This window comes from Pseudophryne corroboree, chromosome 8 (genome assembly GCF_028390025.1).
Source record: "Pseudophryne corroboree isolate aPseCor3 chromosome 8, aPseCor3.hap2, whole genome shotgun sequence".
In the NCBI taxonomy this organism is placed as follows: Eukaryota; Metazoa; Chordata; class Amphibia; order Anura; family Myobatrachidae; genus Pseudophryne; species Pseudophryne corroboree.
Genome location: NC_086451.1, coordinates 25670046 through 25741722, shown reverse-complemented (window position 1 = coordinate 25741722; position 71677 = coordinate 25670046). Strand labels below are relative to the sequence as shown.

The window sequence follows — 71677 nt, the reverse complement described above, 5'->3', positions numbered from 1 at the left end:
GAGGAAGGGATTTACTGGTCAGTGGACTGCTTCCGCTGTCACCCAAAGTTTTTGAACTTGTCACTGACTTATTATGAATGCGCTGCAGGTGACGTATAAGGGAGGATGTTCCGAGGTGGTTAACGTCCTTACCCCTACTTATTACAGCTTGACAAAGGGAACACACGGCTTGACACCTGTTGTCCGCATTTCTGGTGAAATACCTCCACACCGAAGAGCTGATTTTTTTGGTATTTTCACCTGGCATGTCAACGGCCATATTCCTCCCACGGACAACAGGTGTCTCCCCGGGTGCCTGACTTAAACAAACCACCTCACCATCAGAATCCTCCTGGTCAATTTCCTCCCCAGCGCCAGCAACACCCATATCCTCCTCATCCTGGTGTACTTCAACACTGACATCTTCAATCTGACTATCAGGAACTGGACTGCGGGTGCTCCTTCCAGCACTTGCAGGGGGCGTGCAAATGGTGGAAGGCGCATGCTCTTCACGTCCAGTGTTGGGAAGGTCAGGCATCGCAACCGACACAATTGGACTCTCCTTGTGGATTTGGGATTTCAAAGAACGCACAGTTCTTTGCGGTGCTTTTGCCAGCTTGAGTCTTTTCAGTTTTCTAGCGAGAGGCTGAGTGCTTCCATCCTCATGTGAAGCTGAACCACTAGCCATGAACATAGGCCAGGGCCTCAGCCGTTCCTTGCCACTCCGTGTGGTAAATGGCATATTGGCAAGTTTACGCTTCTCCTCCGACAATTTTATTTTAGGTTTTGGAGTCCTTTTTTTTCTGATATTTGGTGTTTTGGATTTGACATGCTCTGTACTATGACATTGGGCATCGGCCTTGGCAGACGACGTTGCTGGCATTTCATCGTCTCGGCCATGACTAGTGGCAGCAGCTTCAGCACGAGGTGGAAGTGGATCTTGATCTTTCCCTAATTTTGGAACCTCAACTTTTTTGTTCTCCATATTTTATAGGCAGAACTAAAAGGCACCTCAGGTAAACAATGGAGATGGATGGATTGGATACTAGTATACAATTATGGACGGACTGCCACGGTTAGGTGGTATAAAAAAAACACGGTTAGGTGGTATATAATACAATTATGGATGGACGGACTGCCTGCCGAGTGCCGACACAGAGGTAGCCACAGCCGTGAACTACCGCACTGTACACTGGTTGATAAAGAGATAGTAGTATACTCGTAACAACTAGTATGACGACGGTATAAAGAATGAAAAAAAAACCACGGTTAGGTGGTATATATTATAATACAATTATGGTTGGACGGACTGCCTGCCGAGTGCCGACACAGAGGTAGCCACAGCCGTGAACTACCGCACTGTACACTGGTTGATAAAGAGATAGTAGTATACTCGTAACAACTAGTATGACGACGGTATAAAGAATGAAAAAAAAACCACGGTTAGGTGGTATATATTATAATACAATTATGGTTGGACGGACTGCCTGCCGAGTGCCGACACAGAGGTAGCCACAGCCGTGAACTACCGCACTGTACACTGGTTGATAAAGAGATAGTAGTATACTCGTAACAACTAGTATGACGACGGTATAAAGAATGAAAAAAAAACCACGGTTAGGTGGTATATAATACAATTATGGTTGGACGGACTGCCTGCCGAGTGCCGACACAGAGGTAGCCACAGCCGTGAACTACCGCACTGTACACTGGTTGATAAAGAGATAGTAGTATACTCGTAACAACTAGTATGACGACGGTATAAAGAATGAAAAAAAAACCACGGTTAGGTGGTATATATTATAATACAATTATGGTTGGACGGACTGCCTGCCGAGTGCCGACACAGAGGTAGCCACAGCCGTGAACTACCGCACTGTACACTGGTTGATAAAGAGATAGTAGTATACTCGTAACAACTAGTATGACGACGGTATAAAGAATGAAAAAAAAACCACGGTTAGGTGGTATATATTATAATACAATTATGGATGGACGGACTGCCTGCCGAGTGCCGACACAGAGGTAGCCACAGCCGTGAACTACCGCACTGTACACTGGTTGATAAAGAGATAGTAGTATACTCGTAACAACTAGTATGACGACGGTATAAAGAATGAAAAAAAAACCACGGTTAGGTGGTATATAATACAATTATGGTTGGACGGACTGCCTGCCGAGTGCCGACACAGAGGTAGCCACAGCCGTGAACTACCGCACTGTACACTGGTTGATAAAGAGATAGTAGTATACTCGTAACAACTAGTATGACGACGGTATAAAGAATGAAAAAAAAACCACGGTTAGGTGGTATATATTATAATACAATTATGGATGGACGGACTGCCTGCCGAGTGCCGACACAGAGGTAGCCACAGCCGTGAACTACCGCACTGTACTGTGTCTGCTGCTAATATAGACTGGTTGATAAAGAGATAGTATACAATACTACTAATATACTGGTGGTCAGGCACTGGTCACCACTAGTCACACTGGCAGTGGCACTCCTGCAGCAAAAGTGTGCACTGTTTAATTTTAATATAATATTATTTATCATGTACTCCTGGCTCCTGCTATAACAACCTGCAGTGCTCCCCAGTCTCCCCCACAATTATAAGCTTTATATACAATACATTGATGTGCAGCACACTGGGCTGAGCAGTGCACACAGACTGAGTCACTGTGTGACTGTGTATCGTTTTTTTCAGGCAGAGAACGGATATATTAAATAAAACAAACAACTGCACTGTCTCTGGTGGTCACTGGTCACTGTGGTCGTCAGTCACTAAACTCTGTCTGCACTCTCTTCTAATCTACAGTATCACAGCAATCTCTCTCTCTCTCTCTCTTCTAAATCTAATCTAAATGGAGAGGACGCCAGCCACGTCCTCTCCCTATCAATCTCAATGCACGTGTGAAAATGGCGGCGACGCGCGGCTCCTTATATAGAATCCGAGTCTCGCGAGAATCCGACAGCGTCATGATGACGTTCGGGCGCGCTCGGGTTAACCGAGCAAGGCGGGAAGATCCGAGTCGCTCGGACCCGTGAAAAAAAAAGTGAAGTTCGTGCGGGTTCGGATTCAAAGAAACCGAACCCGCTCATCTCTAGTCCACGGCACCGAGGATATTTACCAAGGTAATGGCCGAAATGATGATACTCCTTCGGAAGAAGGGAGTTATAGTTATCCCGTACTTGGACGATCTCCTCATAAAGGCGAGGTCCAGAGAGCAGTTGTTGATTAGCGTAGCACTCTCTCAGGAAGTGTTGCAACAGCACGGCTGGATTCTGAATGTTCCAAAGTCGCAGCTGATTCCTACAACGCGTCTGCTTTTCCTGGGCATGATTCTGGACACAGAACAGAAGAAGGTGTTTCTCCCGGTGGAGAAGGCCCAGGAATTAGCATCTCTGGTCAGGGACCTCCTGAAACCAAAACAGGTATCGGTGCATCACTGCACGCGAGTCCTGGGAAAGATGGTGGCTTCATACGAAGCCATTCACTTCGGCAGGTTCCATGCAAGGATCTTTCAGTGGGATCTGTTGGACAAGTGGTCCGGATCGCATCTTCAGATGCATCGGCTGATCACCCTGTCCCCAAGGGCCAGGGTGTCTCTTCTGTGGTGGCTGCAGAGTGCTCACCTTCTCGAGGGCCGCAGGTTCGGCATACAGGACTGGGTCCTGGTGACCACGGATGCAAGCCTCCGAGGATGGGGGGCAGTCACTCAGGGAAGAAACTTCCAAGGGCTGTGGTCAAGTCTGGAGACTTCTCTACACATAAATATACTGGAACTAAGGGCCATTTACAACGCCCTGAGTCAAGCAGAGCCCCTGCTTCGAAACCGGCCAGTGCTGATTCAGTCAGACAACATCACGGCGGTCGCCCATGTAAACCGCCAGGGCGGCACAAGAAGCAGGATGGCAATGGCGGAAGCCACAAAGATTCTTCGGTGGGCGGAGAATCACGTGCAAGCACTGTCAGCAGTGTTCATTCCGGGAGTGGACAACTGGGAAGCAGACTTCCTCAGCAGACACGACCTCCACCCGGGAGAGTGGGAACTTCATCAAGAAGTCTTCACACAGATTGCAAAGCGATGGGAACTGCCACAGGTGGACATGATGGTGTCCCGCCTCAACAAAAAGCTAAAAAGATATTGCGCCAGGTCAAGGGACCCTCAGGCGATAGCTGTGGATGCACTAGTGACACCGTGGGTGTACCAGTCGGTATATGTGTTTCCTCCTCTTCCTCTCATTCCCAAGGTACTGAGAATAGTAAGAAAGAGAGGAATAAGAACAATACTCATTGTTCCGGATTGGCCAAGAAGGACTTGGTACCCGGAACTGCAAGAAATGCGCACAGAGGACCCATGGCCTCTGCCTCTCAGACAGGACCTGCTGCAACAAGGGCCCTGTCTGTTCCAAGACTTACCGCGGCTGCGTTTGACGGCATGGCGGTTGAACGCCGGATCCTAGCGGAAAAAGGCATTCCGGATGAAGTTATTCCTACGCTGATAAAGGCTAGGAAGGACGTGACAGCAAAGCATTATCACCGTATATGGTGAAAATATGTTGCTTGGTGTGAGGCCAGGACGGCCCCTACAGAGGAATTCCAGCTGGGTCGATTCCTGCACTTCCTACAGTCAGGGGTGACTATGGGCCTAAAATTGGGGTCCATAAAGGTCCAGATTTCGGCCCTATCCATTTTCTTTCAAAAAGAACTGGCTTCACTGCCTGAGGTTCAGACGTTTGTTAAGGGTGTGCTGCATATTCAGCCCCCTTTTGTGCCACCAGTGGCACCCTGGGATCTTAACGTTGTGTTGGATTTCCTGAAATCCCACTGGTTTGAGCCACTTAAGACCGTGGAACTAAAGTATCTCACGTGGAAAGTGGTCATGCTGTTGGCCTTAGCATCGGCTAGGCGTGTGTCGGAATTGGCAGCTTTGTCATGTAAAAGCCCATATCTGACCTTCCATATGGACAGGGCAGAATTGAGGACTCGTCCCCAATTTCTCCCAAAGGTGGTTTCATCGTTTCATTTGAACCAACCTATTGTGGTGCCTGCGGCTACTCGGGACTTGGAGGACTCCAAGTTGCTGGACGTAGTCAGGGCTTTGAAAATATATGTTTCCAGAACGGCTGGAGTCAGGAAGACTGACTCGCTGTTTATCCTGCATGCACCCAACAAGCTGGGTGCTCCTGCTTCAAAGCAAACTATTGCTCGCTGGATCTGTAGCACGATTCAGCTGGCTCATTCTGCGGCTGGATTGCCGCATCCAAAATCAGTAAAAGCCCATTCCACAAGGAAGGTGGGCTCTTCTTGGGCGGCTGCCCGAGGGGTCTCGGCTTTACAGCTTTGCCGAGCGGCTACTTGGTCGGGTTCAAACACCTTTGCAAAGTTCTACAAGTTTGATAAGCTGGCTGAGGAGGACCTTGTGTTTGCTCATTCGGTGCTGCAGAGTCATCCGCACTCTCCCGCCCGTTTGGGAGCTTTGGTATAATCCCCATGGTCCTTACGGAGTTCCCAGCATCCACTAGGACGTCAGAGAAAATAAGAATTTACTCACCGGTAATTCTATTTCTCGTAGTCCGTAGTGGATGCTGGGCGCCCGTCCCAAGTGCGGACTTTCTGCAATACGTGTATATAGTTATTGCTTAAATAAGGGTTATTGTTATGTGCCATCCGTTGAGTGAGGCTCAGTTGTTGTTCATACTGTTAACTGGGTATGTTATCACGAGTTGTACGGTGTGATTGGTGTGGCTGGTATGAGTCTTACCCTGGATTCCAAAAATCCTTTCCTTGTAATGTCAGCTCTTCCGGGCACAGTTTCCCTAACTGAGGTCTGGAGGAGGGGCATAGAGGGAGAAGCCAGTGCACACCAGATAGTACCTAATCTTTTCTTTAGAGTGCCCAGTCTCCTGCGGAGCCCGTCTATTCCCCATGGTCCTTACAGAGTTCCCAGCATCCACTACGGACTACGAGAAATAGATTACCGGTGAGTAAATTCTTATTTTTTTTCAATATATAAATTGTTACATTTTATTTGAGGTAGCGCCAGACTATCCTGTACCTCTTGTATTTTAGTATATTAAAGGTGTTTGGTGACACCTTGGAGTATATTTTACATTTTGATCACTTTCAGATCGATTTTAATTGATGCCGGGCTTCCAGGGTTAAAACATACATTTATAAGCAGATGATTTTTTTATATTCATTTTTAAATGTTAGTAAATGAGTGTTTTACCCCTGGAGGCTCAACAGCGATTAACATCGATCTGAAATAGATAAAAATCTAACAAAATGCAGACCTTTAGTAAATATACAGCCTTACATACCTCCCAACATCGGGACTTCGTAAAGAGTGTTCCAAAAAAAACGGGACTGTACCGTGAAAATCAGGACAGTTGGGAGGTATGCCCTTATTTCTTGTTCACCAAGAACACACCCAGCACAAGTGTGAGTTTAATTAATGTGTTTCATATATTCCTATCAGAGCTTTTTTTCCTGATGTCTGTGTATTAGGAGGGGAGAGGTCAGTGTCCTGATGTCTGTGTATTAGGAGGAGGGGAGAGGTCAGTGTCCTGATGTCTGTGTATTAGGAGGATGGCAGAGGTCAGTGTGTCCTGATGTCTGTATATTAGGAGGGGGGGGGGGAGGTCAGTGTGTCCTGGTGTCTGTGTATTAGGAGGAGGGGAGAGGTCAGTGTGTCCTGATGTCTGTGTATTAGGAGGTGGAGAGGTCAGTGTCCTGATGTCTGTGTATTAGGAGGATGGCAGAGGTCAGTGTGTCCTGATGTCTGTGTATTAGGAGGAGGGAGAGGTCAGTGTGTCCTGATGTCTGTATATTAGGAGGAGGGGAGAGGTCAGTGTGTCCTGATGTCTGTGTATTAGGAGGAGGGGAGAGGTCAGTGTGTCCTGATGTCTGTGTATTATGAGGAGGGGAGAGGTCAGTGTGTCCTGATGTCTGTGTATTAGGAGGAGGGGAGAGGTCAGTGTGTCCTGATGTCTGTGTATTAGGAGGTGGAGAGGTCAGTGTCCTGATGTCTGTGTATTAGGAGGAGGGGAGAGGTCAGTGTCCTGATGTCTGTGTATTAGGAGGATGGCAGAGGTCAGTGTGTCCTGATGTCTGTGTATTAGGAGGAGGGAGAGGTCAGTGTGTCCTGATGTCTGTATATTAGGAGGAGGGGAGAGGTCAGTGTGTCCTGATGTCTGTGTATTAGGAGGAGGGGAGAGGTCAGTGTGTCCTGATGTCTGTGTATTAGGAGGAGGGGAGAGGTCAGTGTGTCCTGATGTCTGTGTATTAGGAGGTGGAGAGGTCAGTGTCCTGATGTCTGTGTATTAGGAGGAGGGGAGAGGTCAGTGTCCTGATGTCTGTGTATTAGGAGGATGGCAGAGGTCAGTGTGTCCTGATGTCTGTGTATTAGGAGGAGGGAGAGGTCAGTGTGTCCTGATGTCTGTATATTAGGAGGAGGGGAGAGGTCAGTGTGTCCTGATGTCTGTGTATTAGGAGGAGGGGAGAGGTCAGTGTGTCCTGATGTCTGTGTATTAGGAGGAGGGGAGAGGTCAGTGTCCTGATGTCTGTGTATTAGGAGGAGGGGAGAGGTCAGTGTGCCCTGATGTCTGTGTATTAGGAGGAGGGAGAGGTCAGTGTGTCCTGATGTCTGTATATTAGGAGGAGGGGAGAGGTCAGTGTGTCCTGATGTCTGTGTATTAGGAGAAGGGGAGAGGTCAGTGTGTCCTGATGTCTGTGTATTAGGAGGAGGGGAGAGGTCAGTGTGTCCTGATGTCTGTGTATTAGGAGGAGGGGAGAGGTCAGTGTGTCCTGATGTCTGTGTATTAGGAGGGGAGAGGTCAGTATCCTGATGTCTGTGTATTAGGAGGAGGGGAGAGGTCAGTGTCCTGATGTCTGTGTATTAGGAGGAGGGGAGAGGTCAGTGTGTCCTGATATCTGTGTATTAGGAGGAGGGGAGAGGTCAGTGTGTCCTGATGTCTGTGTATTAGGAGGAGGGGAGAGGTCAGTGTGTCCTGATGTCTGTGTATTAGGAGGAGGGAAGAGGTCAGTGTCCTGGTGTCTGTGTATTAGGAGGAGGGGAGAGGTCAGTGTGTCCTGATGTCTGTGTATTAGGAGGAGGGGAGAGGTCAGTGTCCCCTGATGTCTGTGTATTAGGAGGAGGGGAGAGGTCAGTGTGTCCTGATGTCTGTGTATTAGGAGAAGGGGAGAGGTCAGTGTGTCCTGATGTCTGTGTATTAGGAGGAGGGGAGATGTCAGTGTGTCCTGATGTCTGTGTATTAGGAGGAGGGGAGAGGTCAGTGTGTCCTGATGTCTGTGTATTAGGAGGGGAGAGGTCAGTATCCTGATGTCTGTGTATTAGGAGGAGGGGAGAGGTCAGTGTCCTGATGTCTGTGTATTAGGAGGAGGGGAGAGGTCAGTGTGTCCTGATATCTGTGTATTAGGAGGAGGGGAGAGGTCAGTGTGTCCTGATGTCTGTGTATTAGGAGGAGGGGAGAGGTCAGTGTGTCCTGATGTCTGTGTATTAGGAGGAGGGGAGAGGTCGGTGTCCTGATGTCTGTGTATTAGGAGGAGGAGAGAGGTCAGTGTGTCCTGATGTCTGTGTATTAGGAGGAGGGAAGAGGTCAGTGTCCTGGTGTCTGTGTATTAGGAGGAGGGGAGAGGTCAGTGTGTCCTGATGTCTGTGTATTAGGAGGAGGGGAGAGGTCAGTGTCCCCTGATATCTGTGTATTAGGAGGAGGGGAGAGGTCAGTGTGTCCTGATGTCTGTGTATTAGGAGGAGGGGAGAGGTCAGTGTCCCCTGATGTCTGTGTATTAGGAGGAGGAGAGGTCAGTGTGTCCTGATGTCTGTGTATTAGGAGGGGAGAGGTCAGTGTGTCCTGATGTCTGTGTATTAGGAGGAGGGGAGAGGTCAGTGTGTCCTGATGTCTGTGTATTAGGAGGGGAGAGGTCAGTGTGTCCTGATGTCTGTGTATTAGGAGGAGGGGAGAGGAGAGGTCAGTGTCCTGATGTCTGTGTATTAGGAGGGGAGAGGTCAGTGTGTCCTGATGTCTGTGTATTAGGAGGAGGGGAGAGGTCAGTGTCCTGATGTCTGTGTATTAGGAGGAGGAGAGGTCAGTGTGTCCTGATGTCTGTGTAGTAGGAGGAGGGGAGAGGTCAGTGTCCTGATGTCTGTGTATTAGGAGGAGGGGAGAGGTCAGTGTGTCCTGATGTCTGTGTATTAGGAGGGGGGAGAGGTCAGCGTGTCCTGATGTGTGTGTATTAGGAGGGGGGAGAGGTCAGTGTGTCCTGATGTCTGTGTATTAGGAGGAGGGGAGAGGTCAGTGTCCTGATGTCTGTGTATTAGGAGGAGAGGAGAGGTCAGTGTGCCCTGATGTCTGTGTATTAGGAGGAGGGGAGAGGTCAGTGTGTCCTGATGTCTGTGTATTAGGAGGAGGGGAGAGGTCAGTGTCCTGATGTCTGTGTATTAGGAGGAGAGGAGAGGTCAGTGTGCCCTGATGTCTGTGTATTAGGAGGAGGGGAGAGGTCAGTGTGCCCTGATGTCTGTGTATTAGGAGGAGGGGAGAGGTCAGTGTGTCCTGATTTCTGTGTATTAGGAGGAGGTGAGATGTCAGAGTGTCCTGATGTCTGTGTATTAGGAGGAGGGGAGAGGTCAGTGTGTCCTGATGTCTGTGTATTAGGAGGAGGGGAGAGGTCAGTGTGTCCTGATGTCTGTGTATTAGGAGGAGGAGAGAGGTCAGTGTGTCCTGATTTCTGTGTATTAGGAGGAGGTGAGAGGTCAGTGTGTCCTGATGTCTGTGTATTAGGAGTGCAGTATACAGAGTAGGTGACAGATGCCTGTGTATTGGGAGGAGTGCAGAGTGCAGTATACAGAGTAGGTGATAGATACCTGTGTATTGGGAGGAGTGCAGAGTGCTGTCTACAGAGTAGGTGACAGATGCCTGTGTATTGGGAGGAGTGCAGAGTGCTGTATACAGAGTAGGTGATAGATGCCTGTGTATTGGGAGGAGTGCAGTATACAGAGTAGGTGACAGATGCCTGTGTATTGGGAGGAGTGCAGAGTGCTGTATACAGAGTAGGTGACAGATGCCTGTGTATTGGGAGAAGTGCAGAGTGCTGTATACAGAGTAGGTGACAGATGCCTGTGTATTGGGAGGAGTGCAGAGTGCTGTATACAGAGTAGGTGACAGCTGCCTGTGTGTTGGGAGGAGTGCAGAGTGCTGTATACAGAGTAGATGACAGCTGCCTGTGTATTGGGAGGAGTGCAGAGTGCTGTATACAGAGTAGGTGACAGATGCCTGTGTATTGGGAGGAGTGTAGAGTGCTGTATACAGAGTAGGTGACAGATGCCTGTGTATTGGGAGGAGTGCAGAGTGCTGTATACAGAGTAGGTGACAGCTGCCTGTGTATTGGGAGGAGTGCTGTATACAGAGTAGGTGACAGTTGCCTGTGTATTGGGAGGAGTGCAGAGTGCTGTATACAGAGTAGGTGACAGTTGCCTGTGTATTGGGAGGAGTGCAGAGTGCTGTATACAGAGTAGGTGACAGATGCCTGTGTATTGGGAGGAGTGTAGAGTGCAGTATACAGAGTACGTGACAGATGCCTGTGTATTGGGAGGAGTGCAGAGTGCTGTATACAGAGTAGGTGACAGCTGCCTGTGTATTGGGAGGAGTGTAGAGTGCTGTATACAGAGTAGGTGACAGCTGCCTGTGTATTGGGAGGAGTGCAGAGTGCTGTATACAGAGTAGGTGACAGATGCCTGTGTATTGGGAGGAGTGCAGAGTGCTGTATACAGAGTAGGTGACAGATGCCTGTGTATTGGGAGGAGTGCAGAGTGCTGTATACAGAGTAGGTGACAGATGCCTGTGTATTGGGAGGTGTGCAGAGTGCTGTATACAGAGTAGGTGACAGATGCCTGTGTATTGGGAGGAGTGCAGAGTGCTGTAGACAGAGTAGGTGACAGATGCCTGTGTATTGGGAGGAGTGTAGAGTGCTGTATACAGAGTAGGTGACAGATGCCTGTGTATTGGGAGGAGTGCAGAGTGCTGTATACAGAGTAGGTGACAGATGCCTGTGTATTGGGAGGAGTGCAGAGTGCTGTATACAGAGTAGGTGACAGATGCCTGTGTATTGGGAGGAGTGCAGAGTGCTGTATACAGAGTAGGTGACAGTTGCCTGTGTATTGGGAGGAGTGCAGAGTGCTGTATACAGAGTAGGTGACAGATGCCTGTGTATTGGGAGGAGTGCAGAGTGCTGTATACAGAGTAGGTGACAGATACCTGTGTATTGGGAGGAGTGCAGAGTGCTGTATACAGAGTAGGTGACAGTTGCCTGTGTATTGGGAGGAGTGCAGTATACAGAGTAGGTGACAGATGCCTGTGTATTGGGAGGAGTGCAGAGTGCTGTATACAGAGTAGGTGACAGATGCCTGTGTATTGGGAGGAGTGTAGAGTGCTGTATACAGGGGGTAATTCCAAGTTGATCGCAGCAGGATTTTTGATAGCAATTGGGCAAAACCATGTGCACTGCAGGGGAGGCAGATATAACATGTGCAGAGAGAGTTAGATTTGGGTGGGGTGTGTTCAATCTGCAATCTAATTTGCAGTGTAAAAATAAAGGAGCCAGTATTTACCCTGCACAGAAACAATATAACCCACCCAAATCTAACTCTTTCTGCACATGTTATATCTGCACCCCCCTGCAGTGCACATGGTTTTGCCCAGTTGCTATCAAAAATCCTGCTGCGATCAACTTGGAATTACCCCCACAGAGTAGGTGACAGATGCCTGTGTATTGGGAGGAGTGCAGAGTGCTGTATACAGAGTAGGTGACAGATGCCTGTGTATTGGGACGGGAGGAGTGCAGAGTGCTGTATACAGAGTAGGTGACAGTTGCCTGTGTATTGGGAGGAGTGCAGAGTGCTGTATACAGAGTAGGTGACATATGCCTGTGTATTGGGAGGAGTGCAGAGTGCTGTATACAGAGTAGGTGACAGATGCCTGTATATTGGGAGGAGTGCAGAGTGCTGTATACAGAGTAGGTGATAGATGCCTGTGTATTGGGAGGAGTGCAGAGTGCTGTATACAGAGTAGGTGACAGTTGCCTGTGTAATGGGAGGAGTGCAGAGTGCTGTATACAGAGTAGGTGACAGAGGATGCCTGTGTATTGGGAGGAGTGTAGAGTGCTGTATACAGAGTAGGTGACAGATGCCTGTGTATTGGGAGGAGTGCAGAGTGCTGTATACAGAGAAGGTGACAGATGCCTGTGTATTGGGAGGAGTGCAGAGTGCTGTATACAGAGTAGGTGACAGATGTCTGTGTATTGGGAGGAGTGCAGAGTGCTGTATACAGAGTAGGTGACAGATGCCTGTGTATTGGGAGGAGTGCAGAATGCTGTATACAGAGTAGGTGACAGATGCCTGTGTATTGGGAGGAGTACAGAGTGCTGTATACAGAGTAGGTGACAGCTGCCTGTGTATTGGGAGGAGTGTAGAGTGCTGTATACAGAGTAGGTGACAGTTGCCTGTGTATTGGGAGGAGTGTAGAGTGCTGTATACAGAGTAGGTGATAGATGCCTGTGTATTGGGAGGAGTGCAGAGTGCAGTATACAGAGTAGGTGACAGATGCCTGTGTATTGGGAGGAGTGCAGAGTGCTGTATACAGAGTAGGTGATAGATGTCTGTGTATTGGGAGGAGTGCAGAGTGCTTGATATAGAGTAGGTGACAGATGCTTGTGTATTGGGAGGAGTGCAGAGTGCTGTATACAGAGTAGGTGACAGATGCCTGTGTATTGGGAGGAGTGCAGAGTGCTGTATACAGAGTAGGTGACAGTTGCCTGTGTATTGGGAGGAGTGCAGAGTGCTGTATACAGAGTAGGTGACAGTTGCCAGTGTATTGGGAGGAGTGCTGTATACAGAGTAGGTGACAGCTGCCTGTGTATTGGGAGCAGTGCTGTATACAGAGTAGGTGACAGATGCCTGTGTATTGGGAGGAGTGCAGAGTGCTGTATACAGAGTAGGTGACAGTTGCCTGTGTATTGGGAGGAGTGCTGTATACAGAGTAGGTGACAGATGCCTGTGTATTGGGAGGAGTGCAGAGTGCTGTATACAGAGTAGGTGACAGATGCCTGTGTATTGGGAGGAGTGCAGAGCGCTGTATACAGAGTAGGTGACAGCTGCCTGTGTATTGGGAGGAGTGCAGAGTGCTGTATACAGAGTAGGTGATAAATGCCTGTGTATTGGGAGGAGTGTAGAGTGCAGAGTAGGTGACAGTTGCCTGTGTATTGGGAGGAGTGTAGAGTGCTGTATACAGAGTAGGTGACAGATGCCTGTGTATTGGGAGGAGTGCAGAGTGCTGTATACAGAGTAGGTGATAGATGCCTGTGTATTGGGAGGAGTGTAGAGTGCTGTATACAGAGTAGGTGACAGATGCCTGTGTATTGGGAGGAGTGCAGAGTGCTGTATACAGAGTAGGTGACAGCTGCCTGTGTATTGGGAGGAGTGCAGAGTGCTGTATACAGAGTAGGTGATAAATGCCTGTGTATTGGGAGGAGTGTAGAGTGCAGAGTAGGTGACAGTTGCCTGTGTATTGGGAGGAGTGTAGAGTGCTGTATACAGAGTAGGTGACAGATGCCTGTGTATTGGGAGGAGTGCAGAGTGCTGTATACAGAGTAGGTGATAGATGCCTGTGTATTGGGAGGAGTGTAGAGTGCTGTATACAGAGTAGGTGACAGATGCCTGTGTATTGGGAGGAGTGCAGAGTGCTGTATACAGAGTAGGTGACAGATGCCTGTGTATTGGGAGGAGTGTAGAGTGCAGTATACAGAGTAGGTGACAGATGCCTGTGTATTGGGAGGAGTGTAGAGTGCAGAGTAGGTGACAGTTGCCTGTGTATTGGGAGGAGTGTAGAGTGCTGTATACAGAGTAGGTGACAGATGCCTGTGTATTGGGAGGAGTGCAGAGTGCTGTATACAGAGTAGGTGACAGATGCCTGTGTATTGGGAGGAGTGCAGAGTGCTGTATACAGAGTAGGTGATAGATGCCTGTGTATTGGGAGGAGTGCAGAGTGCTGTATACAGAGTAGGTGACAGATGACTGTGTATTGGGAGGAGTGCAGAGTGCTGTATACAGAGTAGGTTACAGCTGCCTGTGTATTGGGAGGAGTGCAGAGTGCTGTATACAGAGTAGGTGACAGATGCCTGTGTATTGGGAGGAGTATAGAGTGCTGTATACAGAGTAGGTGATAGATGCCCGTGTATTGGGAGGAGTGCAGAGTGCTGTATACAGAGTAGGTGACAGATGCCTGTGTATTGGGAGGAGTGCAGAGTGCTGTATACAGAGTAGGTGACAATTGCCTGTGTATTGGGAGGAGTGCTGTATACAGAGTAGGTGACAGATGCCTGTGTATTGGGAGGAGTGTAGAGCGCTGTATACAGAGTAGGTGACAGATGCCTGTGTATTGGGAGGAGTGCAGAGTGCTGTATACAGAGTAGGTGACAGATGCCTGTGTATTGGGAGGAGTGCAGTATACAGAGTAGGTGACAGATGCCTGTGTATTGGGAGGAGTGCTGTATACAGAGTAGGTGACAGATGCCTGTGTATTGGGAGGAGTGCTGTATACAGAGTAGGTGACAGATGCCTGTGTATTGGGAGGAGTGCTGTATACAGAGTAGGTGATAGATGCCTGTGTATTGGGAGGAGTGTAGAGTGCTGTATACAGAGTAGGTGACAGATGCCTGTGTATTGGGAGGAGTGTAGAGTGCTGTATACAGAGTAGGTGACAGATGCCTGTGTATTGGGAGGAGTGCAGAGTGCTGTATACAGAGTAGGTGACAGATGCCTGTGTATTGGGAGGAGTGCAGAGTGCTGTATACAGAGTAGGTGACAGTTGCCTGTGTATTGGGAGGAGTGCAGAGTGCTGTAAACAGAGTAGGTGACAGATGCCTGTGTATTGGGAGGAGTGCTGTATACAGAGTAGGTGATAGATGACTGTGTATTGGGAGGAGTGCAGAGTGCTGTATACAGAATAGGTGACAGATGCCTGTGTATTGGGAGGAGTGCAGTATACAGAGTAGGTGACAGTTGCCTGTGTATTGGGAGGAGTGCTGTATACAGAGTAGGTGACAGATGCCTGTGTATTGGGAGGAGTGCAGTATACAGAGTAGGTGACAGATGCCTGTGTATTGGGAGGAGTGCAGTATACAGAGTAGGTGACAGATGCCTGTGTATTGGGAGGAGTGCTGTATACAGAGTAGGTGACAGATGCCTGTGTATTGGGAGGAGTGCTGTATACAGAGTAGGTGACAGATGCCTGTGTATTGGGAGGAGTGCAGAGTGCTGTATACAGAGTAGGTGACAGATGCCTGTGTATTGGGAGGAGTGCAGTATACAGAGTAGGTGACAGCTGCCTGTGTATTAGGCCGGTCACAGGTAGTGTCCGTGGTACAGCAGCCTCCATCCCCCCCGCCATGTAGGATGCTGTGACAATGCAGTATGGGGGAGGTGCTTTCTCCCTCCCCCCTGTTTTGTGTCAGATCTCGGGCTCTCCATCCAGCAGTAACAGCTTCTCATATCTGGGCAGCGTCTTTCTGTCAGGATGGGCCCCTGTATCCTGTTGGTGGCTGTCACTGTCTGTCTGTCTGTCCCGGGCACTCTCAATAAGGTCAGTCTCTTTATGTCTTCAGCGTCTCTCTCTCTCTCTCTCTCTCTGATCATCCCTCCCTTTGTCCCTGGGGTGGTCTCTCATCATCTGTCCGTGGTCCTGCTCATCTCGCTGACCATCGCTCTCCCCAATCCCACCCCATCTGCATCACCCCGTCCCTTGTTCTAAGGACCCTCTCGGAGGTCTCTGTGTCCTGGGGGTGGGGGGGCGACCCCTTATTATATCATTGCGTTCCTAAGAATCATTAATGTAGTCTTATCCTCCCGATGGTACGGCGCAATGGAATATGCTGGTGCTATATAAGTAAACGTTGATAAATATATCCCCTCTGTGCAGGAGGACAGCTCAGAGCTGGTAATTGGTGACATGTAATTAGTATTTGCATTTCCCGGCCTGATCCAATATTATATCGATTCCACCTATTGTGGCCCCCCGAGGCCCCGGGATTAGATGGCCCCCGTTATGACGGTACCATATGACTCATCCCCTTGTAGATGGGGTGCGATGCTCTGGGAGCTCCTGCAGAGCATGATTATCTCATTATCAGTAATGACATTTTCTGCAGTGGCTGCTGGGTGGGCATTAGTCAGAGATACAGAGGCTCCAGTGGCTGCTGGGTGATGGCTGCTAATTAGCGGACACTGGGAGACCGCTGCTAGGGAGGCTGGGGGCGTCTGGTAACAAGAAGTGTGTAACCAAGGGAATATAGCTTCATATGCAATGCCTGCCCAGGTGTACAGAGACGTATACACAGCCTCAGGGGGAGAGGTGTACGGGTGTACGGAGACGTATACACAGCCTCAGGTGGAGAGGTGTACAGGTGTACAGAGACATATACACAGCCTCAAGGGGAGAGGTGTACAGGTATACAGAGACGTATACACAGCCTCAGGGGGAGAGGTGTACAGAGACGTATACACAGCCTCAGGGAGAGAGGTGTACAGAGACATATACACAGCCTCAGGGGGAGAGGTGTACGGGTGTACGGAGACGTATACACTGCCTCAGGGGGAGAGGTGTACAGAGATGTATACACAGCCTCAGAGGGAGAGGTGTACAGAGATGTATACACAGCCTCAGGGGGAGAGGTGTACGGGTGTACGGAGACGTATACACTGCCTCAGGGGGAGAGGTGTACAGAGATGTATACACAGCCTCAGAGGGAGAGGTGTACAGAGATGTATACACAGCCTCAGAGGGAGAGGTGTACAGAGACGTATACACAGCCTCAGGGGGAGAGGTGTACAGAGACATATACACAGCCTCAGGGGGAGAGGTGTACAGAGACATATACTAGTGATGAGCGGGTTCGGTTTCTCGGAAACCGAACCCCCCCGAACTTCACGCTTTTTACACGGGTCCGAGGCAGACTCGGATCTTCCCGCCTTGCTCGGCTAACCCGAGCGCGCCCGAACGTCATCATCCCGCTGTCGGATTATAAGGAGCCGCGCGTCGCCGCCATTTTCACACGTGCATTGAGATTGATAGGGAGAGGACGTGGCTGGCGTCCTCTCCGTTTAGAGTAGACTAGAGAGTAGTAGAGAGTAGAGACACTTGATTTACTAATTTTGGGGAGCATATTAGGACGGAGTACTACTTGCTGATAGTGTGACCAGTGACCACCAGTTTAATTAATCCGTTCTCTGCCTGAAAAAAAACGATACACAGTGTGACACAGTCACATACCATATCTGTGCTCAGCCTCAGTGTGCCCTCAGTGTGCTGCATCATCTATGTAATACTGTATATCTGACTGTGCTGAGTGCTCACTGCTCACACAGCTTAATTGTGGGGGAGACTGGGGAGCAGTTATAGCAGGAGTACATATTTTAACAGTGCACACTTTTGCTGCCAGAGTGCCACTGCCAGTGCCAGTGTGACTGACCAGTGACCACTGACCACCAGTATATTGTGATTGTCTGCCTGAAAAAGTTAAACACTCGTCGTGTGGTGTTTTTATTCTATAAACGCATTCTGCTGACAGTGTCCAGCAGGTCCGTCATTATATAATATATACCTGTCCGGCTGCAGTAGTGATATATATATATTTTTTATATCATTATCATCCAGTCTATATTAGCACTACAGCAGACGCAGTACGGTAGTCCACGGCTGTAGCTACCTCTGTGTCGGCAGTCGCTCGTCCATCCATAATTGTATACCACCTACCTGTGGTGTTTTTTTTTTTTATATCTTCTTGATACTAGTAGCTTACTTTAGGAGTCTGCAGTGCTGAGCTGACAGTGTCCAGCAGGTCCGTCATTATATAATATATACCTGTCCGGCTGCAGTAGTGATATATATATATTTTATATCTCATTATCATCCAGTCTATATTAGCAGCAGACGCAGTATGGTAGTCCACGGCTGTAGCTACCTCTGTGTCGGCAGTCGCTAGTCCATCCATAATTGTATACCACCTACCTGTGGTGTTTTTTTTTTTTCTATCTTCTTGATACTACTAGTAGCTTACTTTAGGAGTCTGCAGTGCTGAGCTGACAGTGTCCAGCAGGTCCGTCATTATATAATATATACCTGTCCGGCTGCAGTAGTGATATATATATATATTTTTTATATCATTATCATCCAGTCTATATTAGCAGCAGACGCAGTACGGTAGTCCACGGCTGTAGCTACCTCTGTGTCGGCAGTCGCTCGTCCATCCATAATTGTATACCACCTACCTGTGGTGTTTTTTTTTTTTTTTCTATCTTCTTGATACTACTAGTAGCTTACTTTAGGAGTCTGCAGTGCTGAGCTGACAGTGTCCAGCAGGTCCGTCATTATATAATATATACCTGTCCGGCTGCAGTAGTGATATATATATATTTTATATCTCATTATCATCCAGTCTATATTAGCAGCAGACGCAGTACGGTAGTCCACGGCTGTAGCTACCTCTGTGTCGGCAGTCGCTAGTCCATCCATAATTGTATACCACCTACCTGTGGTGTTTTTTTTTTCTATCTTCTTGATACTACTAGTAGCTTACTTTAGGAGTCTGCAGTGCTGAGCTGACAGTGTCCAGCAGGTGCGTCATTATATAATATATACCTGTCCGGCTGCAGTAGTGATATGTATATATATTTTTTATATCATTATCATCCAGTCTATATTAGCAGCAGACGCAGTACGGTAGTCCACGGCTGTAGCTACCTCTGTGTCGGCAGTCGCTCGTCAATCCATAAGTATACTAGTATCCATCCATCTCCATTGTTTACCTGAGGTGCCTTTTAGTTGTGCCTATTAAAATATGGAGAACAAAAATGTTGAGGTTCCAAAAATAGGGAAAGATCAAGATCGACTTCCACCTCGTGCTGAAGCTGCTGCCACTAGTCATGGCCGAGACGATGAAATGCCAGCAACGTCGTCTGCCAAGGCCGATGCCCAATGTCATAGTACAGAGCATGTAAAATCCAAAACACCAAATATCAGTAAAAAAAGGACTCAAAAATCTAAAATAAAATTGTCGGAGGAGAAGCGTAAACTTGCCAATATGCCATTTACCACACGGAGTGGCAAGGAACGGCTGAGGCCCTGGCCTATGTTCATGGCTAGTGGTTCAGCTTCACATGAGGATGGAAGCACTCAGCCTTTTGCTAGAAAAATGAAAAGACTCAAGCTGGCAAAAGCACAGCAAAGAACTGTGCGTTCTTCTAAATCACAAATCCACAAGGAGAGTCCAATTGTGTCGTTTGCGATGCCTGACCTTCCCAACACTGGACGTGAAGAGCATGCGCCTTCCACCATTTGCACGCCCCCTGCAAGTGCTGGAAGGAGCACCCGCAGTCCAGTTCCTGATAGTCAGATTGAAGATGTCAGTGTTGAAGTACACCAGGATGAGGAGGATATGGGTGTTGCTGGCGCTGGGGAGGAAATTGACCAGGAGGATTCTGATGGTGAGGTGGTTTGTTTAAGTCAGGCACCCGGGGAGACACCTGTTGTCCGTGGGAGGAATAGGGCCATTGACATGCCTGGTGAAAATACCAAAAAAATCAGCTCTTCGGTGTGGAAGTATTTCAACAGAAATGCGGACAACATTTGTCAAGCCGTGTGTTGCCTTTGTCAAGCTGTAATAAGTAGGGGTAAGGACGTTAACCACCTCGGAACATCCTCCCTTATACGTCACCTGCAGCGCATTCATCATAAGTCAGTGACAAGTTCAAAAACTTTGGGCGACAGCGGAAGCAGTCCACTGACCAGTAAATCCCTTCCTCTTGTAACCAAGCTCACGCAAACCACCCCACCAACTCCCTCAGTGTCAATTTCCTCCTTCCCCAGGAATGCCAATAGTCCTGCAGGCCATGTCACTGGCAATTCTGACGAGTCCTCTCCTGCCTGGGATTCCTCCGATGCATCCTTGCGTGTAACTCCTACTGCTGCTGGCGCTGCTGTTGTTGCTGCTGGGAGTCGATGGTCATCCCAGAGGGGAAGTCGTGCTCGTAAGACCACTTTTACTACTTCCACCAAGCAATTGACTGTCCAACAGTCCTTTGCGAGGAAGATGAAATATCACAGCAGTCATCCTGCTGCAAAGCGGATAACTGAGGCCTTGGCATCCTGGGCGGTGAGAAACGTGGTTCCGGTATCCATCATTACTGCAGAGGCAACTAGAGACTTGTTGGAGGTACTGTGTCCCCGGTACCAAATACCATCTAGGTTCCATTTCTCTAGGCAGGCGATACCGAAAATGTACACAGACCTCAGAAAAAGACTCACCAGTGTCCTAAAAAATGCAGTTGTACCCAATGTCCACTTAACCACGGACATGTGGACAAGTGGAGCAGGGCAGACTCAGGACTATATGACTGTGACAGCCCACTGGGTAGATGTATGGACTCCCGCCGCAAGAACAGCAGCGGCGGCACCAGTAGCAGCATCTCGCAAACGCCAACTCTTTCCTAGGCAGGCTACGCTTTGTATCACCGCTTTCCAGAATACGCACACAGCTAAAAACCTCTTACGGCAACTGAGGAAGATCATCGCAGAATGGCTTACCCCAATTGGACTCTCCTGTGGATTTGTGGCATCGGACAATGCCAGCAATATTGTGTGTGCATTAAATCTGGGCAAATTCCAGCACGTCCCATGTTTTGCACATACCTTGAATTTGGTGGTGCAGAATTATTTAAAAAACGACAGGGGCGTGCAAGAGATGCTGTCGGTGGCCAGAAGAATTGCGGGACACTTTCGGCGTACAGGCACCACGTACAGAAGACTGGAGCACCACCAAAAACGCCTGAACCTGCCCTGCCATCATCTGAAGCAAGAAGTGGTAACAAGGTGGAATTCAACCCTCTATATGCTTCAGAGGTTGGAGGAGCAGCAAAAGGCCATTCAAGCCTATGCAACTGAGCACGATATAGGAGGTGGAATGCACCTGTCTCAAGCGCAGTGGAGAATGATTTCAACGTTGTGCAAGGTTCTGCAACCTTTTGAACTTGCCACACGTGAAGTCAGTTCAGACACTGCCAGCCTGAGTCAGGTCATTCCCCTCATCAGGCTTTTGCAGAAGAAGCTGGAGACATTGAAGGAGGAGCTAACACAGAGCGATTCCGCTAGGCATGTGGGACTTGTGGATGGAGCCCTTAATTCGCTTAACAAGGATTCACGGGTGGTCAATCTGTTGAAATCAGAGCACTACATTTTGGCCACCGTGCTCGATCCTAGATTTAAAACCTACCTTGGATCTCTCTTTCCGGCAGACACAAGTCTGCTGGGGTTCAAAGAACTGCTGGTGACAAAATTGTCAAGTCAAGCGGAACGCGACCTGTCAACATCTCCTCCTTCACATTCTCCCGCAACTGGGGGTGCGAGGAAAAGGCTCAGAATTCCGAGCCCACCCGCTGGCGGTGATGCAGGGCAGTCTGGAGCGACTGCTGATGCTGACATCTGGTCCGGACTGAAGGACCTGCCAACGATTACGGACATGTCGTCTACTGTCACTGCATATGATTCTCTCCCCATTGAAAGAATGGTGGAGGATTATATGAGTGACCACATCCAAGTAGGCACGTCAGACAGTCCGTACTTATACTGGCAGGAAAAAGAGGCAATTTGGAGGCCCTTGCACAAACTGGCTTTATTCTACCTAAGTTGCCCTCCCACAAGTGTGTACTCCGAAAGAGTGTTTAGTGCCGCCGCTCACCTTGTCAGCAATCGGCGTACGAGGTTACATCCAGAAAATGTGGAGAAGATGATGTTCATTAAAATGAATTATAATCAATTCCTCCGTGGAGACATTGACCAGCAGCAATTGCCTCCACAAAGTACACAGGGAGCTGAGATGGTGGATTCCAGTGGGGACGAATTGATAATCTGTGAGGAGGGGGATGTACACGGTGATATATCGGAGGATGATGATGAGGTGGACATCTTGCCTCTGTAGAGCCAGTTTGTGCAAGGAGAGATTAATTGCTTCTTTTTTGGTGGGGGTCCAAACCAACCCGTCATTTCAGTCACAGTCGTGTGGCAGACCCTGTCACTGAAATGATGGGTTGGTTAAAGTGTGCATGTCCTGTTTATACAACATAAGGGTGGGTGGGAGGGCCCAAGGACAATTCCATCTTGCACCTCTTTTTTCTTTCATTTTTCTTTGCGTCATGTGCTGTTTGGGGGGTGTTTTTTGGAAGGGCCATCCTGCGTGACACTGCAGTGCCACTCCTAGATGAGCCAGGTGTTTGTGTCGGCCACTAGGGTCGCTTAGCTTACTCACACAGCTACCTCATTGCGCCTCTTTTTTTCTTTGCGTCATGTGCTGTTTGGGGAGTGTTTTTTGGAAGGGCCATCCTGCGTGACACTGCAGTGCCACTCCTAGATGGGCCAGGTGTTTGTGTCGGCCACTTGGGTCGCTTAGCTTAGCCATCCAGCGACCTCGGTGCAAATTTTAGGACTAAAAATAATATTGTGAGGTGTGAGGTGTTCAGAATAGACTGAAAATGAGTGGAAATTATGGTTATTGAGGTTAATAATACTTTGGGATCAAAATGACCCCCAAATTCTATGATTTAAGCTGTTTTTTAGGGTTTTTTGAAAAAAACACCCGAATCCAAAACACACCCGAATCCGACAAAAAAAATTCGGTGAGGTTTTGCCAAAACGCGTTCGAACCCAAAACACGGCCGCGGAACCGAACCCAAAACCAAAACACAAAACCCGAAAAATTTCCGGTGCTCATCACTAACATATACACAGCCTCAGGGGGAGAGATGTACAGAGATGTATACACAGCCTCAGGGGGAGAGGTGTACAGAGACATATACACAGCCTCAGGGGAGAGGTGTACAGGTGTACAGAGACGTATACACAGCCTCAGGGGGAGAGGTGTACAGAGACATATACACAGCCTCAGGGGGAGAGATATACAAAGACGTATACACAGCCTCAGGGGGAGAGATGTACGGGTGTACGGAGACGTATACACAGCCTCAGGGGGAGAGGTGTACAGAGACATATACACAGCCTCAGGGGGAGAGGTGTACGGGTGTACGGAGACGTATACACTGCCTCAGGGGGAGAGGTGTACAGAGATGTATACACAGCCTCAGAGGGAGAGGTGTACAGAGATGTATACACAGCCTCAGAGGGAGAGGTGTACAGAGACGTATACACAGCCTCAGGGGGAGAGGTGTACAGGTGTACAGAGACGTATACACTGCCTCAGGGAGAGAGGTGTACAGAGATGTATACACAGCCTCAGGGGGAGAGGTGTACAGAGATGTATACACAGCCTCAGAGGGAGAGGTGTACCGGTGTACAGAGACATATACACAGCCTCAGGGGGAGAGGTGTACAGAGACATATACACAGCCTCAGGGGGAGAGATGTACAGAGATGTATACACAGCCTCAGGGGGAGAGGTGTACAGAGACATATACACAGCCTCAGGGGAGAGGTGTACAGAGACGTATACACAGTCTCAGGGGGAGAGATGTACAGGTGTACAGAGATATATACACAGCCTCAGGGGGAGAGGTGTACAGAGATGTATACACAGCCTCAGGGGGAGGTGTACAGAGATGTTTTTACAGCCTCAGGGGGAGAGGTGTACAGGTGTACAGAGACGTATACACAGCCTCAGGGGGAGAGGTGTACAGGTGTACAGAGATATATACACAGCCTCAGAGAGAGATGTACAGGTGTACAGAGATGTATACACAGCCTCAGGGGGAGAAGTGTACATGTGTACAGAGACGTATACACAGTCTCAGGGGGAGAGGTGTACAGAGACGTATACACCGCCTCAGGGGGAGAGATGTACAGAGACGTATACACAGCCTCAGGGGGAGAGGTGTACAGAGACGTATACACAGCCTCAGGGGGAGAGATGTACAGAGATATATACACAGCCTCAGGGGGAGAGGTGTACAGAGATGTATACACAGCCTCGGGGAGAGGTGTACAGAGATGTATATTTAGCCTCAGGGGGAGAGGTGTACAGGTGTACAGAGATGTATATACAGCCTCAGGGGGAGAGATGTACAGGTGTACAGAGACGTATACACAGCCTCAGGGAGAGAGGTGTACAGGTGTACAGAGACGTATACACAGCCTCAGGGGGAGAGGTGTACATGTGTACAGAGACGTATACACAGCCTCAGGGGGAGAGGTGTACAGAGACGTATACACAGCCTCAGGGGGAGAGGTGTACAGGTGTACAGAGACGTATACACAGCCTCAGGGGGAGAGGTGTACAGAGACACATACACAGCCTCAGGGGGAGAGGTGTACAGAGACGTATACACAGCCTCAGGGGGAGAGGTGTACAGAGACATATACACAGCCTCAGGGGGAGAGGTGTACAGGTGTACAGAGACGTATACACAGCCTCAGGGGGAGAGATGTACAGAGACGTATACACAGCCTCAGAGGGAGAGGTGTACAGGTGTACAGAGACGTATACACAGCCTATGGGGGAGAGGTGTACAGAGATGTATACACAGCCTCAGGGGGAGAGGTGTACAGGTGTACAGAGACGTATACACAGCCTCAGGGGGAGAGGTGTACAGGTGTACAGAGACATATACACAGCCTCAGGGGGAGAGATGTACAGGTGTACAGAGACGTATACACAGCCTCAGGGGGAGAGGTGTACAGAGACGTATACACAGCCTCAGGGGGAGAGGTGTACAGAGACGTATACACAGCCTCAGGGGGAGAGGTGTTCAGAGACGTATACACAGCCTCAGGGGGAGAGGTGTACAGAGACGTATACACAGCCTCAGGGGGAGAGGTGTACAGAGACGTATACACAGCCTCAGGGGGAGAGGTGTACAGAGACATATACACAGCCTCAGGGGGAGAGGTGTACAGAGACGTATACACAGCCTCAGGGGGAGAGGTGTACATGTGTACAGAGATGTATACACAGCCTCAGGGGGAGAGGTGTACAGGTGTACAGAGATGTATACACAGTCTCAGGGGGAGAGGTGTACAGAGACATATACACAGCCTCAGGGGGAGAGGTGTACAGGTGTACAGAGACGTATACACAGCCTCAGGGGGAGAGATGTACAGAGACGTATACACAGCCTCAGAGGGAGAGGTGTACAGGTGTACAGAGACGTATACACAGCCTATGGGGGAGAGGTGTACAGAGATGTATATACAGCCTCAGGGGGAGAGGTGTACAGGTGTACAGAGACGTATACACAGTCTCAGGGGGAGAGGTGTACAGGTGTACAGAGACATATACACAGCCTCAGGGGGAGAGATGTACAGGTGTACAGAGACGTATACACAGCCTCAGGGGGAGAGGTGTACAGAGACGTATACACAGCCTCAGGGGGAGAGGTGTACAGAGACGTATACACAGCCTCAGGGGGAGAGGTGTTCAGAGACATATACACAGCCTCAGGGGGAGAGGTGTACAGAGACGTATACACTGCCTCAGGGGGAGAGGTGTACAGAGACGTATACACAGCCTCAGGGGGAGAGGTGTACAGAGACGTATACACAGCCTCAGGGGGAGAGGTGTACAGAGACGTATACACAGCCTCAGGGGGAGAGGTGTTCAGAGACATATACACAGCCTCAGGGGGAGAGGTGTACAGAGACGTATACACAGCCTCAGGGGGAGAGGTGTACAGAGACGTATACACAGCCTCAGGGGGAGAGGTGTACAGAGACGTATACACAGCCTCAGGGGGAGAGGTGTACAGAGACATATACACAGCCTCAGGGGGAGAGGTGTACAGAGACGTATACACAGCCTCAGGGGGAGAGGTGTACATGTGTACAGAGATGTATACACAGCCTCAGGGGGAGAGGTGTACAGGTGTACAGAGACGTATACACAGCCTCAGGGGGAGAGGTGTACAGGTGTACAGAGACGTATACACAGCCTCAGGGGGAGAGGTGTACAGAGACGTATACACAGCCTCAGAGGGAGAGATGTACAGAGACGTATACACAGCCTCAGGGGGATAGTGTTGGATATACAGTGATAATATAGGGATGGTATTATGTTATTACAGCACCATGTGATATAGAACAGTAGTAAAACAAAATTGATGTTTACAAGTGATGATGTATTCTAAAGTCCCCTAACCCCATGCGTCAGCTAACTATTAATTTAAGAGTGCCAGCTCTGTATATTGGTGATAATATGGAATAGACCTTCTGACTGTCACCTACTAATTATTACCCATTTATTTTCACATCCAGCCTCTGGGCGTATTAACTCAAGATGATCTTGGGGTTGTTCGAAGGGTCCGAAGAAGCCTTCCGGTAAACAATCTTTATGAGGCTGACATGATGTCCTATGTACCATCAGAGGCTCTCCATAATGAACCTTTATATCCTGACCTAAGTCAAGCTATGCTGGCCAGGCTTGCCGCCTACCCTCAAGAAGAGCTTCTTGCTCGGGCCTTGGAGAGGATGGGCTCCTCTCGCAGAGGGGAATCGGCTCACGACAGTCCATCCCTGCAACAGTTAGTGGAAGAGGGTCAGAGGAGAGACAAGGAGACCATGTATCTAGCAAACCTTCTGCACTTGTGGAACCAAATCAACCAAGGCAGAGGGTACGCTGACCAGCTGCAGGGCTTCCCAAGCCCCATGCAGGCAGAGGTGGAATATCAGAGGCCGTATCAAGACTATGATGAAACTGGGGTGGTGGCCAGCCGAACAAGACCGCAGGTTGCACGAAACCAGATGGCAGAAGCGTTGCAGGGTCACTACAGGCAAAATCGGGGGTATGAAGGCCCTGCTTTACATCTGCAACCAGACGAGAACAACGAGGACGGGTATCCCATGGACGAAGAGATGTTAAGGTACGACAGAGTATAACAAAACAGAAACAACATTTTTGAGGGTCATTCCGTAGCTCAGTGGTTCCCAAACTATTTTGAATCAAGGCCCCCTAGAGTATCAGCGTTTTTGTAATTGCATCAGTAGGTCAACAATTTTATATTGAGAAATTTAGAAGAAAAAAAATATATTAAGTAAATATGCTTATCTGTCATCTTTAGGGTCAGTTATGTGGTGGTGGACAGGGCTGTACATCTGTTTGTGCCCATATTTTGTCACATGGACCATAAATAATTTGATTTGGACCTGGACCACCAACCCATGGCACCCCTGCTAGTGCCCGCGGCATCCAGTATGGGAACCACTGCCATAGCATCCATGCATCGGAGAAAGGTCAACATTATTTTCATACAAGACTGCAAATATTCTGTATCTCCAGTTTTTTTTTTTACAAAGTGATCAGCCTGTGTGTCCATCAGACACACATGGCTGATCATAAGGGCTGAATTCAAGCTCAGTCTTTACTGCCAGTAGGCAGGGGAGGCTATGCAGGAGTCGGGAACCAGAGGGAAGGCTGGATAATGCTATTTGAAGATAACGTTGTTATCACAGGGCTCCCTCCAGTATTTTTGTACAATTTGATTTTAGTAAATTCAGATGTGGTTGGAGTAGCTATCGCTTCCTTGGAAGCAGCAGTGATATTGCTGTATGGTGATGTAGCAGGAGGTGTCTATTACAAGCAGACGCCTCCTGCGTCCTAGGATGCAACATCGGATAAGTCACTCACCATCGCTCGGCTTGCGGCACCTGTTGCAGAGGCCAGGAAATCTCCGTCCAATGACGGAGATCCCTGACCTCTTTCCTCCTCCTAAAAGGCAACAACATGCCTCCATTCTGCCAAACAGAACCCATCGTGGCCCCCTCCTCGTCTGCAAAATGGCTGTAGACTGTCAATCACTGAGTCCTGTGCATGCGCAAAGTAAGAGTAATTGGTACTTTGCACCTTGCCGTAGCACATGCTATGGGATCAGAATGGGTGGTCTTCTGTATGCCGAATGTCGGGATACCGGCGCACAGTATACCGGCGCCGGAATCCCGACACCCGGCATACCGACAACTATTCTCCCTTGTGGGGGTCCACGACCCCCCTGGAGGGAGAATAAAATAGTGTGGCGCGCGTAGCGCGCCACCGTGCCCGCAGCGTGGCGAGCGCAGCGAGCCCGCAAGGGGCTCCTTTGCGCTCACCACGCTGTCGGTATGCCGGCGGTCGGGCTCCCGGCGCCGGTATGCTGGTCGCCGGGAGCCCGAGCGCCGGCATACCGTACTACACCCGATCAGAATAACCCCCAGTACCTTGGTTATGCAAACCAGCTCCTGTTGCTCCTTAGGAAAAATCTAGGTGCATTCAAGGTGCCCAGCTGGGTCCACAGCTACTTTATTGCTGGTGAGCGGACGTTCTGTGCTTCATGATTGACCTTCAAATTCTGCGTTCTGCTGCTAATTACCTGGCTGCTAGCAGTTCTGCCTTTTTCAGTATAATTGTAAGTTATTGTCTAATTATTGACCCTTTTTTTAATTTTATTTTTACTGCAGGTACATAGTGACCCGTGTCCTCTCTGCAATGAACGAAGCAGACATGCCTCAGCGCCTGGCACCCAATTCCGGCCGCCGCATGCGTCGCTCCCTGGACGACGAGCGCAGTGAAGACATCCCGCCCAATCTCCTACGCGTCAAACGCTTGGACACCGACAACGCAGTTCCAGACTACAATTCCCAAGGCTTGATGCACAGGAAGTTACTCGATGGGGAACTTGATATCCAGAGCCGACCCCAACACTTTGCTGATCAAAGGGTCACGGAGCAATTGCTGAAATACTTTCCTGAGTAGTTATGCGTAAAACCAAACACTTATACCTCCACACAATACAAACACGTCTCTTTCTCTCTCTTTCTCCACAACATACATATAACTGTAACACAGCCATCCAAACATCTGTCCAGCTATCTGTTTTCCATACACAGGTGACAACTGTCTGTAAGGTCTGTGAATTCCTCACACGGTGGTTTCTTGGTCAGTGATGGGCTGAACTAAGAGTTATTATACCCACAGACATACACACGACTATAACTTTGACCAAATTGGCTACAAACCCTAGTGCAAGCCTTCCCAAGTTATTTACCATCAACATCTGATAAGATTTGGTTAAATGTTGACTGGGACCAGCAGAAGTTCCAATTGGCCGATGATTTCTGTCTAGCACTGTGTTGGCTGGTAGGACTTTTGGTCCCTTATGTAATCTGGTCGCTTGGCCTGAGTGCTGGGTGAGGGTGACCACTCCATTCAACACTGTCACCCATGTTGGTGACCGGTATGGCTAAGGATCCAGCATCTAAAAGCTTGGGCGAGTGTCAAGACGTAAAAACAGCAAAAACAAGTATTAGGTAGATTAATGGCCTAATTTCACCAGAAACAGTATAACAATTTCAACATACCTGCCAAATCGACACTGACCACGTCAACATTCATTATGTTGACAATGATTAAATGTCAACATGATTAGAATGTTTACATCCCTTGGGGTCTAGATGACTTACCTTGTATGGCGGGTCCAGCAGTGTCTTATGGTCCAGCTGTGATTTCTGGATGACTTCCGACAATAAGTAAGATCCTAACCATCTTCCTAGTGCCTGACGTTCCTCTCCGCTGGCCTAACCCTAAGCTTCCACAGCCTAACCCTAACCTTCTCCCCAGTGCCTAACCCTATCCTCCTCTCATATAACCTAACCTTCTCCCTAGTGCCTAACCCTATCCTCCTCTCCCATAACCTAACCCTAACCTTCTCCCCAGTGCCTAACCCTATCCTCCTCTCCCATAACCTAACCCTAACCTTCTCCCCAGTGCCTAACCCTATCCTCCTCTCACATAACCTATCCCTAACCTTCTCCCTAGTGCCTAACCCTATCCTCCTCTCCCATAACCTAACTGTAACCTTCTGTGACCCAACCCTAACCTTCTCCCTAGTGCCTAACCCTATCCTCCTCTCACATAACCTAACCCTAACCTTCTACCTAGTGCCTAACCCTATCCTCCTCTCCCATAACCTAACCCTAACCTTCCGTAGCCTAACCCTAACCTTCTCCCTAGTGCCTAACCCTATCCTCCTCTCACATAACCTAACCCTAACCTTCTACCTAGTGCCTAACCCTATCCTCCTCTCACATAACCTAACCCTAACCTTCCGTAGCCTAACCCTAACCTTCTCCCTAGTGCCTAACCCTATCCTCCTCTCCCATAACCTAACCCTAACCTTCCGTACCCTAACCTTCTCCCTAGTGCCTAACCCTATCCTCCTCTCCCATAATCTAACCCTAACCTTCTGTATCATAACCCTAACCCTATCCTCCTCTCCCCTGGCCTATAACTAACCTTCCGTAGCCTAAACCTAACCCTCCCACTTGTGCCTAACCTTAACCTTACTTTAGTGACAAACCCTAACCCTCCTCTGCCGGTCCATGACGAATGTTGGCATTTCAACAATATCAACTTCATAGCTGTTGACATTATGAATTTTGACATTGTAAATATCAACATTATCCTATATCCCATGTCTGGGAATATAGGTGAATTCCAGATTCATCACAAATCTCACATCTGTATAATAGGTGGATTTTCTGCTCACCCAAGTTCATTTTCCATAATGTCAGAAACTCATTACAGAAGAATTACAGGTAAATGGATGGGTGGTACCCCAAATTTTCTTGCAAACCCAAAAGACTAGTTGACCAAATATATCTTGTTGAAGGCGTAATTATACAGGGTGGTCTCTGTGGGTCTGGGCATGGCCGGCAGATCTAGACGTGGTGCGGATAGTTCATAAATGGGATCATACCCCCGATCTGTCCAACAATGGGGGTCATTCCGAGTTGTTCGCTCGTTATTTTTTTGTCGCAACGGAGCGATTAGTCGCTAATGCGCATGCGCAATGTCCACAGTGCGACTGCGCCAAGTAAATTTGCTATGCAGTTAGGTATTTTACTCACGGCATTACGAGGTTTTTTCTTCGTTCTGGTGATCGTAATGTGATTGACAGGAAGTGGGTGTTTCTGGGCGGAAACTGGCCGTTTTATGGGAGTGTGTGAAAAAAACGCTACCGTTTCTGGGAAAAACGCGGGAGTGGCTGGAGAAACGGGGGAGTGTCTGGGCGAACGCTGGGTGTGTTTGTGACGTCAAACCAGGAACGACAAGCACTGAACTGATCGCAGATGCCGAGTAAGTCTGGAGCTACTCAGAAACTGCTAAGAAGTGTCTATTCGCAATTCTGCTAATCTTTCGTTCGCAATTTTGATAAGCTAAGATTCACTCCCAGTAGGCGGCGGCTTAGCGTGTGCAAAGCTGCTAAAAGCAGCTTGCGAGCGAACAACTCGGAATGAGGGCCAATGCCCGTATTTGTTACAAGTAAAATTCTAATGCATCGCCACTCCTGTTTATAGAGACCATAATTGGCATTGTACTGTTAAAAATGGGACGGTTGCAATACAGGCGCAACCAAGCAGCAGGTGCAAATATGTGTCCACATTCACCCGGCTGACATGGGGGCAAGATGCTGCAGAACAGCTTGCAGGACTGTCCAGCACAGCTAATTAGCATCAAATTTGCATGCTGAAGCCATAGACAAAGAAGATTGTATGACAGGAGCACCTAACGACAGGAATACCTACCACTCTTATTGTTATCCTGGGTTCTGTGCTGCCCCCTGTCTGCATAAAATTGTGATTTTATTTACCAATCAATGTCAGATAACCAGTAGATTGTGGTTCAGTCCTTCGCTACCTTCATACATATACTGAGCCCATTAGCCATACAGTATAGATCAGGGCTGGCCAAACCAGTCCTCGAGATCTACCAACGGGTCACATTTTCCAGACCACCCAGCTGGTGCACAGGTGTAGTCATTACTAATTAAGATGTGCTGCATTCATTCCTAACTGACAATTCTACAGATCTCCAGGAGGCCTGGAAAACATGAACTGTTGGTAGATCTCGAGGACCGGTTTGGCCAGCCCTGGTATAGATGGACCAGCTATATTTACAAAGCAAATATCAAGCACGTTTGATGGTCACGTGGTGTGCCAAGCCTGCAGGCCTGCCGACGGCGAAACGGTGAATGCAGCTTTAGCATCACAGGTATAGGGATCACTGGTGCCCATTAAAAAGTACTTCACTGTAGGCATCGGTGATCCGTACTCCAAATAATAATAAAGCTCATTCTCCGGGTGGATGAACGCAGCTCAGGTTGGATGCAGCCTTACAGGACCGGTTGTTACCGCTACACAAAACATCTCTTCTCTCCCACAGACCTAGAATGTATAACACAATGACAAGTTGTGCAACACACCTACATTTTGTCAATCCCCTGAGCACTTGTCTGTCCCAACGGAACCAGCATAACGCGTGTCCAGAACCGGCACAACGCTCCGCACACTAATGCACTGCAGCACTCACTGCAGAACACTGATTACACACTGTACTTCATGCAATCTCACACTGATCTGTGTTCCAATCTGTTTCTTAAGTGTGTTATTTTTTTTTAATCGTTCGTTGTCTACGCTTCTTGCATCAATGCGCACTTTGAGCTGCAAAATATAATTTATTGTATATTGTTCTGCAAACAATTGTTTAAAATTGTGCATCAACATGCGGGTCTGCACACAGACTCGTGTGTGCGATTGTATAATTGTCGTGCCTGTATATGAGGGTCAGTAAAGGAGTGATTCCAGCACAGTGTAAACATGTGTTGAGCAAAAAGATAATAAATGTCATTTATGAAGCTGCAAAACTGCAGACCCGCAGAGCTAATGATGTTTTGTGCTGTCCTTCATGTATATCTGCGCTAATGTGCCATTTACACAGGAAGTGCATTGGCTAGCGCATCATGGCGCGGTGACCAGGGCTGCCAACAGGGGGGACTGCTGGGACTCTGGTCCCGGGCCTAAACCGCGAGGGGGCCCGCATGGCAGCGCTGTGGCTTAGAGGGTCTACTATGGCTGCATTTTGGATTTGGAGCCGGAAGCGAATCAATCGGAGCTCGTGGACCGTCAGCCAATCAGGAGCGGGGGAGTGAAAGGTGAGGGGTGGTGGGGGTGGGAGGCCCTGCCTATTCTGGCAGCCCCAAGCCCCACAATATCTGATGGCAGCCCTGGTGGTGGCAGCTGCTTAGCTGGGGGATCCTTGTCACATGGCGACATAAAGACCCCTGAAGAGCTTGTTGCAAGTCACAGGGGTGTGGCCTCATAGCACGCCCCCTTCTCTCTGCAAGCCCACCAAATAGAGCACCATGAAGGCGGAGCTGCTCAGCCATTAGGCTATTACCCCTGACACTACAGATGCTTGGGAAGCAGTGGACACAGTTGCAGGCTATGCAGAATTGAGCATACGTGAAGCGACGCCTGTATTCAAACAGATCTCTTGCGCCAAGAATAGGGCTGGTGGAAGTGCCTGCTGATAATGATGACCAGAGCTGTAAGATGGCTGCCCGGCGCCCTGTGGCGGCCACGCCCCCAGACAAATTGGGGCACAGAGGAGGAGGGGCCATCGGGAGATGATGTTGCAGACGGGGCTGGGTCACCGGCGCATATAGATTTTTTTTTTTTGGGGGGGGGGGGGGGTACTGCAGAGAATGTAGGATGTAAAAGACGCTCTGGCTTGGGCTGCATCAGTGATCCGTTCTGGGCATCCTGCTAGTCAAATGCAGGGACTGTGGGGCAGAGACGGTGCTCTGTGCGGCCACGCATGACGCACACCCCTAGTTATAGCACTTGGCTATAAAACCAAGCAGAAGGGCGACTATCCGCATTTAGGGGGTAATTCAGACCTGATCGCAGCATCAAATTTGTTAGCAGTTGGGCAAAATCATGAGCAGTGCAGGTGGGGCAGATGTAACATGTGCAGAGAGAGTTAGATTTGGGTGGGTTCTTTTGTTTCTGTGCAGGGTAAATACTGGCTGCTTTATTTTTATACTGCAATTTAGATTTCAGTTTGAACACACCCCACCCAAATCTAACTCTCTCTGCACATGTTACATTTGCCCCTCCTGCAGTGCACATGGTTTTGCCCAACTGGTTTTGCCAATTTTCTGCTGCGATCAACTCTGAATTACCCCCTTAGTTCCCTGCATACAACCTGGGTGTAATTACAGCTTCCTCCAATTCAATTTCAGCTCTTATGTTTATATTGTCAGCCATTGCTGGACCCAACTACGAGCCCACGAATTCCGCACCCCAATGATGTCACACATATTCCTTGTCACTATACCACACCCTCAGTGTATTATAATGTGATAGGATGATCACACCTCAATAAAAGCCACAGCAAGGATCTGGGAGAAGTCAAAATGATTGTGCGACTACAGTGCGACTCAAAAAGTGCCTTTTGGGCACCCAAATGGGTCACTTTTTTCGGTCATTTCAGCTTACCACCCCCGGGGGCCTCTGACTTGGGACGCTCAACCCGGGTAGACTCTTTCAAACTTTACTTTAGGTGCTACAAAAATCACCATTATGATATATAAAACATATAACTATTCAGACATTTATTATTTATTTATTTACAGTTTCTTATATAGCGTCAGCATATTCCGTTGCGCTTTACAATTGGAAACAACAGTGATAAAACAAACTGGGTAATAATAACAAAGAGACATAGAGGTAGGCGGGCCCTCAGAGCTGGTCCAAACCAATATGATGCCCTAGGCAAGAATTTGGCTGGTGCCCCCTAGCACCGCCGCTGGATCCGTCTCTGATCCCAGCACCATCACCCCTCACCCATAGCAATCCTCATTTTGGTGCTCCTACCCCCTATATTTTAAATAGGAACAGCGCGCACATTTCACGCACAGCCCAAAAAGGGGTGTGTTCTTGCTGGGAAGGGGCATGGCCACACAATAGTACCCCCAATTCAACTTATACCACACAGTAATGTCCCTTACACATATGACACACATTATTAATGCCCTTATACACATAATGAAAGATATAATGTCCCTTTCACATATGCCGCACATTATGAATGCATTTATAGTTACACATGACACACATAATGCCCCTTACAGATATGCTGAACACTACTGCACAACCAACCCACCTGTACACAGCACTCACGTGGCCGCTAACACTGTGACCTCTGCCTATGCATGGATACAGATGTGTCCACATACATCTTGCCTCAATACGTCATGCAGCAGGAGATGCCTGGCGTGAGTCAGCTGGCAGCTCTGCTAACGTCGGGCACCTTTTCTTGATGAAAATGCATATTATTTGCATTACTATGTGGCTAGGATGCAAAAACAGCTTCTGCTAATTAAAATGATATGTGGCATGCCTATATTCTGTGTGTGACTGTGGCTGTATCTGCATAAGAAATGCTATGTTACAGTGATTTTCAGGAATACACTGTAAAGTAGCATTTCGTAAGCAGATACAGCCGCAGTCACATACAGAATATAGGCATGCCGCATATCATTTTAATCAGCAGATGCTGCTTGTGCACCTAGGCATATCAAATGCCATAGGCATTTGCCTAGTTTGCCTATGCCTAGGGCCAGCTCTGAGGGCCCTGCTCGCAAGCTCACAATCTACATTTCTCAATGTTAAGGTCATTGGCAGAGTGTGGGTTACATGTATGTTTGTCAATATACACAAGAGGTGTCGGGGCGCCATAGTGGTTTTAAGTTGGGGGGCCAAGATATACTTTCATTTTGGCGCTCCTAAATTGCTGTATGTTGCCCTCTGTGGGCTAGCTGGACTTGCCCGCCACACCACCTACCTGACAGATAGGTAGATATATTTTTCTATATATCGCGGTGGGGGGGGGGGGGATGAAAGAATGAATTGGGAGCTAAGGGGAAAGAGGTGAGGGACATATGAAGTGGGAGGTGAGAAGAGCGCTGGCTGGTCCCAGAGGAAGGGCCAGCCCACAGTAACTAGCCACACACTGTAGGGTCGGGGTGCAGGGCGAAGTAGGGCCCTGTAGGCAGGCGGAGAAGGGCTGTGGGGAAGGAGGAGGTGGAACAGCGGGAAAGGGTATCATCTCCATCCTGCCCATGGTTGTACTGCGCCCCATGACCCAATACATTGCTATGGATATTTGGGGGGAGCCTCCCCCCATTCCGACACATATTTGAGAAAAGTTTTGATAATCACATGAAATTAAAGAGGAACTCCGCCTTTAGAGGGTTCCATCGCCCAGGCAGATAGGAGAGATGTGTAGTATAGACACACCAGTAGCCAGCGCACAGACTTAAACTTGTGTCGAATAAAAAAATAAATCTGCCTGGACTTTAAAGCCCCCTGAAGGCGGAGTCCCCCTTTTAACGCAATATGAATAAAGTTCGGCAGCCTTTTGGAGATCCTACATTTTTCTGAAAATATCCGCAAGACCAATGATATTCCGCCACCCAGTTTTTATTACTGTTAAATAAAAATATTACATTACAATGTCTTCAAATAAAGGCAGGGGAGGCATGGGAGAGAGTGCCCAGGGAAGAGGAGGCCGGCCAGAAAACATGGCTTGTCGTCAGAAGTTGTCAGGGGATGACCGAAGAGAAACCTGCAAAACATGAGCCACAAGATATAATAAACCAACCACAAGCTGTGAACAGCAAAAGATCCCAAGTCATCACATATATTGCTAAATTACCAGCAGCCTGCGTTCCTTAATATTCCACACTGCAGACGCCCCAATCTGCTGGCTCAGAAACTTGTGTTCTTGCTGCGGCCTTGAAATGTGCAAGGACAGCGTGATTGCAGCAGGACTGAGACTGAGAACAAGGACACAGAGGGGTCGTCCAAGCTTGTGACGTTAACTGCGCCATGGACAAGCTCTATTACCAACCCCTCTCTGTGTTGTGTTGCAGAACATGCTGTGATTTGTAGTACGCCAGCACCTGCTGATGGTCTCACGTGCACCGGCCAGTTCACATTACAGGGGCGTCACTGCGATCTCTTGGTATCCGGATGGAAGATGGACAGTAAATAGACAGTCAATAGGTCGGAGCCAGATGCTCGACAGTCAAAAAGGTCTGGGGCATCTATGATTTACACAGGTTCTGTGGCCGGCTAAGATCCAGGTGAAATTCAGGCTAGAGTTTAGCCAGCCACAGAACCTGTGTAAATCATAGGTGTCCCAGATTAAAGGGATATTATGGTCACCCTAGAGATGGATGACATGTACTTAGGTGAACAGGGTCAAACGGTCAACATGAACATTGGGGGTCATTCCGAGTTGTTAGCTCGTTGCCGATTTTTGCAACGGAGCGATTAAGGCAAAAATGCGCATGGTTCGCAGTGCGCATGCGGTAAAGTATTTTAGCACAAAACTTAGTAGATTTACTCACGTCCGAACGAAGAATTTTCATCGTTGTAGTGATCGGAGTGTGATTGACAGGAAGTGGGTGTTTCTGGGCGGAAACTGGCCGTTTTCTGGGAGTGTGCGGAAAAACGCAGGCGTGTCAGGGAAAAACGCGGGAGTGTCTGGAGAAACGGGGGAGTGGCTGGCCGAACGCAGGGCGTGTTTGTGACATCAAACCAGGAACGAAATGGGCTGAGCTGATCGCAATGTGTGAGTAGGTCTGGAGCTACTCAGAAACTGCTAAGAATTTTCTATTCGCAATTCTGCTAATCTTTTGTTCGCTATTCTGCTAAGCTAAGATACACTCCCAGAGGGCGGCGGCCTAGTGTGTGCAATGCTGCTAAAAGCAGCTAGCGAGCGAACAACTCAGAATGACCCCCATTGTCAAGACAGAAAAAGGTAAAACAGAGGTGGGTGCGGGACTGGAGAGGCTGAGCACTGGGGTGGGTGCGGGACTGGAGAGGCTGAGCACTCTGGTGGGGGCGGGACTGGAGAGGCTGAGAACTCTGGTAGGGGTGGGACTGGAGAGGCTGAGCACTGGGGTGGGGGTGGGACTGGTCAGTGGGGTGGGGGTGGAGCTAGCTGATGACTTCTCAGATCTCTCAGCCGTTTATCCGAGTAGTCCGAAGAGTCACTGCATCTTTATTTGTGACTGCTCAGATCAATGGCTGAGATCCGAGGCCCACGGACCGAGGTTCACCGTCTATATACTGTTGATCTTTTAATCCACATCCGCTCTCTCTAGTACTTGCACACTATCGGTTACAAGCAATAGCCTCCGAGTTCCGGAGCTGCGGGACGTTTGTGCGAGTCTGCCCGTTTTTTTTTTAAAGCAGCAATTATTTACAAGACAAAGACAACCTGGTTGGTGGGCGCCCACTGGAGCTATTCAATTGTTACCCTTGCCCTGTGTGCACCCTATTAGTACCTGTATTAGCTGTGTAAATCGGCGGCTTAACCCGTCTTAAGTCCTGGTTAAGGTGTTCGAGTGCCCAAACCATGGTATTTTTGCACATTTCAGCTTGCAATGAGTCTTCCCCCCGGCTGCATGCACACTCGAGAGGAGCAACAATTGAATTGCCCAGTTGGGCGCCATCTAGTGGCAGCCGAAGCAAACACCAATTGAATTCCTCCCTTTGATACATCTATGATACTACTCTTTGATACATCAAACTATGGGGGTCATTCCGAGTTGATCGCCCGCTAGCAGTTTTTAGCAGCCGTGCAAACGCATTGTCGACGCCCACCGGGGAGTGTATTTTCGCTTTGCAGAAGTGCGAACGCCTGTGCAGCAGAGCGACTGCAAACACATTTTGTGCAAAACAAGACCAGCCCTGGACTTACTCTTCGTGTGCATTGATTATAACGTTGGAGGGTTGGCTTTTGACGTCACACACCTGCCCAGCGTTCGCCCAGCCACGGCTGCGTTTTCCCCGGCACGCCTGCCTTTTTCTAAGCACTCCCTGAAAACGGTCAGTTGCGTTCTGCCGTGCGACTGAAAGCTTCGCTAGAACCTGTGCAAAACCACAAAGGACTTTGTACCCGAACGTCGCGCGTGCGCACTGCGGTGCATACGCATGCGCAGGAATGCCGATTTTTAGCCTGATCGCTGCGCTACGAACAACGGCAGCTAGCGATCAACTCGGAATGACTCCCTATAATTCTATTCTCTGCTCAGGAAATGCAGAGACAAAAGGAAGGGGGGGGGGGCTAGTATACTTGAAAGCCCCCAAAATATTCTGCAGTGGTTGCCCCCCACTAGTTACCTCTCACCAACGTCACAAATAAAGAGAGATAAGTGTGACTGGGGTATATTAGCAGGAAGAGCGACCCCTAAGAACTGTGGATGGTAAGAGGTCAAAGCCGGTTGGGATTTTAGGTTGTTCTAAAAATGAGACGCTCTGCAGTGCATGATTGTCAGTAGTTTGAGCAGGGCAATGTTCTGCAGGTATATATGGGGCTATGGTAAACTAATAATTTGCTAATTACTACTATAAAAAACTATCATTAGTGCCTCCTATAACGGCAGTCATTTACCTTTTTTGACATCTTTCACGTCAGTAGGGTTCAGAGTATCTCCACGCTTCCCAAGGGTGAAGCCCAGGACGCACAAAACCAGACAGTCCGCTGTTCCCAGTATGGCCAGTATAAAGCCCCAATGTACAGAACAGGTTCCCAGCTCATACCTGTCCGAGCGATAGCTGCATAGGTGCCGGACGGCAGGAGAGTCCCAGCCATCTGGGAAGAGGACACAGGCCAGGGCCTGGCAAGAGGCTGGGGCCAACAGAAAACAAAATAGAAAAATAGACTTAGTGTAAAATAAAAAATAAGATTTTACTCACCGGTAAATCTATTTCTCGTAGTCCGTAGTGGATGCTGGGACTCCGTAAGGACCATGGGACTCCGTAAGGACCATGGGGAATAGCGGCTCCGCAGGAGACTGGGCACAACTAAAAGAAAGCTTTTGGTCTACCTGGTGTGCACTGGCTCCTCCCACTATGACCCTCCTCCAGACCTCAGTTAGGATACTGTGCCCGGAAGAGCTGACACAATAAGGAAGGATTTTTTGAATCCCGGGTAAGACTCATACCAGCCACACCAATCACACCGTATAACTCGTGATACAATACCCAGTTAACAGTATGAACAATAACTCAGCCTCTCAACAGATGGCTCAACAATAACCCTTTAGTTAAACAATAACTATATACAAGTATTGCAGACAATCCGCACTTGGGATGGGCGCCCAGCATCCACTACGGACTACGAGAAATAGATTTACCGGTGAGTAAAATCTTATTTTCTCTGACGTCCTAAGTGGATGCTGGGACTCCGTAAGGACCATGGGGATTATACCAAAGCTCCCAAACGGGCGGGAGAGTGCGGATGACTCTGCAGCACCGAATGGGCAAACTCTAGGTCCTCCTCAGCCAGGGTGTCAAACTTGTAGAATTTAGCAAATGTGTTTGACCCCGACCAAGTAGCTGCTCGGCAAAGTTGTAGAGCCGAGACCCCTCGGGCAGCCGCCCAAGAAGAGCCCACCTTTCTCGTGGAATGGGCTTTCACTGATTTAGGATGCGGCAGTCCAGCCGCAGAATGTGCAAGCTGAATCGTACTACAGATCCAGCGAGCAATAGTCTGCTTTGAAGCAGGAGCACCCAGCTTGTTGGGTGCATACAGGATAAACAACGAGTCAGTTTTCCTGACACTAGCTGTCCTGGAAACATAAATTTTCAGGGCCCTGACTACGTCCAACAACTTGGAAGCCTCCAAGTCTTTAGTAGCCGCAGGCACCACGATAGGTTGGTTCAAATGAAAGGCTGATACCACCTTAGGGAGAAACTGGGGACGAGTCCTCAATTCTGCCCTATCCATATGGAAAATCAGATAAGGGCTTTTACATGACAAAGCCGCCAATTCTGACACACGCCTGGCCGAAGCCAAGGCCAACAGCATGACCATTTTCTACGTGAGATATTTTAATTCCACGGTTTTAAGTGGCTCAAACCAATGTGACTTTAGGAAATCCAACACCACGTTGAGATCCCAAGGTGCCACTGGAGGCACAAAAGGGGGCTGAATATGCAGCACTCCCTTAACAAAAGTCTGAACTTCAGGTAGTGAAGCCAGTTCTCTCTGGAAGAAAATCGATAGAGCCGAAATCTGGACCTTAATGGAACCCAATTTTAGGCCCATAGTCACCCCTGACTGTAGGAAGTGCAGAAAACGGCCCAGCTGAAATTCCTCCGTTGGGGCCTTCCTGGCCTCACACCATGCAACATATTTTCACCAAATTCGGTGATAATGGTTTGCGGTCACTTCTTTCCTAGCTTTAATCAGCGTAGGAATGACTTCCTCCGGAATGACTTCCTCCGGAATGCCCTTGTCCTTCAGGATCCGGTGTTCAACCGCCATGCCGTCAAACGCAGCCGCGGTAAGTCTTGGAACAGACAGGGCCCCTGCTGCAGCAGATCCTGTTTGAGCGGCAGAGGCCATGGGTCCTCTGAGATCATTTCTTGAAGTTCCGGGTACCAAGCTCTTCTTGGCCAATCCGGAACAATGAGTATAGTTCTTACTCCTCTTCTCCTTATTATCCTCAGTACCTTGGGTATGAGAGGAAGAGGAGGGAACACATAAACCGACCGGTACACCCACGGTGTCACTAGAGCGTCCACAGCTATCGCCTGAGGGTCTCTTGACCTGGCGCAATATCTTTCTAGCTTTTTGTTTAGGCGGGACGCCATCATGTCCACCTGTGGCCTTTCCCAACGGTTTACAATCAGTTGGAAGACTTCTGGATGAAGTCCCCACTCTCCCGGGTGGAGGTCGTGCCTGCTGAGGAAGTCTGCTTCCCAGTTGTCCACTCCCGGAATGAACACTGCTGACAGTGCTAACACGTGATTTTCCGCCCATCGGAGAATCCTTGTGGCTTCTGCCATCGCCGTCCTGCTTCTTGTGCCGCCCTGTCGGTTTACATGGGCGACTGCCGTGATGTTGTCTGACTGGATCAGTACCGGCTGGTTTTGAAGCAGGGGTTTTGCCTGACTTAGGACATTGAAAATGGCCCTCAGTTCCAGAATATTTATGTGTAGGGAAGTCTCCTGACTTGACCATAGTCCTTGGAAGTTTCTTCCCTGTGTGACTGCCCCCCAGCCTCGAAGGCTGGCATCCGTGGTCACCAGGACCCAGTCCTGTATGCCGAATCTGCGGCCCTCTTGAAGATGAGCACTTTGCAGCCACCACAGCAGAGACACCCTGGTCCTTGGAGACAGGGTTATCAGCCGATGCATCTGAAGATGCGATCCGGACCACTTGTCCAACAGGTCCCACTGAAAAGTTCTTGCATGGAACCTGCCGATTGGAATTGCTTCGTAGGAAGCTACCATTTTTCCCAGGACTCGCGTGCAGTGATGCACCGACACCTGTTTTGGTTTTAGGAGGCCTCTGACTAGAGATGACAGCTCCTTGGCCTTCTCCTCCGGGAGAAACACTTTTTTCTGTTCTGTGTCCAGAACCATCCCCAGGAACAGTAGACGTGTCGTAGGGACCAGCTGTGACTTTGGAATATTTAGAATCCAACCGTGCTGTTGTAGCACCTCCCGAGATAGTGCTACCCCGACCAACAACTGCTCCCTGGACCTCGCCTTTATCAGGAGATCGTCCAAGTACGGGATAATTAAAACTCCCTTTTTTCGAAGGAGTATCATAATTTCGGCCATTACCTTGGTAAATACCCTCGGTGCCGTGGACAGACCAAACGGCAACGTCTGGAATTGGTAATGACAATCCTGTACCACAAATCTGAGGTACTCCTGGTGAGGATGGTAAATGGGGACATGCAGGTAAGCATCCTTGATGTCCAGTGATACCATGTAATCCCCCTCGTCCAGGCTTGCAATAACCGCCCTAAGCGATTCCATCTTGAACTTGAATTTTTTTATATATGTGTTCAAGGATTTCAAATTTAAAATGTGTCTCACCGAACCGTCCGGTTTCGGTACCACAAAGATTGTGGAATAGTAACCCCGTCCTTGTTGAAGGAGGGGCACCTTGACTATCACCTGCTGGGAATACAGCTTGTGAATTGCCTCTAGCACTGCCTCCCTGCCTGAGGGAGTTGTTGGCAAGGCAGATTTGAGGAAACGGCGGGGGGGAGACGTCTTGAATTCCAGCTTGTACCCCTGAGATACTACTTGAAGGATCCAGGGATCCACCCGTGAGCGAGCCCACTGATTGCTGAAGTTTTTAAAACGGACCCCCACCGTACCTGGCTCCGCCTGTGGAGCCCCAGCGTCATGCGGTGGACTTGGAGGAAGCGGGGGAGGACTTTTGCTCCTGGGAACTGGCTGTATGCTGCAGCTTTTTCCCTCTGCCTCTGAGCAGAAAGGACGCGTCTTTAACCCGCTTGCCCTTATGGGGCCGAAAGGACTGTACCTGATAATACGGTGCTTTCTTTGGCTGTGAGGGAACATGGGGTAAAAATGCTGACTTCCCAGCTGTTGCTGTGGAAACGAGGTCCGAGAGACCATCCCCGAACAACTCCTCACCCTTATAAGGCAAAACTTCCATGTGCCTTTTAGAATCTGCATCCCCTGTCCACTGCCGAGTCCATAACCCTCTCCTGGCAGAAATGGACATTGCACTTATTTTAGATGCCAGCCGGCAAATATCCCTCTGTGCATCTCTCATGTATAAGACTGCGTCTTTAATATGCTCTACGGTTAGCAATATAGTGTCCCTGTCTAGGGTATCAATATTTTCCGACAGGGAATCTGACCACGCAGCTGCAGCACTGCACATCCATGCTGAAGCAATAGCTGGTCTCAGTATAATACCTGTGTGTGTATATACAGACTTCAGGATAGCCTCCTGCTTCCTATCAGCAGGCTCCTTTAGGGCGGCCGTATCCGGAGACGGTAGTGCCACCTTCTTTGACAAGCGTGTGAGCGCTTTATCCACCCTAGGGGATGTTTCCCAACGTGACCTATCCTCTGGCGGGAAAGGGTACGTCATTAGTAACCTTTTAGAAATTACCAGTTTCTTATCGGGGGAAGCCCACGCTTCTTCACACACTTCATTTAATTCCTCAGATGGAGGAAAAACTACTGGTAGTTTTTTCTCTCCAAACATAATACCCTTTTTTGTGGTTCCTGGGGTAACATCAGAAATGTGCAACACATTTTTCATTGCCTCAATCATGTAACGTGTGGCCCTATTGGAAGTTACATTAGTCTCATCGTCGTCGACACTGGAGTCAGTATCCGTGTCGACATCTGTGTCTGCCATCTGAGGTAGCGGGCGTTTTAGAGCCCCTGATGGCTTTTGAGACGCCTGGGCAGGCACAGGCTGAGAAGCCGGCTGTCCCATATTTGGTATGTCGTCAAACCTTTTATGTAAGGAGTCGACACTGTCGCGTAATTCCTTCCACATAACCATCCACTCAGGTGTCGACCCCGCAGGGGGTGACATCACATTTATCGGCATCTGCTCCGCCTCCACATAAGCCTCCTCATCAAACATGTCGACACAGCCGTACCGACACACCGCACACACACAGGGAATGCTCTGACAGAGGACAGGACCCCACAAAGCCCTTTTGGGAGACAGAGAGAGAGTATGCCAGCACACACCAGAGCGCTATATAACACAGGGATGAACACTATAACTGAGTGATTTTCCCTTATAGCTGCTTATATATATACTGCTGCGCCTAAATTTAGTGCCCCCCCTCTCTTTTTTACCCTTTGTAGTCTTGAAACTGCAGGGGAGAGCCTGGGAGCGATACTTCCAGCGGAGCTGTGAGGGAAAATGGCGCCAGTGTGCTAAGGGAGATAGCCCCGCCCCTTTTTCGGTGGGCTTCTCCCGCTTTTTTATGGATCTCTGGCAGGGATATTTTTCACATATATAGCCTCTAGGACTATATATTGTGATTATTTTGCCAGCCAAGGTGTTAATATTGCTGCTCAGGGCGCCCCCCCCCCCCCAGCGCCCTGCACCCATCAGTGACCGGAGTGTGAGGTGTGCATGAGGAGCAATGGCGCACAGCTGCAGTGCTGTGCGCTACTTTGTTGAAGACCGAAGTCTTCTGCCTCCGATTTTCAGGACCATCTTCAGAGCCGGCCTTAGCTATAGGCAGGCTAGGCATTTGCCTAGGGCATTCAAGCATGTCTGGGGGCATCCAAGCATGTCCCTGCAGCATCTCATGCTGAGAGGGACAGTCCGCAAACTAACTGTTACTTTCCAAATGTATTCAATCAGTACTGGTATACACTGCTGTTTACATTTGTCAAAAAAAATGCACACTGTGCCTTAAACTTCCTCTGACATGCTTGAATGCCCCTGACTTGTGAGACCTCAGACAGACAGCAGAAGCCCAGTAAATGCAATTCCTGGACCTGTGACATTTTTACTGACTATATAAGGTTATTACTGGATGGCTTCTTATGATAACACATGTGTATTTTGGAAGACTGCTTCACAGAAAACTGACATCACCTATACTGCTTGTACACATGGGGGAGGGGGACCCTGCCATCCTGTGTGTGTCCCTTATCCCTGTGCAAACCCCAGGTGTCTGCAGGGACATAACATGGGCAGTGTTCTCCCCACACTTTATTTCCTAGTCAGTCCATACCGTAAAATTCCCCTGCCATCTAGCACTGTAACGTGGTCAGTAATTTGCGTTGTGCTATTTCTATATGAAACATCAGTGCAGCGTGACTTTTGGACACATCAGACTGGAGGGCAGAGCATTTAGCTCCCACAGTATAAAGTAAAGTGCATGCAGTTAACGGGAGTAACAGACACCAGCAAACACACTGAATAGTGAAGAGAATGGACAGTTTCTACATGTTTGATACTGATCTTTTTGTATAACCAGCAAGTGTGGCAGTATATGTGTATTGGGCATTACTAATGTGGGGCATATGTGTAAGGTGCATTACTGTGTGGCATTATGTGTATTATGGGCATTACTAATGTGGGGCATATGTGTAAGGTTCCTTTACTGTGTGGAATTATATGTATTATGGTCATTACTGTGTGGCATTGTGCAGAGTTGAACTGGCCCACAGGGTAACCCCCCGGTGGGCCCCACTACCTGAGCGTTGCAGGTACAGATGCAGAACTAGCGGCAGAGCTAGGGGGCAGCAGACAAAATTTTGCCTAGGGCATCAAATTGGCTAGGGCCGGCTCTGACCATCTTCTTGCTTCTGGCTCTGTAAGGGGGACGGCGGCGCGGCTCCGGGACCGAACGACCGAGGCTGGGCCTGTGTTCGATCCCTCTGGAGCTAATGGTGTCCAGTAGCCTAGAAGCCCAAGCTAGCTGCAAGTAGGTAGGTTCGCTTCTTCTCCCCTTAGTCCCTCGTAGCAGTGAGTCTGTTGCCAGCAGATCTCACTGAAAATAAAAAACCTAACAAATACTTTCTTTTCTAGGAGCTCAGGAGAGCCCACTAGGAGCACCCAGCTCTGGCCGGGCACAAGATTCTAACTGAAGTCTGGAGGAGGGTCATAGAGGGAGGAGCCAGTGCACACCAGGTAGACCAAAAGCTTTCTTTTAGTTGTGCCCAGTCTCCTGCGGAGCCGCTATTCTCCATGGTCCTTACGGAGTCCCATGGTCCTTACGGAGTCCCAGCATCCACTTAGGACGTCAGAGAAACATTTCTTCCAATGACACATTTACCCCGATCCCTCATCCATTACCAGCACTGAGCTGAAGCCAGGCGCTTAGTTTGCAGACCATCCCCGAGTGACAGAAATACAGCAGGCCAAGGCAGGCTAGGCTGAGCAGGACCAGGAGCAGGGCCACCACCATGAACCCAGCCGCTGTCTGGAAGGGGGGAAGAGCCTCTAGAGCGCCCTGCGGACCCCTGCAGTCTGTGCCCCAGTCTGATTCCTCACACACCTGGTACAGTCCGAACTGCCCACTACCCTCCCCGCCTAAGACCCAGGACGGCTGCAGAAGCACCACGATATCCAGGATGCCAAGGAGCATGGTGCAGGAAGCCCATAAACCGGTGACAGCCCGACCATTCTGCACAAAGTCTGTGTCATACAGGCGGAAATGTCCAGGAGGATCCATGAATGGTCACCTGGGGGGACATGAAAACATCACAACGTTATATCTGATCCTCCAATCGGTGACTTTTCCAATAACCGGGATCCGGTACGCATGCTGGCGGTAATGTGGCCAACGCCAGAATAACCATATATGTAACTTTCACTATGCTGTATGCACACAGTCAGTCCCCTCCAGTCACTACATGCATTACACACACGCGCGCGCACGCACACACACACACGCGCAATTAGTATGAAATACCTACAATCAAAATACCAACATATAAAATGTCAACAGGTCAAAAAGTCGACACATTAGGCTGAGGGAGTGGCGGTGTATACTGTGGGTGTGGGAGCTGTACATTACGCTGCGGGAGTGGGGGTGTATACTGTGGGTGTGGGAGCTGTACATTACGCTGCGGGAGTGGCGGTGTATACTGTGGGTGTGGGAGCTGTACATTACGCTGCGGGAGTGGCGGTGTATACTGTGGGTGTGGGAACTGTACATTACGCTGCAGGAGTGGCGGTGTATACTGTGGGTGTGGGAGCTGTACATTACGCTGCGGGAGTGGCGGTGTATACTGTGGGTGTGGGAGCTGTACATTACGCTGCGGGAGTGGCGGTGTATACTGTGGGTGTGGGAGCTGTACATTACGCTGCGGGAGTGGCGGTGTATACTGTGGGTGTGGGAACTGTACATTACGCTGCGGGAGTGGCAGTGTATACTGTGGGTGTGGGAGCTGTACATTACGCTGCGGGAGTGGCGGTGTATACTGTGGGTGCGGGAGCTGTACATTGCGCTGCGGGAGTGGCGGTGTATACTGTGGGTGTGGGAGCTGTACATTACGCTGTGGGAGTGGCAGTGTATACTGTGGGTATGGGAGCTGTACATTACGCTGTGGGAGTGGCAGTGTATACTGTGGGTATGGGAGCTGTACATTACGCTGCAGGAGTGGCGGTATATACTGTGGGTATGGGAGCTGTACATTACGCTGCGGGAGTGGCGGTATATACTGTGGGTGTGGGAGCTGTACATTACGCTGTGGGAGTGGTGGTATATACTGTGGGTATGGGAACTGTACATTACGCTGTGGGAGTGGCAGGGTATACTGTGGGCTTGGATACTATGGGCATGTGAGTGGCAGTATAAACTGTGGGCTTGGATACTATGAGCATGTGAGTGGCAGTATATACTGTGGGTTTGGATACTATGGGCATGTGAGTGGCAGTATATACTGTGGGCTTGGATACTATAAGCATGTGAGTGGCAGTATATACTGTGGGCTTGGATACTATGGGCATGTGAGCGGCAGTATATACTGTGGGCTTGGATACTATGAGCATGTGAGCGGCAGTATATACTGTGGGCTTGGATACTATGGGCATGTCAGTGGCAGTATATACTGTGGGCTTGGATACTATGGGCATGTGAGCGGCAGTATATACTGTGGGCTGGGGAACTGACAGAGCAGGAAGGATGTATACAGTACATAGAGATGGTGACATCTTTTTAATAATTTGCTTCATTTTTATACGTTGACTCTAAATAACTAAATAGAAACGTACTGAAAAAAAAAAGATCCATGCAACACTGGAAATAGGGGAACATGATATACAGTCAGCGCAGAGGGGGCATTGTGCATCCACACACATCACATATATATAATGCCTCCAGCCTCCATTGCCCTATACAGATATGAGAGCACAGAACCTGCCTCCCCCCGTGTACAGGTGTCACATGCAGGTATATGCAGAGCACACGCACAGCCCACCCTGACTGCTCTGCAGCGTGTGCAGGTTCCATGTGATGGGAGCAGTACTTACAGTGATATTCCCCAGTAGTCAGAGCATCACTCCTGCAGCAGATTCTGTGGTGTCCATGGCAGCAGCATCTGTGAGCAGACTCTGCTCCTCCCCGACTCTGCAGCTCCGAGCCCCCTCCCTGCTGTGCTCCATATACCACACACCGCTCACACGCGTCCCTCTCTTCTGAAGGCAGTCCCTCCTTTTATTACAAATATTTACCTCACAATTCTTACTTTACCATTATTTGTGCCCTAATAGGGAGTATGGGGAGCAGAGCAGAGCTCTGTAACCATATACTGTATCACCTTCCTCCTGCACATCTTATAGCTCTCTAAGGGGGACATTTACTAAGCAGTGATAAGAGCGGAGAAGTGAGCCTGTGGAGAAGTTGCCCATGGCAACCAATCAGCTGCTCCGTACAATTGTATATACTTGTAATTAGAAATGTTACTTCAATGCTGATTGGCTGCCATGGGCAACTTCTCCACTGGCTCACTTCTTCATGAATAAACCCCTAATATACAAAAGAAAGACTCCGCGTTGGGACACACTTGTGATGTTTAATAAAACTTTGCTAAAATATATCTTTAATTTCTATGTTAAAAGGAAATGACACATTCAGAATAAATAAGATTTTACTTACCGATAAATCTATTTCTCGTAGTCCGTAGTGGATGCTGGGACTCCGTAAGGACCATGGGGAATAGCGGCTCCGCAGGAGACAGGGCACAAGAATAAAAGCTTTAGGATCAGGTGGTGTGCACTGGCTCCTCCCCCTATGACCCTCCTCCAAGCCTCAGTTAGGATACTGTGCCCGGACGAGCGTACATAATAAGGAAGGATATTGAATCCCGGGTAAGACTCATACCAGCCACACCAATCACACCGTACAACTCGTGATCTGAACCCAGTTAACAGTATGATAAAACGAAAGGGAGCCTCTGAAAAGATGGCTCACAACAATAATAACCCGAATTTTTGTAACAATAACTATATACAAGTATTGCAGACAATCCGCACTTGGGATGGGCGCCCAGCATCCACTACGGACTACGAGAAATAGATTTATCGGTAAGTAAAATCTTATTTTCTCTGACGTCCTAGTGGATGCTGGGACTCCGTAAGGACCATGGGGATTATACCAAAGCTCCCAAACGGGCGGGAGAGTGCGGATGACTCTGCAGCACCGAATGAGAGAACTCCAGGTCCTCCTCAGCCAGGGTATCAAATTTGTAGAATTTAGCAAACGTGTTTGCCCCTGACCAAGTAGCTGCTCGGCAAAGTTGTAAAGCCGAGACCCCTCGGGCAGCCGCCCAAGATGAGCCCACTTTCCTTGTGGAATGGGCTTTTACCGATTTTGGCTGTGGCAGGCCTGCCACAGAATGTGCAAGCTGAATTGTACTACAAATCCAACGAGCAATCGTCTGCTTAGAAGCAGGAGCACCCAGTTTGTTGGGTGCATACAGGATAAACAGTGAGTCAGATTTTCTGACTCCAGCCGTCCTGGAAACATATATTTTCAGGGCCCTGACAACGTCAAGCAACCTAGAGTCCTCCAAGTCCCTAGTAGCCGCAGGTACCACAATAGGTTGGTTCATGTGAAATGCAGAAAACCACCTTGGGTAGAAATTGAGGACGAGTCCTCAATTCTGCCCTGTCAGAATGAAAAATTAAGTAAGGGCTTTTATATGATAAAGCCGCCAATTCTGACACACGCCTGGCTGAAGCCAGGGCTAACAGCATCGTCACCTTCCATGTGAGATATTTTAAGTCCACAGTGGTGAGTGGTTCAAACCAATGTGACTTTAGGAAACTCAACACAACATTGAGATCCCAAGGTGCCACTGGAGGCACAAAAGGAGGCTGTATATGCAGTACCCCTTTTACAAATGTCTGAACTTCAGGCACTGAAGCCAGTTCTTTCTGGAAGAAAATCGACAGGGCCGAAATTTGAACCTTAATGGACCCTAATTTTAGGCCCATAGATAGTCCTGTTTGCAGGAAATGGCGGAAACGACCCAGTTGAAATTCCTCTGTAGGGGCCGTCTTGGCCTCACACCACGCAACATATTTTCGCCAAATGCGGTGATAATGTTTTGCGGTTACGTCCTTCCTGGCCTTGACCAGGGTAGGGATGACTTCATCTGGAATGCCTTTTTCCTTCAGGATCCGGCGTTCAACCGCCATGCCGTCAAACGCAGCCGCGGTAAGTCTTGGAACAGACAAGGCCCCTGCTGGAGCAGGTCCTTTCTTAGAGGTAGAGGCCACGGTTCGTCCGTGAGCATCTCTTGAAGTTCCGGGTACCAAGTCCTTCTTGGCCAATCCGGAACCACGAGTATAGTTCTTACTCCTCTCCTTCTTATGATTCTCAGTACTTTTGGTATGAGAGGCAGAGGAGGGAACACATACACTGACTGGTACACCCACAGTGTTACCACAGCGTCCACCGCTATTGCCTTAAAGTCCCTTGACCTGGCGCAATATCTGTCTAGTTTTTTGTTTAGACGGGACGCCATCATGTCCACCTTTGGTTTTTCCCAACGGTTTACTATCAGGTGGAAGACTTCTGGGTGAAGTCCCCACTCTCCCGGGTGGAGGTCGTGTCTGCTGAGGAAGTCTGCTTCCCAGTTGTCCACTCCCGGAATGAACACTGCTGACAGTGCTATCACATGATTTTCCGCCCAGCGAAGAATCCTTGCAGCTTCTGCCATTGCCCTCCTGCTTCTCGTGCCGCCCTGTCTGTTTACGTGGGCGACTGACGTGATGTTGTCCGGTTGGATCAATACCGCCTGACCCTGAAGCAGGGATTTCGCTTGACTTAGGGCATTGTAAATGGCCCTTAGTTCCAGAATGTTTATATGAAGAGATGTTTCCATGCTTGACCACAAGCCCTGGAAATTTCTTCCCTGTGTGACTGCTCCCCAGCCTCTCAGGCTTGCATCCGTGGTCACCAGGATCCAATCCTGAATGCCAAATCTGCGGCCCTCTAGTAGATGAGCACTCTGCAGCCACCACAGAAGAGACACCCTTGTCCTTGGCGACAGGGTTATCCGCTGATGCATCTGAAGATGCGATCCGGACCATTTGTCCAGTAGATCCCACTGAAACGTTCTTGCATGGAATCTTCCGAATGGAATCGCTTCGTAAGAAGCCACCATTTTTCCCAGGACCCTCGTGCACTGATGCACTGACACCTGGCCTGGTTTTAGGAGGTTCCTGACTAGCTCGGATAACTCCCTGGCCTTCTCCTCCAGGAGAAACACCTTCTTCTGGACTGTGTCCAGAATCATTCCTAGGAACAGTAGACGTGTCGTTGGAATCAGCTGCGATTTTGGAATATTTAGGAGCCACCCGTGCTGACGTAACACTACCTGAGATAGTGCTACTCCGACTTCTAACTGTTCCCTGGACCTTGCCCTTATCAGGAGATCGTCCAAGTAAGGGATAATTAAGATGCCTTTTCTTCGAAGAAAAATCATCATTTCGGCCATTACCTTGGTAAAGACCCGTTCTTCCAGGTTCGCTATCACAGTGACTCCATCTTGAATTTGAACCTTTTTATGTAAGTGTTCAAGGATTTCAGATTTAAAATGGGTCTCACCGAGCCGTCCGGCTTCGGTACCACAAACAGCGTGGAATAATACCCCTTTCCCTGTTGTAGGAGGGGTACCTTGATTATCACCTGCTGGGAATACAGCTTGTGAATGGCTTCCAAAACTGCCTCCCTGTCGGAGGGAGACTTTGGTAGAGCAGACTTCAGGAACCGGCGAGGGGGAAACGCCTCGAATTCCAGTTTGTACCCCTGCAATACTACCTGTAGAATCCAGGGGTCCACTTGCGAGTGAGCCCACTGCGCGTTGAAATTCTTGAGACGGGCCCCCACCATGTCTGAGTCTGCTTGTAAAGCCCCAGCGTCATGCTGAAGACTTGGCAGAAGCAGGGGAGGGCTTCTGCTCCTGGGAAGCGGCTGCATGGTGCAGTCTTTTTCCTCTTCCTCTGCCCCGGGGCAGAAAAGAGTGGCCTTTTGCTCGCTTGTTGTCGTTTGGAATCCGCATCCCCTGACCACTGTCGCGTCCATAACGCTCTTCTGGCAGAAATGGACATAGCACTTACTCTTGATGCCAGGGTGCAAATATCCCTCTGTGCATCACGCATATATAGTAATGCATCCTTCAAATGCTCTATAGTTAACAATATATTGTCCCTATCCAGGGTATCAATATTTTCAGTCAGGGAATCCGACCACGCGACTCCAGCACTGCACATCCAGGCTGAAGCGATTGCTGGTCGCAGTATAACACCAGTATGTGTGTCTATACTTTTAAGGATATTTTCCAGCCTCCTATCTGCTGGTTCTTTGAGGGTGGCCGTATCAGGAGACGGTAACGCTACTTGTTTAGATAAACGTGTGAGCGCCTTATCTACCCTAGGGGGTGTTTCCCAACGCGTCCTAACCTCTGACGGGAAAGGATATAGTGCCAATAATTTATTAGAAATTAGCAGTTTTTTGTCGGGGGAAACCCACGCTTTATCACACACCTCATTTAATTCATCTGACTCAGGAAAAACTATTGGTAGTTTTTTCACACCCCACATAATACCCTTCTTTGTGGTACTTGTAGTGTCAGAAATGTTCAATGCCTCCTTCATTGCCGTGATCATGTAACGTGTGGCCCTACTGGACATTACGTTTGTCTCCTCACCGTCGACACTAGACTCAGTATCTGTGTCTGGGTCTGTGTCGACCCACTGAGGTAGCGGGCGTTTTAGGGCCCCTGACGGTGTCTGAGACCCCTGGACAGGCACTAATTGATTTGCCGGCTGTCTCATGTCGTCAACAGTTTTTTGCAAAGTGCTGACATTATCACTTATTTCTTTAAATACGATCATCCAGTCAGGTGTCGACTCCCTAGGGGGTGACATCACTAACCCAGGCAATTGCTCCGCCTCCACATCATTTTCCTCCTCATACATGTCGACACACACGTACCGACACACAGCACACACACCGGGAATGCTCTGATAGAGGACAGGACCCCACTAGCCCTTTGGAGAGACAGAGGGAGAGTCTGCCAGCACACACCAAGCGCTATATATATATACAGGGATAACCTTATATAAGTGTTATTCCCTTATAGCTGCTGTTTATTATTATTAGCTGCCAATAGTGCCCCCCCTTCTCTTTTTTACCCTGATTCTGTAGCAGGTCTGCAGGGGAGAGTCAGGGAGCCGTCCTTCCAGCGGAGCTGTGAGGGAAAATGGCGCTTGTGTGCTGAGGAGATAGGCTCCGCCCCTTCACGACGTCCTTATCTCCCGCTCTTTTCTGTAAAAATGGCAGGGGTTAAAATACATCCATATAGCCCAGGAGCTATATGTGATGTATTCTTTTGCCAACCTAAGGTATTATCTGTTTATATTGCGTCTCAGGGCGCTCCCCCCCCAGCGCCCTGCACCCTCAGTGACCGGAGTGTGAAGTGTGCTGAGAGCAATGGCGCACAGCTGCGGTGCTGTGCGCTACCTTAGTCTGAAGACAGGACCGTCTTCTGCCGCCGATTTCACCGGACCTCTTCGCTCTTCTGGCTCTGTAAGGGGGCCGGCGGCGCGGCTCCGGGACCCATCCAGGCTGAACCTGTGATCGTCCCTCTGGAGCTAATGTCCAGTAGCCTAAGAAGCCCAATCCACTCTGCACGCAGGTGAGTTCGCTTCTTCTCCCCTTAGTCCCACGATGCAGTGAGCCTGTTGCCAGCAGGACTCACTGAAAATAAAAAACCTAAAATAAACTTTTATTCTAAGCAGCTCAGGAGAGCCACCTAGCCTGCACCCTTCTCGTTCGGGCACAAAAATCTAACTGAGGCTTGGAGGAGGGTCATAGGGGGAGGATACAGTGCACACCACCTGATCCTAAAGCTTTTATTCTTGTGCCCTGTCTCCTGCGGAGCCGCTATTCCCCATGGTCCTTACGGAGTCCCAGCATCCACTAGGACGTCAGAGAAACTAAGGACAAAACTACCCATTGTGGTTGCATAAGAGATGAATGCGTGTCAGAAATCCTTGGATAGTAAATACGTCATCTATTACTGGCCTAGGCAGGTACACACTAGCCGATTCTGGAATGACGGCGATGGACGACCATAGTATTGAGCGATATAGCTTTCAATGATATAGGGCCTAATTCAGACCTGATCGGTGCTGTGCATTTTGCGCACAGCAGCCAATCAGGTCTGAACTGCGTTTGCTCCGGTGCCGCAGTGCGCCGGCACATGCCAGACAGCCAACGGCTGTCTCAGCCCTGCTATCACCTCTGCGTTTGGCCGCCGTTTTAGAGGCGTGGCCCAGCCAACACAGGCATGCCCAGACCGTGGGGGGGAGGGGGGGGGACGCGGCAGGTGCGTGGTGTCGCACTCAGCCGCTGCGAACCTCACAGCGACGAGTAGCTCCCTGCCAGCGCGCAAGAGCTGCCCTGGTGGGGATCTACTCTTCAAGTACAAAAGCATCGCATTTTGCACTTGTGCAACGGGGCAGGGCTTGATATGCGGGGCGGACTAGCCCTGTGCTGGGCGTCCCCCCGCATGTCTGTGCGACTGATCGTAGATTTAGCACATCTACGATCAGGTCTGAATTAGGCCCAAAGTGCGTACACACTGAACGTCATCATTCAACGATAACGATCAGTGACGTCACCACCGCCATTCCCGATCATGCAGCTCAGCCCGACATTGACGGGTTGAGCTGCATGTCAGCTTAATATTGGTGAACGCTGAACGGCGTGCCGGAGCGCGTATCGTTCAGCAGTCACCAAAATTGCCCCCATGCAAACTGAGTGATATAACCCTAAAAATAAACAATGCCATTTATGTCGTTATAGATTATTTTTTAGGCTGAAATTGCCTAGTGTGTATCTCCCTTAAGAAATCCTTATTTAACAATCTTCCAAGGTAAACAATAAAATGTAACATTAGTAAACCAATGGTGAAAATATAAGGTAATAAGACAGCACTTTAATAATTATAGCAATATATATTAGTTAATTGTGCTACTGTACCACTCCTGGTATGTACTAAAGGAACTGGACAGGTGAATTGGTGAGAAATACATAAAAGTTAGGTACCCAAGGCGTTGGGCTGGGTAAAGGATACCTGTGTCTGTACATAAAAGCAACTCGCCAACATAACATCTTTACAGGGTTTGTTACTTAGGGCCTAATTCAGGCCTGATGGTTCCCCTGCGAGTTTGCAGAGTTCTCCATTTGGACAGTCTCTACCCAGACAGTGACAACCCGCCCCGTGCAAGTCTGCGTACGCCGCGTCAAAAGCTTTGCAAACGCCGGTCAGCTGCAAATCCGTCCGCACCTCGCTCACCACCGAATAATTTTTCCAGTCTGTGCGCAGCCCAGGACTTACTCCTCCAGTGCGATACAAACCGGCTGATCGGGGCCGGAGCAGACGTCACACACCCGCCCTGAAAACGCTTGGGCACGCCTGCGTTTTTCCAGACACTCCCAGAAAATGGCCAGTTACCACCCCCCAAACGTCCGCTTCCGATCAGTCTGCGTTCGTCTAGCGATAAAAAAAGACGCAGAATTTTTTCGTAGTTTGGCCTCGCGCCTGCAACTTATGATCTGTACGCATGCGCAGTCATTCGATAATCAGTCGCTGTGCAGTTTCACACAACAGCGTTCAGGTCTCAATTAGGGCTTTAGATCCTCCTCCAAGCTCCAAGCCATCGTATGTAATGCAATTGAGAACTAAAAAAATCCCATTCCGGCACCTTGTTGCAAGGATGGAAGGCTCAACTTTGTTGCTTTGAAAAATCAGTCTAACAAAACAATAGCCGACGTTTATTTTTAACAGAATTGGAAGTTTAATACATAGTGAGTTTTCTTTTCCAAACCTAAAACTCTGCGGGCACCTGCCTCATCCTGCTTTTCTGACGCACAGTATACAGAGCCATGCCTGGTGCCCAGTATACTACGCAGAGCCATATCCAACACCTTGCCCATCGATATGAAAGGCATTGGTGTTGGTTCAGTAAAGCCATCACCAGCAGGGCAACCCGATCATAGACACCATATGTTAGACAGACATTAGGTCGACAGGGTCAAAAGGTCGACATGAAAAAGGTAGACAGTACAAAAGGTCGACAGGGTCAAAAGTTAGACATAAAAAAGGTAGACACCACGTTTTTTTTTCTTTTCATTTTTGTGGTTTGTGTGGATAGTTTTGTCATCTGTGACCCCCAATTTTAGATAGGCACCCCCTCACGGGGCTCGTTGCGCTCGCCACAAGGTTTGTAACCAACTCTATGCCGACATGGATAGAGAAGGTATGAAATAGTCCAAAAACATGTTAAAAAAAACAAAAAAAATTGTCTTTTTTGTCGACCATTTTCATGTCGACCTTTTGACCATCGGCCTTTTGTACTGTCTACCTTGTTCATGTCGACCCTGTCGACCTAATGTCTGTCTAACATATGGTGTATATCTATTGACTGTCTAACTAGACACTGTCTATCAACCGGATGCCGGCTCCAGTATATCCTGTATGGAGTGTAGTAAAGGGAACCAGTAACATGAGCTGTCTCAGCACCCTGGAATGCAGACACTCCACCCACAGTGGTCCTGCCTCATAACCCTATGAAAGCTGCCACTTAAAACCATGAGGTGTTGCACCAAGCTCGTCTATGACACCATGCCCCAAGGTAATCCCTGTGGATTCCTATGGAGCCTGAAGAAGAAAACGCTTTTTCCTTGCTAAAAGCACGAGCAGGTTCAGTAGTCTTCTAGTCAGGACCTCCACTGGAATTGATTGTTCAGGTCTCCATACTGTGTATTGTGAGTTTCCACCACCCTGGTCTCAGTTATCAAGACACTGAGAAAACTCTGCCACTGAATGAGCTGGACCTCTTGTCAGGTAGAGACAGTGGAGGACATGGTCCAAGTCATCCTGCTTTCTTTCAGCACCTGATTCTGCACCAGGCTGGATTAGGAAAATCAGAAGAGTGCCAAAATAATCTCTCCAGTTCCTCGGAGCATGAACCTGGTGCAGCGATCCAGTGGCCAGGAGCTCTCACCTGCTAGTGAAGGCTGGAGGAACCTGCTTCAAAATTCCCTCCGACTACCTTGTGACTTTGCTCCAGGCTGGCATGTTGGTATTTATGACATTGATAAAGCGGTCTCCCCCTTCTGCAAAGCACGAGCTGGCTCAGGAAACCACTAGTCGCACAGGAGTGACATAGGGGTAGCTGTATTATTAATGCTGATTGTGGCCGTTATATACAGATGGAACCACGCTCATCTTGGCTGCTGTGCTGCACCAAGGATTATTAGCATAAGCCTTTCATCTATTCTCAGATGCAATACAATACAGAGAGAACATTACAGCAGAGGATTAAATCCAACTGCCCTGGCTCAGTTAATCTTATTAAAGGCCAAGATGAGGAGGGTTCCTTCCACTGGCGCACACAGGGGGGGTTCCAAGTACCTGGAAACCCCCCCTGATGAGACAAATTTTTATTTTTGAGACGGAGACTGCTGCAGTTGCAGAGAGCTAGAGCTCTCTCCATAGAGAATGTCCGGGGGAGCTGCTGGCTGCGCATGCTCAGCCACAGCAGCTCCCTCCGTCCTCACACAGTGCCGCGCGGAATCAGCAGTGATCACTCATCTGTTTAGTTTCTAGTGCTCGCCGGCAGCACCCTCTCCCTGCGCGTCTCTCGCCAGCCCGCCCTGACGCTGCAAGGATCTGCCCGAGAGCACCCTGACCGGCGCTCGGTGGAAGGTAAATGCACCTCTTCTGTAACATGTGTTGCGGCCTGCCATATGGACTGCTGCCGCTGCACTGCCCCCATGTAACGCTGGAACACAAGACCTGCAGCCCTCAGTCCATGCCATGGAGGAGAGACCAAGCCTTGCCCTTCTGCGGTGGGTGCTGCTGGGCTAGACCTGAGCTGCGGCGCAAGAGCAATGGACACTGTGGTAGTATCCAAATCGGTGCCCTCCTTGGGTAATTAGCCCGGGATCCGGTCTGAAGATCGACAGTGTCTAGGTCGACAATGTTTAGGTCGACCACTATAGGTCGACAGTCACTAGGTCGACATGGATGGAAGGTCGACATGGTTTCTAGGTCGAAATGTGCTAGGTCGACAGGTCTAAAGGTCGACATGAGTTTTTCACATTTTTTTTCTTTTTTTTGAATTTTTTCATACTTAACGATCCACGTGGACTACGATTGGAACGGTAAAGTGTGCAGAGCGAAGCGAAGGCACCATGCCCGAAGCATGGCGAGCGAAGCGAGCCATGCGAGGGGACGCGGTGCACTAATTTGGGATCCCGGTCACTCTACGAAGAAAACGACACAATTTTTTTTTAAATCTTCATGTCGACCTAGCACATGTCGACATAGAAACCCTGTCGACCTTCCATCCATGTCGACCTATAGTGGTTGACCTAAACATTGTCGACCTAGACACTGTCGATTTGATGAACCACACCCAATTAGCCCATGTACAGCATGCAGAAAATAGGCGGCAGTCAGGAGATGATCAACTTCAGTTTTAGAAGTGATACTTTAATTCAACATATGTGTCGGCCTGACGACAGGCGCCAGCCCGAAACATGTCGAATTAAAGTATCACTTCTAAAACTCAAGATCGTCTCCTGAGTGGCGCCTATTCTCTGCATTTTATATAGAATATATATATATTATTTTTTTTTTTTCCTTTAATATATGTGGTTACACTATGCTATACTTGATCTAGACTGTTCTCTAGTAGAATACTTTGAAGATTAACATGGTTTTTCCTGGTTTGCTATGGTTTATTAGATTATATTGTGAATGACAGCGCTGCCCACCATTTAATACCTTACGTCATTTATTGATGTGGACAGCGTTCCTGACCGTGGCTTTGTCCTCTTCATTACATTTGTTTGGTCTGTCCACTTATTGCTGATCCACTGCTGCAGACATGTGAGGTTCTGATTTGTGTTGCATTAGTTTAGAATATAATTACCTATAACCATGTGGCATTTATGGGTGTATTAATTGTACAGTACACTTCTTTTTGTTACATAATGGCGCCTGATACTTTGTAGTATTTTACTTTCTAACATTTCTTTTAATGCAGTAACTGACTGACACGTTCTGCTACTAGCTGATGAATGGCACTGACTAGCATTGAATTAATGATCTCTATATTTATGCTGCTTAATGACACAGGCTGAGTAGTTTTTATAACAATAGGTTTATCAACTGCCAAATGGTTACTAGTTGTGTAATGGTTAGCAATACTGCCTGAGGTCCTGGGTTTGATTCCGACCACTGCTATAACCATGTATATTCTCCCCGTAATTGCGTGGATTTCCTCCCATTAATCCAAAAATATATACTGGTAAATTAAAGGCTCCCGGCAAAAAATAATCCTAGTGTGTGCGTATACTGTACATAGGCAGACTAGATGGGCCAAGTGGATCTGCCTTCATATTCTATGTTTCTGTGACACAATTTATCAGTAATCATTACTTATTATTAGATTATACTTGTTATATATTATTTGATGTTTACATATGACAACCAATGGTTTTCCAAGCGATGAAGCAGTCTAAAGGTCCGTACACATTAGAAGATGTCGCTCTGTGAGTGACGTCGTCTGTTTCCCCTCCCGAGCCGGCCAGCCGGCGGCCGACTGTACACACTGAGCGATATGATCGCTCATATCGCTCGGTGACGTCACGCCTCAGTCGGCCGTGCATGCAGGTCCTGGACGACAGTTCAGATCCTGCATGCATGCACTGGCGACAGCGACGATCGTTGCCGACCCCCGGGCCCGCACATCGGTCGTCGCTGGCGGCATACACACTTGCTGATAAAATGAGCGACGTCGCTCAGGGAGGGGGAAAATGAGCGACGTCGCTCAGGGAGGGGGAAAATGAGCGACGTCGCTCAGGGAGGGGGAAAATGAGCGACGTCGCTCAGGGAGGGGGAAAATGAATGACGTCGTTCAGGGAGGGGGAAAATGAGCGACGTCGCTCAGGGAGGGGGAGGGGGAAAAATAAGAATTTACTTACCGATAATTCTATTTCTCATAGTCCGTAGTGAATGCTGGGGACTCCGAAAGGACCATGGGGAATAGCGGCTCCGCAGGAGACTGGGCACAAAAGTAAAAGCCTTAGGACTACCTGGTGTGCACTGGCTCCTCCCCCTATGACCCTCCTCCAAGCCTCAGTTAGGATACTGTGCCCGGACGAGCGTACACAATAAGGAAGGATTTTGAATCCCGGGTAAGACTCATACCAGTCACACCAATCACACCGTACAACTTGTGATTTGAACCCAGTTAACAGCATGATAACAGAGGAGCCTCTAGAAAAGATGGCTCACTACAGCAATAACCCGATTTTTGTAACAATAACTATGTACAAGTATTGCAGACAATCCGCACTTGGGATGGGCGCCCAGCATCCACTACGGACTATGAGAAATAGAATTATCGGTAAGTAAATTCTTATTTTCTCTAACGTCCTAGTGGATGCTGGGGACTCCGAAAGGACCATGGGGATTATACCAAAGCTCCCAAACGGGCGGGAGAGTGCGGATGACTCTGCAGCACCGAAGAAGAGAACTCCAGGTCCTCCTCAGCCAGGGTATCAAATTTGTAGAATTTTGCAAACGTATTTGCCCCTGACCAAGTAGCTGCTCGGCAAAGTTGTAAAGCCGAGACCCCTCGGGCAGCCGCCCAAGATGAGCCCACTTTCCGTGTGGAATTGGCTTTTACAGATTTTGGCTGTGGCAGGCCTGCCACAGAATGTGCAAGCTGAATTGTACTACAAATCCAACGAGCAATCGTCTGCTTAGAAGCAGGGGCACCCAGCTTGTTGGGTGCATACAGGATAAACAGCGAGTCAGATTTTCTGACTCCAGCCGTCCTGGAAACATATATTTTCAGGGCCCTGACTACGTCCAGCAACTTGGAATCCTCCAAGTCCCTAGTAGCCGCAGGCACCACAATAGGCTGGTTTAAGTGAAATGCTGAAACCACCTTAGGGAGAAATTGAGGACGAGTCCTCAATTCTGCCCTGTCCGTATGAAAAATTAGGTAAGGGCTTTTATAGGATAAAGCCGCCAATTCTGATACACGCCTGGCTGAAGCCAGGGCTAACAGCATTACCACTTTCCATGTGAGATATTTTAAGTCCACAGTGGTGAGTGGTTCAAACCAATGTGATTTTAGGAATCCCAAAACTACATTGAGATCCCAAGGTGCCACTGGAGGCACAAAAGGAGGCTGTATATGCAGTACCCCCTTGACAAACGTCTGAACTTCAGGAACTGAAGCCAGTTCTTTTTGGAAGAATATTGACAGGGACGAAATTTGAACCTTAATGGACCCTAATTTGAGGCCCATAGACAGTCCTGTTTGCAGGAAATGCAGGAATCGACCCAGTTGAAATTCCTCTGTAGGGGCCTTCCTGGCCTCACACCACGCAACATATTTACGCCAAATACGGTGATAATGTTGCACAGTTACATCCTTCCTGGCTTTGATCAGGGTAGGGATAACTTCATCCGGAATGCCTTTTTCCTTCAGGATCCGGCGTTCAACCGCCATGCCGTCAAACGCAGCCGCGGTAAGTCTTGGAACAGACATGGTCCCTGCTGGAGCAGGTCCCTTCTTAGAGGTAGAGGCCACGGGTCTTCCGTGAGCATCTCTTGAATTTCCGGGTACCAAGTCCTTCTTGGCCAATCCGGAGCCACGAGTATAGTCTTTACACCTCTCCTTCTTATGATTCTCAGTACCTTGGGTATGAGAGGCAGAGGAGGGAACACATATACTAACTGGTACACCCACGGTGTTACCAGAGCGTCCACAGCTATTGCCTGAGGGTCCCTTGACCTGGCGCAATATCTGTCCAGTTTTTTGTTGAGGCGGGACGCCATCATGTCCACCTTTGGTTTTTCCCAACGTTTCACAATCATGTGGAAGACTTCTGGGTGAAGTCCCCACTTCCCCGGGTGAAGATCGTGTCTGCTGAGGAAGTCTGCTTCCCAGTTGTCCACTCCCGGAATGAACACTGCTGACAGTGCTATCACATGATTTTCCGCCCAGCGAAGAATCCTTGCAACTTACGTCATTGCCCTCCTGCTTCTTGTGCCGCCCTGTCTGTTTACGTGGGCGACTGCCGTGATGTTGTCCGACTGGATCAACACCGACTGACCCTGAAGCAGAGGCCTTGCCTGACTTAGGGCATTGTAAATGGCCCTTAGTTCCAGGATATTTATGTGAAGTGACGTTTCCATGCTTGACCACAAGCCCTGGAAATTTTTTCCCTGTGTGACTGCTCCCCAGCCTCTCAGGCTGGCATCCGTGGTCACCAGGACCCACTCCTGAATGCCGAATCTGCGGCCCTCTAGGAGATGAGCACTCTGTAACCACCACAGGAGAGACACCCTTGTCCTTGGAGACAGGGTTATCCGCTGATGCATTTGAAGATGCGATCCGGAGCATTTGTCCAGCAGATCCCACTGAAAAGTTCTTGCGTGGAATCTGCCGAATGGAATCGCTTCGTAAGAAGCCACCATCTTTCCCAGGACCCTTGTGCATTGATGCACTGACACTTGGCCTGGTCTTAGGAGGTTCCTGACTAGGTCGGATAACTCCCTGGCTTTCTCCTCCGGGAGAAACACCTTTTTCTGTACTGTGTCCAGAATCATCCCTAGGAACAGCAGACGTGTCGTCGGAATCAGCTGCGATTTTGGAATATTTAGAATCCATCCGTGCTGTCGTAGTACTACTTGAGATAGTGCTACTCCGACCTCTAACTGTTCTCTGGACCTTGCCCTTATCAGGAGATCGTCCAAGTAAGGGATAATTAAGACGCCTTTTCTTCGAAGAAGAATCATCATTTCGGCCATTACCTTGGTAAAGACCCGGGGTGCCGAGGACAATCCAAACGGCAGCGTCTGAAACTGATAGTGACAGTTCTGTACCACAAACCTGAGGTACCCTTGGTGAGAAGGGCAAATTGGGACATGGAGGTAAGCATCCTTGATGTCCAGAGACACCATATAGTCCCCTTCTTCCAGGTTCGCTATCACTGCTCTGAGTGACTCCATCTTGAACTTGAACCTTTTTATGTAAGTGTTCAAGGATTTCAGATTTAAAATGGGTCTCACCGAGCCGTCCGGCTTCGGTACCACAAACAGCGTGGAATAATACCCCTTTCCCTGTTGTAGGAGGGGTACCTTGATTATCACCTGCTGGGAATACAGCTTGTGAATGGCTTCCAATACCGCCTCCGTCGGGGGGAGACGTTGGTAAAGCAGACTTCAGGAACCGGCGAGGGGGAGACGTCTCGAATTCCAATTTGTACCCCTGAGATACTACCTGCAGGATCCAGGGGTCCACTTGCGAGTGAGCCCACTGCGCGCTGAAATTCTTGAGACGGGCCCCCACCGTGCCTGAGTCCGCTTGTAAGGCCCCAGCGTCATGCTGAGGACTTGGCAGAAGTGGGGGAGGGCTTCTGTTCGTGGGAAGAGGCTGTCTGCTGCAGTCTTTTTCCCCTTCCTCTGCCCCGGGGCAGATATGAGTGGCCTTTTGCCCGCTTGCCCTTATGGGGACGAAAGGACTGAGCCTGAAAAGACGGTATCTTTTTCTGCTGAGAGGTGACCTGGGGTAAAAAGGTGGATTTCCCAGCCGTTGCCGTGGCCACCAGGTCCGATAGACCGACCCCAAATAACTCCTCCCCTTTATACGGCAATACTTCCATATGCCGTTTGGAATCCGCATCACCTGACCACTGTCGCGTCCATAACCCTCTTCTGGCAGAAATGGACATCGCACTTACTCTTGATGCCAGAGTGCAAATATCTCTCTGTGCATCTCGCATATATAGAAATGCATCCTTTAAATGCTCTATAGTCAATAATATATTGTCCCTGTCCAGGGTATCAATATTTTCAGTCAGGGAATCCGACCAAGCCACCCCAGCACTGCACATCCAGGCTGAGGCGATTGGTGGTCGCAGTATAATACCAGTATGTGTGTATATACTTTTTAGGATATTTTCCAGCTTCCTATCAGCTGGTTCCTTGAGGGCGGCCGTATCAGGAGACGGTAACGCCACTTGTTTTGATAAGCGTGTGAGCGCCTTATCTACCCTAGGGGGTGTTTCCCAACGTGCCCTAACCTCTGGCGGGAAAGGGTATAATGCCAATCATTTTTTAGAAATTAGCAGTTTTTTATCGGGGGAAACCCACGCTTCATCACACACCTCATTTAATTCATCTGATTCAGGAAAAACTACGGGTAGTTTTTTCACACCCCACATAATACCCTTTTTTGTGGTACTTGTAGTATCAGAAATGTTCAAAACCTCCTTCATTGCCGTGATCATGTAACGTGTGGCCCTACTGGAAAATACGTTTGTTTCCTCGCCGTCGACACTGGAGTCAGTGTCCGTGTCAGTATCGACCTGAGGTAACGGGCGTTTTAGAGCCCTTGACGGTGTTTGAGACGCCTGTACAGGTATTAACTGATTTGCCGGCTGTCTCATGTCGTCAACAGTCTTTTGTAAAGTGCTGACACTATCACGTAATTCTTTCCATAAGACCATCCAGTCAGGTGTCGACTCCCTAGGGGGTGACATCACTAACACAGGCAATTGCTCCGCCTCCACACCATTTTCCTCCTCATACATGTCACACAGCACACACACAGGGAATGCTCTGACAGAGGACAGGACCCCACTAGCCCTTTGGGGAGACAGAGGGAGAGTTTGCCAGCACACACCAGAGCGCTATATATATATATATATATATAGGGATAACCTTATATAAGTGTTTTTCCCTGATATAGCTGCTGTATATATTTATCTGCCAAATTAGTGCCCCCTCTCTCTTGTTTTACCCTGTTTCTGTAGTTCAGGACTGCAGGGGAGAGTCAGGGAGCCTTCCTCCAACGGAGCTGTGAGGAAAAAATGGCGCCAGTGTGCTGAGATAGGCTCCGCCCCCTTCTCGGCAGCCTTTCTCCCGCTTTTTTATGGAAAAATTGTCAGGGGTTAAATGCATCCATATAGCCCAGGAGCTATATGTGATGTATATTTTGCCAAAAAAGGTGTTTTTATTGCGTCTCAGGGCCCCCCCCCCCCCCCCCCCCCAGCGCCCTGCACCCTCAGTGACCGGAGTGTGAAGTGTGCTGAGAGCAATGGCGCACAGCTGCGGTGCAGTGCGCTACCTTATTGAAGACAGGACGTCTTCTGCCGCCAATTTTCCGGACCTCTTCAGTCTTCTGGCTCTGTAAGGGGGCCGGCGGCGCGGCTCTGGGACCCATCCATGGCTGGGCCTGTGATCGTCCCTCTGGAGCTAATGTCCAGTAGCCTAAGAAGCCCAATCCACTCTGCACGCAGGTGAGTTCGCTTCTTCTCCCCTTAGTCCCTCGGTGCAGTGAGCCTGTTGCCAGCAGGTCTCACTGAAAATAAAAAACCTACTTTAAACTTTTACTCTAAGCAGCTCAGGAGAGCCCCTTAGTATGCACCCTTCTCGTTCGGGCACAAAAATCTAACTGAGGCTTGGAGGAGGGTCATAGGGGGAGGAGCCAGTGCACACCAGGTAGTCCTAAAGCTTTTACTTTTGTGCCCAGTCTCCTGCGGAGCCGCTATTCCCCATGGTCCTTTCGGAGTCCCCAGCATCCACTAGGACGTTAGAGAAATGAGCGACGTCGCTCAGGGAGGGGGAAGGGGAAAATGAGCGACGTCGCTCAGGGAGGGGGAGGGGGAAAATGAGCGACGTCGCTCAGGGAGGGGGAGGGGGAAAATGAGCGACGTCGCTCAGGGAGGGGGGAAATGAGCGACGTCGCTCAGGGAGGGGGGAAATGAGCGACGTCGCTCATTTTATCGGCAAGTGTGTATGGGCCTTAAGGCTAATATTACAATCAACTTAGCAACTGACTTTGGTCATATTTCACAAAAAAAACCTTATATGTTTTCACAGTCACCAGCTTATGAGTGCTCATCCCTTCCTATCTAAAGGCAACCGTAAATGGTCGAGATAAAATAATTATATATATATATATATATAAAATATTTACGGGTTGAGTATCCCTTATCCAAAATCCCACATTTTTGGGTCCCCTACTAAGAGAATGACATATGTATTGTATACATTATCTATAAATAAATATTGTATATATTATTTATAAATATATATATATGTTATTATCTTACTATGGGAGCCCCAAATTTAGGATAAGGGATACTCACAACCTGTGTGTATGTGTGTGTGTGTATATATATATGTAGTAATCCCGGCACTCCCTCTCTCACTGGTCTCTTGCTGCGGTGCCCTCCTAGAAGACCAAGGCTGATCCTCAATATAGACTGTAGAAGGCGGCGGCACTCAAGCAGACTCACATCATATAGTCAAAAAGCGGTAAGTTTTATTCCGACATGTTTCGGGGCACTCCCCGTCCTCAGGGAGTTCCCCGAAACATGTCGGAATAAAACTTACCGCTTTTTGACTATATGATGTGAGTCTGCTTGAGTGCCGCCGCCTTCTACAGTGTCTCTATATATATATATATATATATATATATATATATACACACACACACTGTATACATACATACACACACACCACAGATGAAACCCCCCCCTGACTAAATCCTGCGTTTGCCACTGCCTTCTGTATGTATATACGTGGTGAAGCGGGTACTGATAGCGGTGGCATGTATGATTGATGATATTATCGAAGTGGGAGCTGTTCTTACCGGCAAGGTGTCTTGAATGCGCATGCGCCGGTTATATTTTACCCAGCGGCACATGCCTTCTTATTGTTTTGTCTGCAGGATAGCTGCAGTTATTGGAACAGTCAGTGCCACGGACCGCTGCTTGCCCGTCGGCAGCCCATCTGGCAGATAGGAGAGCCGGTAATGACGGGCAAACAGCACCCTCCGTCATTTAACACACATCACCGGGAGAGTACGTGAGGGGGAAGTAGTATCTGCAGCATAGAACATGTACGGATACCTCTAAGTACCATAACACCAAATAATACATCTCTACCCCTATACAGCCCAGCACGCGGAAAGCAGCAGCTGCAGGGCAGAGAGAAAGCAGTAAAGGGAATGAGCTCAGTAATGAAGAGACAGAAGAAACAAATGGATTTTATTTATAGAGAAGGAGCCACATACAATAAGTACCTGTCTGTGATGAGACCTAGACCTGTGGCCCAGAGGCCGGGACGTCGCAGTTACTTCTGCTGCCTGCGCCATCAATGACACAAGCTGGTTGGCTGATTGTATGGAACAGTTAATGAGGGATATTCAATTACCCCCGAAAAGACATCGGGAGTAAAAACCCCCGCTGCTTCTTCGTGTTTTGCGTTTGGGCTTTTTAATTTCATCGGATGGTAAAAAAGTGCTTTTTTTACCCGAAAACACACAGTAACCTGTGTGTTTACGGGTGAAATAGCCCCATTTTCAGATGAAAATGGGGCTGTTATCGGGGATTTTGCTTCACATGCAATCCCCGCAAAGCCACGGCACGCGCCGGTTTATCGGGGCTAATTAGATAGCCCCCCCCGGTGATACATTACACCCGACAGCATGTCCGGTTAATTGAATATCCCCCTTAGTCCTTTATTTTTTTTATTAAATAAATATATTAAGGTGATAATTTAAGGACACAAGTTATTTTCCTAAAAAGATATTGCTACATTGGCAATTTATATAAAGTATACTTGCGTAAAGATTAATAAAAGATGTCTTAGAACTAAAAGTATTATTAAAGTGGACGCTTTGTAACATAGTCATTAACATTGTTTAATGATTAAAGTATATTTATTGAATACTGTCAAATTATATCCAAGTCATATATTTAATTAGGTTCTTTAATAAAGATATTTCCTGACTAAAATGTCGGACGCACCAAGCGCAGCCCGTGGGGTGGGGAGGCTTTGCTTTATTCTGTTACGCCATAAAGGTCATTTCCAGCACGTGCAAGTCCTAAATTTGCTAGAAGTCATTTTTTTGCAAGTAGCCCTTAGAGTTGCAGAATCAAAGGACGTGCGTGGGCACGCGTGTGTGTGTGTCTGTAGTAATAAATGACACTACCTAAGGAAGAGAAAAGGCATGGAGAAGACCCAAGAGTCCTGCAATCTCTTAACTCATGATAAAGATGAGGATGTTGTAATGATAAAGGTACAAAGCAGTGTCTATGACGCGTTTCGTGTGGAAACAACTTCATCAGACGAAGAAACATTACTTTGGCATTACCAGCAGACCGATCTTTCAAACATCCTCACCTTGGTCACTCCTTGCTCCCCAACACCCCCCCCCCCCCCTTAACCTATACATACTCCCTAATATCTCCTATAACCCACCTTCGAACTAGCTAAGGGCTGGTGCCAGAGCTAGGAGTTTCCATGTTGTTGCGATGTATAGATTGTGCAGCGCCACAAATAAAATAATTTTCTGCCCAGAAAACAATTTCCCTCTGCAACAAAATTATTCAAACTATCAATAGCTTTACAAATAATAATAATAATACTACTAATAATAAAAGGTTCCAAACCACAAGAGCAACAAAGTCATTTCATAAAAGTATGTACAAGTGCGACTTGAGTTAAAAACAATTTCAAATAACAGCATTTTGGTGCTTCCCTAGGACGTCATCCATCAAATGTGTTTAGTAGGATCCTGGCCCTTACATACATCAGGGACTCTGTGACATTCTCCTTCAGTGCTCCTAGGGAGCGGGACTTAAGGTACAACCCCACTCCGGCATACTATTATTGGATAAGGATTAAAAAAAATTGGGAAGCCCCATTTAGAGTGAACGGTATTAAGCGTGCCAATACATTTCATATTCAAAAAAAATGCTCGCAGTGGTCACACATAAAATGTTTCCATAAATGGAAATGCTGAAGACGGAGACGGAACCCTGTCTTTATTATGCATTATTATTACGTACTATTGCCCATTCTGGACTCCTTGCAGAATCACTCTCGACTGGTACAGGCAGGAAGTCTGGTTAGGAAAAACATCCTGTTACATTTTCAGCTGACAACTACAAAGTCATAGCACCTAAGGGCGGACGAATATATACAAGAGTATTCTGGGGCACAATAAGCGCCAGCCAACAGAGGGCACAGTAAGTCACCCCCACTCCTACCCGCAGCCTGCCAAACAGTGAGTGAATTGCGGGGGAAGGGCATTATGTGCTGCTACATACCTCCCGAGTGCTCACCATTCCACCTAACCTCAGCTACTTCATAATGGCACACATCTGGAAAAGAATATCTGGTGGGGAGAACACTGCGTTCTCATGAACATTGGATCAGTTCATAGAAATGAACGTTTCCACGGAGCACAGGTGGCGCACGCAGTTCAACCCCCTGAATTCCCGTAACATATTAGACCCGTCGGTACAGACACCAAAATAACATCCACCACCTACGATTTTGGTCCTCTCTGCACAATCTAGCACCGTTCTCTCTTTCTGATTCGCCGGGACAGAGATCTACTCTCCCCCCTCCTCTTCTCTACACTTGTGTCGTACAATGACTTAGTTGACTTTGGCGAGTGACGCTTGTTGAGCAGCATGTAATCTACACTCAGGCGTTAGTCACATATAACCTGGCCGCACCTGACAGCGCGCTGACCCCTCACACACCAACCGAAGCGGCAGACCGTGTAGCAATAATCACATCAAAGTAACCAAGCGCAGGAGCATCAGCCTGTACGAAATACACGTCAGACGGTAATAAAACATTTAAATAATGGTTAGAGAGAGATGAGGGGGTGGGGGAAAGGGATTCTATAAAAAGAGCTTGTGGTCAAGTGCTGCAATCCCAATTTACCCGGATGAGCGCCCAATTGCCAGGGCAGTGATTGGACGGTAGCCGAGACAAACAAGGGCAGAGCAATACACCATTTCATATGCACAGGTAAGTGCACGAGTCAATGAGAGCGATATATAGTATGCTGTGAATTAATCCATTGCTGCTATCATTTATATACAATATACACCATTCCTATATAAAAGCAAGAATCCCACAGATCTGTTGCAGGCTTGGCCAACCTGTGGCTCTCCAGCTGTTGTAAAACTACACATCCCAGCATGCCCCGCCACAGTTTTTGCATTCCCTAATGGCAAAACTGTGGCATGGCATGCTGGGACTTGGTAGTTTCACAACAGCTGGAGAGCCACGGGTTGGCCAGGCCTGTGTTACAGAGACATCTCCAGCGGTGGGGACCTCTGCGCTGTTATCATGACAAGGATCCTCTGCACTGTAGAGGCCTGCGAGGCCACCAGCCGAGATGTTCAGGCTCCAGGCATTTCCTCACCGAACTTGGAGTAGTAGGCGGACTGTTTTGCTGGAGTCAGAACCTGTGTGAGACAAGGACACAGATGCCTATTATAGGTGATGTATTAGGGTATATCCTCAGATCAGTACAGTAATAGAGCATCTATCACCTAGACAGAGAGGTTGCTAATGGATATTGGGCTAAACCAACGTTCTAATGCAGAATTTTACTTCAACAGCAGCCAACGACAAGACTGAGGTAGAACACGGCTTAGTGATTCCTAAACCATCGATAGGGGGCACTCGTGAATACAGGACCCACCTACGAAACATCTATGCTAGCATCTAGACACTTGTGAAACCCACAGCAAGTTATGACAAGCAACTCAACGTTCCTACAGAGAGACGCTCTCCCTTACCCTGTAGGGCCGGCTGCCCTTCTCTGGGCCACTCTACACACCCGTCCCAGACAAGAGAGGAGCGTCACCGCTCACCTCCCGCCTAAACAGAGATTCATTCTGGGACTTTATAACGCTGCCAGCTGTGCTGCCCAGTGGGGCTTTAAATCCGGTGTCGGCAGTCAGGCGCTTACTGCCGACACCACATTACTCTCCTCTGGGCACAGCTCAGATATGGGAAAAGGGGGGCAAGAAACGGCCAGATGTTCGCGTTTTAGAAGCCCCATAATGGTACCTTAAGCAGCTGCCTACTTCCAACAAATGGTATCGC

At 48.8% G+C, this 71677-nt stretch overlaps 3 protein-coding genes across 4 annotated transcripts in view; 1 reads left to right on the top strand and 2 right to left on the bottom strand.

Annotated features, from left to right (window-relative positions):
* The first annotated feature begins 15399 nt into the window (after window positions 1-15399).
* On the top strand, window positions 15400-32744 carry LOC134948239 (uncharacterized). The gene is made up of 3 exons (XM_063936100.1): window positions 15400-15640; window positions 26306-26910; window positions 28481-32744. The coding sequence occupies exons 1-3, from the start codon at window positions 15575-15577 to the stop codon at window positions 28773-28775; spliced, it is 966 nt and encodes a 321-aa protein (XP_063792170.1). The 5' UTR covers window positions 15400-15574; the 3' UTR covers window positions 28776-32744.
* A 3581-nt stretch (window positions 32745-36325) lies between these two features.
* LOC134947432 (LHFPL tetraspan subfamily member 3 protein-like) lies at window positions 36326-49041 on the bottom strand. The gene is made up of 4 exons (XM_063935527.1): window positions 48675-49041; window positions 46494-46882; window positions 39330-39566; window positions 36326-36491 (listed from the first exon to the last, which is right to left on the bottom strand). The coding sequence occupies exons 2-4, from the start codon at window positions 46870-46872 to the stop codon at window positions 36469-36471; spliced, it is 639 nt and encodes a 212-aa protein (XP_063791597.1). The 5' UTR covers window positions 46873-46882; window positions 48675-49041; the 3' UTR covers window positions 36326-36468.
* An 18752-nt stretch (window positions 49042-67793) lies between these two features.
* The window catches only part of HDAC6 (histone deacetylase 6), an 87848-nt gene continuing 83964 nt past the window's right edge, over window positions 67794-71677 (bottom strand). For both annotated transcript variants that reach the window (XM_063936098.1, XM_063936097.1), the window contains exon 28: window positions 67794-71031. In XM_063936098.1, the coding sequence (XP_063792168.1) occupies window positions 70966-71031 (66 nt within the window). In that variant the 3' untranslated portion in view covers window positions 67794-70965. The remainder of the gene's footprint in view (window positions 71032-71677) is intronic.

Coding starts and splice junctions, on each gene's coding strand:
- LOC134948239 (XM_063936100.1), top strand. CDS start 15,575: ATGGGCCCCTGTATCCTGTTGGTGGCTGTCACTGTCTGTCTGTCTGTC. Junction 15,641..26,305: donor TCCCGGGCACTCTCAATAAG/GTCAGTCTCTTT, acceptor TTTCACATCCAG/CCTCTGGGCGTATTAACTCA. Junction 26,911..28,480: donor ATGGACGAAGAGATGTTAAG/GTACGACAGAGT, acceptor TTTTTACTGCAG/GTACATAGTGACCCGTGTCC.
- LOC134947432 (XM_063935527.1), bottom strand. CDS start 46,872: ATGGATCCTCCTGGACATTTCCGCCTGTATGACACAGACTTTGTGCAG. Junction 39,567..46,493: donor CTGGCTTCAGCTCAGTGCTG/GTAATGGATGAG, acceptor TGTTGGCCCCAG/CCTCTTGCCAGGCCCTGGCC. Junction 36,492..39,329: donor CGTGAAAGATGTCAAAAAAG/GTAAATGACTGC, acceptor CATGTTTTGCAG/GTTTCTCTTCGGTCATCCCC.